General features: G+C 46.3%; 1 pseudogene; it reads left to right on the top strand.

Annotated features, from left to right (window-relative positions):
- The first annotated feature begins 23,561 nt into the window (after nt 1-23,561).
- LOC109762958 (ATP-dependent RNA helicase DEAH11, chloroplastic-like) lies at nt 23,562-43,155 on the top strand (annotated as a pseudogene).
- Nucleotides 43,156-72,089: the final 28,934 nt, after the last annotated feature.

The following is a 72,089-nucleotide window of genomic DNA, read 5'->3' as shown; positions in this document are numbered from 1 at the left end:
TATTGATCTGGATTACTCCATTTAACGAAACTTTTATCAGCTTTTACCTCATTTAGCGAAAGTTTTTGAAGTTTTTACCCATTTATCAATCAACCATGCAAGTCTCGTCCACCAAGTACACATGGCATGCCATGTCAGTTTTTTTCTCCTGGTGTATTTTTTCACACCTGAGCCGGTCGAACATATTTTTCTCTCACGGAAGTCAAATGTATCTGTGCGCCACTTTGACCTGACGAGCTCCCTCTTCACTTCATTCAACTCCTTGTTCGTTTCTTCGACCTATTTTTTCATCAAACTACTTGCTTTCCGGTGGTGCATCATACTAGACATAACTCCATCGATGCTTTGTACGGCAACAGAACATTCAGAGGAGCTATCTGCAACCTAAAATGATTTTAAAAGGGGTAAAGAAGTGGCAACACTTTCACTAATTGGGGTAATCCAGACGAGAAGTTGTTAAATGGGGTAATTAGTGTCAAAAATATGAAAATAGGCATAAAACTAAAATTCACTCTAATAATTATTGCACAGGGAACCCAAAATAATGCAAGTTCTCAAAGGGTTTTGTCCGTTGATGCCAAAGCCATTGAGATCAAAGGGTAGTTTCACGAACTTGTCCAAGTTAAGGATGCCTAGACTCCCGAGCTCCATTGGAAGAGACAAACCACCTCTAGTTAGCTTTCGGTTTACCTTATGTGAGTTTTGTACAATGATCCATAGGAAGGCTATTATGAAGTTATCAATTTTTTCTTTAACCTTGACCAAAATGTCAAGTTGAGTGAAGTAAGATGATAAATGGCACTTCACAATAACTTTGTGACCAACCGTGGCAGTGTGAATTCCACTCTAGGCCGCAAGCTCATAGGCGACTTTGCCCTCGAGGTAATGAAAATCAATTACTTACATGCATGACAGAGAGAGGGATGTTAGGGTATCTTATCAGTAAGTTGAAGCAGCCAGCAGAAAATCATGAAGGACGTCGTCTATGACAATCTTGTTTCAACAAATAGGTGTGACAACTTTCTTTTGAAAATTTACACGTAGAACCATTATCTCGCCAAAGGACCTTAGGATGCTTGAAGGACACTAAATGTCCCTTTTAGGGTCTCTTTGATTTACATGTTCTCTTTGTTCATGAATACACAGCCTCACATGCATGTACAGAAAATAATTGGGGTGAGCATGATCGAGGAAAACAATTATGTGACCACTCGGTATCCTAAGGCTACTTCTCAGGGAGCAATGCGTTAAATCCATGCGCCCCATTAGATCTCGCCGACGACCTTGCCTCCTCTCTGATACTCTGGGTGAAGCGTGCGATCAAGGGCTGCCTGGCATCAAACACACATGCATTGGATGCCTTCTAGATCCACCATGTCGTGAGGATGATCATGGAGGAAATGCCATTGCGTTGTCACGGCAGGCTAAGAGCCAATGGATGTCGCCCACTGAAAGTGCGTTATATCGACTAGAGGGGGGGTGAATAGGCGATTTTTATGAATTCTTCACTGAGGAATTTGCGGGTGAGGAAATTCCTTAGCGAAGAACTACTTGCAGCGGAATAAGTACTCAAAAGTATGCATAGCAGAACACAAGCATGGTCATCATGATGAAATGAAGACGAGCACAGAGTACAGAAAGCGTAAACACGGGATAACACAGGATGAAGACAAACAGACTGAAGAAATTGAACTGAGGAAATTGAGGAAGTCTTCAGTCAAAGTCTTCAAACACAGATATGAATAGCACACAACACAGTAATGATGAAATGAAAGAGTTGAGGAAATAGAACCAGTAAGATTGGTGAAGACAATGATTTGGTAGACCAGTTCCAACTGCTGTCTCAGTTGTACATCTAGTTGGAGCGACTAGGTATTTAAACCTGAGGACACACAGTCCCGGACACACAGTCCTCGCCGTATTCTACTTGAGCTAAGGTCACACAAACCTCGCCCAATCACTCGTGGTAAGTCTTCAGGTGACTTCCGAACCTTCACAAACTCGATCACTCGGCGATCCACAATTTCCTCTTGGATGCTCTAGACCATGACGCCTAACCGTCTGGAAGAAACACAGTCTTCAAAGGTAACAAGCGTCGGATCCACGCAGGATCAATCTCTTCAGTGATGCTCAATCACTTTGGGTTTGTAGGTGTTTGGGTTTTGGTTTTCCTCACTTGATGATTTTCGCTCAAAGTCCTCGGAGGATGGGATGCTCTCAAATGACAAGTGTCAGTTTCTCTCGGAGCAGCCAACCAGCTAGTGGTTGTAGGGGGCGGCTATTTATAGCCTAGGGAGCAGCCCGTCATGATAAGACATAAATGCCCTTCAATGATATGACCGTTAGGTGGGTAGATATTTTGGGGCAGCTGGCGCATAGCACAGCAACAGTCGGAAATTTGTATCAAATTCTTCAGGGCTATCATGTTCCTCACTGTGTAGGCAATCCGTACTGGCGAATTCCTAACTCCTCGGTCAGAACAAATTCCTCAAAGACCAGAAGAACTTCGTCTCTGACACTGAAGAATATGACTGAACTGTATGAGATTTCCAATGGCTTCACTCGAAGGGATTGGTAGGTGTAGGATTTTGAGTTGAGCATCACATGGAAATATTTCCTTAGTATTTCCTCGACCCCCTTTAACAGTACGGTGTTTCCTATGACTCAAGAAAGAGAAAATGAAACTATGAAAACAAAAGTCTTCACGCTTCATGTTCCTCAAATGAATACCAAGTCTTCAAGGTCACACCAATTTCTTCACTTTCAAAGTCTTCAGAAAGTCTTCAGAAATCCAAAGTCTTTAGTCGAAGAACTTCATTTTTAGGGGTCGAATTTCTCTGTAAATATCAAACTCCTCATAGACTTATAGACCTGTGTACACTCATAAACACATTAGTCCCTTAACCTATAAGTCTTCAATACACCAAAATCACTAAGGGGCACGAGATGCACTTACAATCTCCCCCTTTTTGGTGATTGATGACAATATAGGTTAAGTTTTCAACGGGGATAAACATATGAAGTGTAAATACTGATATTGAGGAATTTGATTGCAAGATATAGAAGAACTCCCCCTAAATATGTGCATAGTGAGGAATTTGCTTTTGAAGCAATGCACACTTGAATAGTAAAATCATGGAGATCTCCCCCTATATCTTGTAATCCATACACGCATTTGACATAATATATGAAGAATTTGAAATGCATGATGAAATATGGTGACAGATGTAATTCAGCATGCGTGCAATAACATTAACGAGGAATAAGCATGCAGAAGAAACAACAAAAGTATCAGGCCACCATAGAGTTTAAGTTTACAACTCGATCCAACAAAGTCATCAGAAGAACGAGAGTTGTAACTTAGAAAAAAACGCCCATATAAGATAGACCCGCTTGAAGACTAACTCAAATTTCTCCCCCTTTGTCATCGAATGACCAAAAGGTTCGAAAATGAGGACTAACGCCCCTGAAGAATATCAAGTTGATGAAGGAGCGTCAGCGTTGTTGGGGTCGTTTGTTGTAGTAAGGCCTGTCGCAGTGTCGTCCAAGTCTTCATGCTCGTCGGTGTCACGCGATGAAGAATAGGAGCTGGCCACCAAGGTCGGAACCTTGACCTTCTTGTATTTCTTTGGTGGAGGTGTAGACTAGTCAAAGTCCTCCTTGAGACCCATTTTCTTCAGATCTTCTGCGCTATAAATGTGCAACAGAACAGCCCAGGTACGGTTGAAGGTTTCATGGAGGTAGTAATGGTTTTTATTCACTGCATTGTGGGTAGCAGTCATGTTGTGAAGAATTGAACCAAACTGACGCTTGACCCATTTGTGATTGCGATCAACCTTCTGGTGAAGAATGAGGAGAAGCTCACGATCAGTCATCACCCTGGGAGCTGTGCCTTGAGGATTTGGCTTGGGTGCGTTGGCGGCAGAGTCATGGGTGGCAGAGTCATCATTGGTGGAGTAGGATGCAGCCTTGTGAAATTGACCATGCAATGGACGAATGCCTTCATCAATAACAGAAGTAGCCTTGCCCTTTTCATCAGCTGAGGAAAATGTCTGTTTGAGGACTTCAATCGGGGGCAAGTAGCTGCAATGGTTCAGTGTATCAGCTTTGTAGTTGAGTGAAGACCTTGTTCTGATGAATCTCATAATCCACGCATAAGGCTTCAACTCAAACGATGACATTGCGACATTGGCCAGAGTCCTCATGAAGAAATCATGGAAGTTGACGGGAACGCCATGAATGATATTGAAAAGCAGATTCTTCATGATGCCAACGACTTCTTCTTCATTCGAGTCGTGGCCCTTGATAGGACTCAATGTCTTCGTCAGAATGCGATAGACAGTCCGAGGCACATATAACAATTCCTTCACAAGGAATTTTGTTCTTGGGGCTTGACCTGGCTTCAAAGGCTTCATCAGCACTTGCATATAGTGATCTGTAAGCTCAGGTTCACTGTAGACGCAACAAGCAGTTTCAAGGGGAGGACTGAGTGGCAAAGCACGAAGCAATTCAGTAGCTGGTGCCTTGTAGTGAGTATTTTCAGACATCCAGTCCAGCACCCATGAATTCACATCTTCAGAGTCTCCAGTGATGTGCAGAGTTGCATAAAACTGAAGAATGAGCTCTTCATTCCAATCACATATATCAGTGCAGAAATTTAACAGTCCAGCGTCGTAAAGAACACTGAGGACTGGCATGAAGCACGACAGAGATTCCATATCGACGTGAGGAATGTGCTCATGATCGAAGACTTTGTCTTTGTTGAACAGCACTGAGGAATAAAAATTTGCCTGGCTGGCAGTCCAAAAATGCCTCTTCCTAATGCGAGTAGAGTCATAGGGGTTTTAATCAGTGAAGAATATGTGCTCGCCGAAGAAATCATCAGCCTTGAATTTTTGCTTCCTTGAGAATGGATCCTTTGGCTTGGGCAGAGGAGTGTCAGTGAGTTGCATCACAACCTCAGGAATCGCAATCTCAGGTTCTTCAGGCTGAGGAATTTCTGGTTCCCCTTCAGTGGCAGTCTGGGCCTTCAATTCTTCGTTTTCATTTTCTTCAGCACTAGCGGCTGGAATGTCTTCATGAGCTTCATCAGATCCCATTTGAACTGTAGTTGCTGGGGACTGAGGAATTTGTTGCAATGGTGTGAAGAGTGGAGAGTTGGGGTGCTGACTTTCCCAAAAGTCATCATTCATCACTGGTGTGGTACAGCCAATGTCCACATCTTCATCTTCCATTTCTTCAACGCCAGCCTCTTCAGCAGTAAACTGAGGCATAGGCGAGGAAACTGTGGGGGTTGAAGGGATTTTATCCACTTCAATTTCTTCATCCATCTGCTCTGACGAAGCAGCAGAAGGATTTTCTTCATCAGATCCGCTAGGGATCACATATTCTTCATCAAAATGGACTATTTCCTTTGATGGCATGGAGGAAACAAGAACATCATCAATTGGATTAGCAAATGAGCTTGTCAATTTCTTCATCTTCTTCGGTGCTGAAGAATCTGAAGGAGCTGATGCTTTCCTTTTCTTCACTGCAGCACGCTCTGCAGCCTTGGTCTTCTTCACATCTAATGCAGATGGAAGAATTGGAGTTGGGGTAGGCGCAGGAGGAGCAGAGGAATGTGGTTGATTTTCTTCAGGCACAACTGATGCAGTTGCCCTGACCTCTTCATTTTCTTCAGGCGCACCACTAGTGGATGCCCTGGCAATTTCATCAGCGGTTGGAATGCAGTCATCAGCCCTGGAACTCACATTTTCTTCAGCAACCTGATTGTCATCAGTGGTGCTGGCATGTTCTTTAGTTGGCTGAGCAGATGCTTCAGCCTGAGGAATTTCTTGTTGCGATGGGGCTGCAACATTGGAGGTGAACATCTTAGTCAGTTTAACAAACCTGACCTTTGCTCCTTTCCAATCAGCATAGTAAGCATTGAAATCATCGCTGAGGACTTTGATTTCAGACTGGATCTTCACAAGTTCATCAGTTGTCATAGAGACAACGTTGTTCTTTAGGAATTTTTCCTTCCTGTACTGCGCTTTCTTGAGCTGCCTGGCCTTCTCAAATTTCCATGTCTCTTCTTGGATGAAGGCAGTCAGCATATGACTTTGGCCAGGAGTCAGCTTGAAGTCAGGCATAGGAGTGTTTGGGTCCTTGTGCCAGAGATCAATGTAATCGAGGATCAACTTTGGATCCAAAAGCAGAGGCACATTTGTGCCCTTGGCTCTAGCGGCCCTGACTTGCCTATCTCTGATGATTTCAGCAAGTTCTTCATCATCAGCTTCGTCTTCTTCAGACGGCACTTGGAAGGCGACTTGCTTCTTGTGAGGACTTGGGCGAGAGCCTCGTCCAGCAGTGGTTTTTGTCTTCAGCAAAGAGGGTCCTGTTGAAGAATTTGGTGCAGCTGAGGAACTAGCTGAAGCTCCTGAGGCAATAGAGATGCCTGTAGTCCTTTGGCACGTGGCAAGATGCACAGGTGCTGAGGATTTTGTCGGAGCAGCTGAGGACTTTGGAGGAGCAGGAGTAGCGTGAGGAATTGGTCGTGAGGGCTTAGCTGAGGAACTTGGCCATGAGGGCATTGAAGAAGAAGCACTTGGCTTATGCGCAGGCTTCTTTGCCATGGATTTCTTCGGCCTTACAGAGGCCTCAGCAGCAGCAGCAGCAGCAGAGTCTTCGTTGAATTTCCTCACTGCATCTTTTGCCTGTTTGGCCAGCTTGGCCTGGCGCTTGGCCCATTCTTCGGGATAATCTTCACCATGCTTGAGGCTGGTGAGATCAGCTTCTTGGCCAGGTGCCAACGGAGGTCTTGAGCATGGAGGATTGAGTGCGAATTTCTTCATGTACTCGGGAGTCATATACCTGTACTCCCTCCACTCTCTTGCCCATCTCCTCTCTATCTTCTGAATGCGCACCTTGCGCTGATTTTTATCCTCCTCAGGGGGTGTGCAGTACCCAACATAGATGTCCTCAGGGATTTCAAAGGCAGTGTTGATTTCAGGCCTCTTTCCTCCTTTCTGTGGCTTCTTTCCATCAGCCATTTTCTTCAGTTGAGGAATTTGAACAATTGAATTCTCTGAAGAAGTATGCAACTTTTCTTCGAGGAACGCTGCAAATGAGTTAAGTTGATGAGAACCTAGTGATTCAGCAGCGGACATGAGTACCTGTGAACAGAGTATAGTTGCGAGGAATTTGGAGAGGTCATATGCGTTCTCAGAAGATTTTTTAAAAAAGTTTGAGGAATTTGACCAGATGAGTCTTGAAGAATTTCACTAAGCGTTCTTTGTCTTAGGTTCCAGAGTTGTATAGATCGAAGATACACACAATTGAGGAATCTTGAAGAAAAAATGATGCTTAGAGAAATGAATCAAGAACAGATGACATGTGAGGTGTTTAGTGTGTGAAAAATTTGAAGAATAAACACCTTTGAAGATTTTGTAGAAATCATTTGAATCAAGGAGGGCAGTAAAAGTAACTTTTAATTACCCTGAACGAAGAACACGACGAACTGTGAGGTAGAAATGAGAAGTTCATCTGTGCAGATCTTCCACGCCCTAACTCGGCGGAGGAAGACGGCTACAGCGGCGGCGGAGTGAAGATTTCCGCGGCCGGTGCGAGTACGGTGGCGACGAGGTCGAGGCAGTGAAGCTCTTCCTCACCGGCAACGATGAAGTAGCAGCGGCGCTAGGGTTTGAGAAGCTCGAGCTGGAGAGAGGTCGAGCGGAGTAAAAGAAGTGAGGAAAGGGAGAGGGGGTATTTATAGCCACGGTGAAAAACTGTTCGCCCGAAGAAATTGGACGAACGTGCCCCTGACCCTTCTCATTCGCTTGACATGTGTCACCCACGTACTGAGAAGTGGAGATCGTCGGTGAATAGATAAGTATTTCGTGGGATGCGGAACGGTTTGAGCGGCAAAGCCGAAAATTTGGATAAGATAAGTTAAAAGTTTCGTTCACAAATTCTTCAGCTGACAAGGACATAGTTAAGATTTTGAACGAGTTTCAAATAGAACGCATATGAAGAATTTATGAATAGATTGGGTTGAGTATAACATAGAGGGGGAAGGGTCCGGTCACATTCACTTAGCAGAAAAAACCAACTTGAAGAATTAGTCATAAGTGAATGCTGTAGAGGACATAAACTCATATATATATATATAGCCAATGAAGAAAAATGACGGAAACAGTGAAGACAATGCAAAGTTGAAGAACATGAACAACTGAGGAATTTCAAAAACTGAGAAAAAACACAAATTGAAGATTTTCAACTTTTGTGAGGGTTGTCAAAGGCCCTCTCAATAGAGCTATTTTGTCATTGAATCGATGGAGGGAAGACTCCTTCGGTAGGTGCCCCCGACTCTTCCAGTTTCTGGGTGGGATCTTATGGCTTAATCTCTGATTGCGCAGGATGGCGTGACCCACCGTATAAGAATGATGATTTCAGACACCGCGTACAATTGTCGTAGGGCTCTGAGAATCAAATTCTTCATTAATTTCTTCACACTTAGAGTGTTATTCTTCATTGATTGAAGAAAAACGTTTCTTCATGTGTTGCGCATCTAAATCATCAATTTTGCATAAGTGTTAGGATGAGTGTCCTTTTCAAAGAACATTCGAAGATTCTAAGATATTTAGCTCACACCGCAACTTGCTAAATCTCTTCTCATCCAAGGGCTTTGTGAAGATATCGGCTACCTGTTCTTCAGTCTTCACATGCTCAATAGAAATGTCGCCCTTCAACACATGATCTCGAAGAAAATGATGACGAATCTGAATGTGCTTTGTCTTCGAGTGCTGAACTGGGTTGTGAGCAATCTTGATGGCACTCTCATTGTCACAGAAGAGAGGCACATTCTTCACGTTGACGCCGTAGTCCTTGAGAGTTTGCTTCATCCACAGCAATTGAGCACAGCAAGAACCAGCAGCAATGTACTCAGCTTCAGCAGTAGACAGTGATACGCAGTTCTGTTTCTTCGAGGACCAACAGACCAAAGATCGTCCGAGGAAATGACATATACCAGATGTTGACTTGCGGTCCACACGATCACCAGCATAGTCAGAGTCAGAATATCCAATGAGATCAAAAGCCGAGCCCTTGGGGTACCATAATCCAAGTGCTGGTGTGTGAGCTAGATATCGAAGAATATGCTTCACAGCCTTATGGTGTGATTCCTTTGGTGTAGCTTGAAATCGGGCACACATGCAAACACTAAGGATAATATCTGGCCTAGATGCACATAAATACAATAAAGAACCAATCATGGAGCGGTATACCTTATGATCGAAGTCAATACCATTTTCATCAGTGCACAGATGGCCATTTGTGGGCATCGAAATTTTGACGCCTTTGCAATCTTGCATGCTGAATTTCCTCAGTACATCCTTGAGGTACTTCTCCTGAGATATGAATATGCCATTGCGTTGTTGACGAATTTCAAGACCTAAGAAGAATTTCAACTCTACCATCATAGACATTTGATATTCTTCACTCATCATATAGGCAAATTCATCACTATAACGTTGGTCAGTACAGCCAAAGATAATATCATCAACATATATTTGGCACACAAACAATTCACCGTCATAAGATTTAGTGAAAAGAGTAGGGTCGAGTGAACCGGGTTTGAAGCCTTTCTTCATGAGGAATTCCTTCAAAGTATCATACCATGCCCGAGGGGCCTGCTTGAGGCCATAGAGGGCCTTATTGAGTCTGAAGACTTTGTCAGGATGCTTTGGATCTTCAAAACCTGGGGGTTGAGCAACATATACTTCTTCCTCAAGCTTACCATTGAGGAATGCACTTTTCACATCCATTTGATATAAAGTGATATCATGATGGTTAGCATAAGCAAGTAATATGCGAATAGCTTCAAGTCTAGCAACAGGTGCAAAAGTTTCATCGAAATCAATTCCTTCAACCTGTGTGTAGCCTTGAGCTACAAGCCGTGCCTTATTCCTCACCACAAGGCCATTTTCATCTTGCTTGTTGCGGTAGATCCACTTTGTGCCAATGATATTGTGCTTGCGAGGATCTGGACGTTTAACCAGTTCCCAGACGTTTAACCAGTTCCCAGACGTTGTTGAGCTCGAATTGATGTAATTCTTCTTTCATGGCCTGAATCCACTCAGGCTCCAGAAATGCTTCATCTACCGTAGTGGGCTCTGTGATAGAGACAAAAGCATAGTGCCCACAAAAGTTAGATAAATGTGAAGCTTTTGAGCGTGTGAGAGGACCTGGTGCTTCAATGTCATCGATGATCTTTTCAACTTGCACTTCTTTTGCAACGCGAGGATGAGTTGGTTGTCGTCGAGGAATTTGATCAGCATTTTCTTCAGCACCATTTTCTTCAGCATCTTCTTCAGGTGCATTAGCTCGACGTTCTTCACGTTCTGGAATGAATTCTTCAGCAGATTCTTCGGTAGGAATGACATCCTCAGTAGCCTTGAACTTGATAGTTTCCTCAGGTGCTCGTTCATCTATCACAGAGGGTAGGTGCTCTCTTTGCGAGCCATTAGTTTCATCCAACCGCACATCTACAGTTTCAACAACCTTGTGAAGAATGTTGTTGAAGACTCTGTAGGTGTGCGAGTCCTTTCCGTAACCAAGCATAAAACCTTCATGTGCTTTCGGTGCAAATTTAGCATTGTGATGAGGATCTCTAATCCAACATTTAGCACCGAAGACTTTGAAATAACTCACATTGGGTTTCTTGTCAGTGAGGAGTTCATAGGCAGTCTTCTGGAAGAATTTGTGAAGATATACCCTGTTGATGATGTGGCACGCAGTATAAATTGCCTCAATCCAGAAGTGACGAGGCGTCTTGTACTCATCAAGCATAGTGCGAGCCATCTCAACAAGAGTTCTGTTCTTGCGCTCCACGACGCCATTCTGCTGAGGAGTATAAGGAGCAGATAACTCATGAGTAATACCAAGTTCATCAAGATAGTCATCAAGACCAGAATTCTTGAACTCAGTTCCATTGTCACTTCTGATGTGCTTGATATTCACACCAAAGTTGGTTGAAGCCCTCGAGGAAAATCGTTTGAAGACTTCCTGCACTTCATGTTTGTAAGTAACAATGTGTACCCATGTGTATCGAGAGTAATCATCAACAATAACAAAGCCATAGAGAGATGCATCATTTGTGACTGCTGAGTAATGGTTAGGACCAAAGAGATCCATATGAAGCAATTCAAATGGTCGAGTAGTGGTCATGATAGTCTTCGCTGGATGCTTAGCCTTTTTCATCTTTCCAGCTTCACAAGCTCCGCATAAGTGATCCTTGAGGAATTTGATATTCTCAATGCCAATGACGTGCTTCTTCTTCACAAGCGTGTGCAAATTCCTCATGCCTGCATGACCAAGTCGTCGATGCCATACCCAGACTTCTGAAGCTTTTGCAAGTAGGCACACGGCTGGTTGTGGTCATGTAGAGAAATCAACAATATACAAGTCTCCTCTCCTAAAGCCTTCGAAGACTTTGGAATTGTCAGCTTCCATAACCACAACACAACGATACTTGCCAAAGACAACAACCATATCAAGATCACAAAGCATTGAGACAGACATAAGGTTGTATCCTAAGGACTCGACAAGCATGACTTTGTCCATGTGTCGATCCTTTGTGATCGCAACCTTACCTAGACCCAATACCTGACTTTTGCCTTTGTCAGCGAAGATAATATGCTTCAGATGCAATGGTGATAAGGGAGCATCCATCAATAGATTCTTGTCACCAGTCATGTGATTTGTACATCCACTATCGAGGACCCACTCAGTGGCTTTGGGTTGATCATCCTGCAGATGAATTAGTGCAGCTTACGAACTTCATATACTTCATAAGTGAAGAATATGACATCACAATTCATCAGACCAATTTCATCAAGCAATGCAACAGTTAAAACAGTATGAGGACGTGAGAAATGAAAGTTCATTTCTTCATGATTAGCCTGCGTCCTTTCAGGCACTTTTCAGGTCTCCAGCAAATTCATCAGACGTTTGAACACGTCTGGAGACCTGACCCTGCATAGAAGATTAGTTCTTTTTCTTCACCACCCACATCTGAAGGGGTGGCAAAGAGTTCATCACTCTGCGAGCTCCATACGAGAAAGGTTGCTTAGAAGCCAATCCATTTCGTTTCACATAAGAGGAGTTAGGGTAAGCATATGAATAAGCAGAGAAATTTTTCGAGGACTTATGAACATAATGATTAGAAGAATAATGCTCATATTCATAGCCCTTAGCTCTTCCCTGCGAAACAGAGTTGTTAGCACGATGATGTTCATATGAGGACTTTGATCCTTTTGAGGAATATGATCCATGTGAGGAATTCGATCCGTATGAGGACTTGGATCCATATGAAGAATTTGATCCATATGAAGAATTTGATCTGGGGTTCCTATTCTTCACAGGTGGTGTCATGAGGACATTCACCTGAAGACTTTCAAGGCACCTTTTGGGAACCCAGATTTTCTTCATAGGAGAACCGTTCCTGCAGTTAGTGCCAACATATATAGCAAATACTTCACCATTCTGATTTTTAAACAGATTATAGTTGAAGTCAAATGACTCATCAGAAGAATGAGAAGATTCACATGTAAAGCCAGATAAATTAGATGGATCAACTGGAGGTCCCTTTGCAGCAACCCATGAGGTTTTGGGGTACTGCTCAGGCTTCCAATATGTACCATCAGCATTGAGTTTCCTCTCAAAGGCAATACCCTCTTTCCTAGGGTTCCTGTTGAGGATCTGCTTTTTAAGCACATCACAAAGAGTTTGATGCCCTTTGAGGCTTTTGTACATGCCTTTCATGTACAATTCCTTCAGCCTTGCATCGTCAGTGATACTAGCAATGTCCTCAGATGAGGAATTAGTGATAGCAGAGACAGTTGAAGATAGCATTAGGAGCATTTGAACATCCAGGTGAAGAATTAGCAGATTCACGTTCAATGCATTTCAAACATGGAGGAACAAATTCTTCCTGAGCAGCGCTGATTTGGCAAGTAATGAATCGCGCTCCTTCTGAAGATCTTCATAACTCACTCTTAGCTTCTCAAGATCTTGCTTTCTTTGAAGAAATTCATAAGAAAGCTTCTCATGATCAGATAAGAGAGTGTTATGATGACCTTGAAGGTTGTCAAACCTAGTCTGAAGTCTCTGAAGATTTTCAGTCAAGGTTTTAGTGCGATCCATTTCTTCACCCAACATATCATCACTTTTGTCTAACATGTTTTGAACCTTTTCAAAAGCCCTTTGTTGTTTCATAGCAATCTTAGCAAGTTTAGAGTAGCTGGGCTTGAGGTTTTCATCAGATTCATTCTCACTAGATTCAGAGGAGGTATATTTGAGTATCTTGGAACCCTTTTCCATTAAGCAATAGGTGGGAGCGTAGTCATCATTGCCTTCATCAGCCTTGTTGGTGAAGCCATTTTCTTCAGAGTTGAAGATAGACTTGTTGACGAATGCAGTAGCGAGAGCTAGACTCGCTACTCCAGACTCGGACTCCTCAGATTCCTCCTCTTCCTCATGTTCCTCAGATTCAGCTTCAGAGTCCATTTCCTTGCCAATGAATGCCCGAGCCTTCTTGGAGCTGCTCTTCTTGTGAGATAAAGACTTTGAGGATTTTGATGATGAAGATTTTGAGGATTTCTTCTTTTTCTTCGCATCATCAGAACTGTAATCTTGTATTTCTTCTTCTTCGATTCCTTTTCCCACTGAGGACAATCTTGAATGTAGTGTCCAGGTTTCTTGCACTTGTGACAAAGCCTCTTCTTGTAGTCACTTGATGAGGAATCATTGCTCCTTGAGGGTCTTCCAAAGCGACCACGTCTTGGGAACTTCTGGAATTTCTTCACGAGCAGTGCTAGTTCATGGCTCGGTTCTTCAGGATCACCAAGGCTGCTGCCAGAGTCTTCATCTTCAGACTCAGAAACTGCCTTGGCCTTCAGTGCACGTGATCTGCCATAGCTCGAACCATAGAGATCTCTCTTTTCGGCAAGCTGGAACTCATGAGTATTTAGCCTCTCGAGGATATCAGCAGGATCAAGTGACTTGTAATCAGCACGCTCTTGTATCATCAATGCCAGAGTATCAAATGAGGAATCAAGCGATCTCAGCAGTTTCTTCACCACCTCATGGTCGGTGATGTCAGTGGCACCAAGTGCTTGAAACTCATTTGAGATGTCAGTGAGGCGATCGAAGGTTTGTTGAACATTTTCATTGTCGAGTATTTTGAAGCGGTTGAAGAGATTGCGAAGAACATCAACTCGAGAGTCATGCTGTGTTGAGACTCCTTCATTGACTTTGGACAACCTATCCCAGATAAGCTTAGCAGTTTCCAAAGCACTCACTCGTCCATACTGTCCTTTGCTCAGATGGCCACAAATGATATTCTTCGCTTGAGAACCGAGTTGCTTAAATCTCTTCACATCGGTAGCGTTTAGTGAGGGTGAGACAGAGGGAACACCATTTTCCACAAGATACCAGAGATCGTTATCAATTGCCTCAAGATGCATTCGCATCTTATTCTTCCAGTAGGGGTAGTCCGTCCCATCGAAGGTAGGACACCCAGCAGAGACCTTGATCATACCTGCGGTCGACATAAGTAAAACTCCAGGCGGTTAAACCAAAATCACACAGAACAAGGGAGTATCTTGCTCTGATACCAATTGAAAGTGCGTTATATCGACTAGAGGGGGGTGAATAGGCAATTTTTATGAATTCTTCACTGAGGAATTTGCGGGTGAGGGAATTCCTTAGGAAGAACTACTTGAAGTGGAATAAGTACTCAAAAGTATGCATAGCAAAACACAAACATGGTCATCATGGTGAAATGAAGACGAGCACAGAGTACAGAAAGCGTAAACACAGGATAACACAGGATGAAGACAAACAGACTGAAGAAATTGAACTGAGGAAATTGAGAAAGTCTTCAGTCAAAGTCTTCAAACACATATATGAATAGCACACAATACAGTAATGAGGAAATGAAAGAGTTGAGAAAATAGAACCAGTAAGCTTGGTGAAGACAATGATTTGGTAGACCAGTTCCAACTGTTGTCTCAGTTGTACATCTGGTTGGAGCGGCTAGGTATTTAAACCTGAGGACACACAGTCCTCACCGTATTCTCCTTGAGCTAAGGTCACACAGACCTCGCCCAATCAGTCGTGGTAAGTCTTCGGGTGACTTCCGAACCTTCACAAACTCGGTCACTCGGCGATCCACAATTTCCTCTTGGATGCTCTAGACCATGACGCCTAACCGTCTGGAAGAAACACAGTCTTCAAAGGTAACAAGCGTCGGATCCACGCAGGATCAATCTCTTCAGTGATGCTCAATCACTTTGGGTTTGTAGGTGTTTGGGTTTTGGTTTTCCTCACTTGATGATTTTCGCTCAAAGTCCTCGGAGGATGGGATGCTCTCAAATGACAAGTGTCAGTTTCTCTCGGAGCAGCCAACCAGCTAGTGGTTGTAGGGGGCGGCTATTTATAGCCTAGGGAGCAGCCCGTCATGATAAGACATAAATGCCCTTCAATGATATGACCGTTAGGTGGGTAGATATTTTGGGGCAGCTGGCGCATAGCACAGCAACAGTCGGAAATTTGTATCAAATTCTTCAGGGCTATCATGTTCCTCACTGTGTAGGCAATCCGCACTGGCGAATTCCTAACTCCTCAGTCAGAACAAATTCCTCAGAGACCAGAAGAACTTCGTCTCTGTCAGTGAAGAATATGACTGAACTGTATGAGATTTCCAATGTCTTCACTCGAAGGGATTGGTAGGTGTAGGATTTTGAGTTGAGCATCACATGGAAATATTTCCTTAGTATTTCCTCGACCCCTTTAACAGTACGGTGTTTCCTATGACTCAAAAAAGAGAAAATGAAACTACGAAAATAAAAGTCTTCACGCTTCATGTTCCTCAAATGAATACGAAATCTTCAAGGTCACACCAATTTCTTCACTTTCAAAGTCTTCAGAAAGTCTTCAGAAATCCAAAGTCTTTAGTCGAAGAACTTCATTTTTAGGGGTCGAATTTCTCTGTAAATATCAAACTCCTCATAGACTTATAGACCTGTGTACACTCATAAACACATTAGTCCCTTAACCTATAAGTCTTCAATACACCAAAATCATTAAGGGGCACTAGATGCACTTACACCCACCGTCTGAATAAGGAGTCGTCTATGCTTGGAGAGGAGGTGTCGTAGCGCAACACTAGGCAAGAGTTCTATACCAAACATGATATCTAAAATGCCGAAATAGAAAAAAATAAATAGAGATTCGTATGAATATGAAGTGTCATTGCCATGTTTAATAGTACTAGCATATCGGATTGCACGTATGTTTGATTGTGCACAGAAAAGCAAGTATTCTTCACACGAGTTTTAAGTGGATATTTTTTTTCCTGTGAATCTAGTACAAATGAAATGAAATGAATTAACAAGGATTGTGCAAAGTTGCAATCCTATATGAATCAAACAACGCATGCAGGGAAACAAATCTCAATGAATAGAATTCTTTAAAATTTCGTTTAGTAGTAGTAATAATTATTTGAATCAAAGAGGACTTTGTTGGGGCGGCCGAGCCATCAGCATATAGGAGGTGCGTACAGTCATCAGGATGTAGAGAGAATAACATCGTTGGTGGAGCACGCACGCACACGCACGGCTGGTGGCGCGGAGGGAAAATTCCTGTTCTTCGTCAAGCGGACGTGGCGGATAGGAGCTACACGTCTCGCCATGGCCCACGCTCGTCGGCCATCGTCAGCCTCTCTCTGAGGTCCAGCGCGCCCACCCAGGTCGGCATCTGTTCTTTCTTTTGACGGGTCAGGTCGGCGTCTGTTCTGTTGGCGCGGTTTCCGGGTGCGCAGTCCTGCTGTGTCCTGTGTCTGTGTGCGCCCGCCAGCACCAGGCCGCTACGGGACGAAAGGCATCTCATGTCCCTGGGCTCGCAACGTGACGGGGCGGTCTGGTGTCTCGCGGCTTCCACACTACGGCTGAGCAAGCGGTGGCCGTCGAGGCTGACGAGCGGCCGAACAGGCCTCCAGCACCAGCCTGGCGAGCTTCGGGTTTGCACGGGATGGACTGGCGGACAGGTTCCAGCTTGCAAGCGCGCCGGAGCGGTAGGCGGCTAGTCGGAAGCCGGCGAGCGCCGCAACGTCGCCAGCGAGGAGCAGTCGTGCGTGTGCACGTACGCGTACGCGCATACCTCTGTGCTGTGCTGAGCTAGGTAGCGTATGTATGCCGCATGCTGCCTACCGCCTACGATCGAGCGGCGCCCCTGAAAAGAAAACTACCTACTGGCCACGCACCATCCATGCACTTTGATTTGCTTCCTACTAGTAACTGCTTCCTAGAATCACGCCTGATCCCCTCCGTGTAAACAAATCTGGAAGTTTTGAAAATATTTTTTGGTAAATTGTGATCTTTCCTACCGAATAATCTATAAAATCAATTGTGATTTATTATCTAAGATCTATTTTTCGCAGTGGAGACATGTTTTTGTTGTTTTTGTGCCATAGGTATGTGCCGGAAACAAAGAAGCTTGGCATGAATCTGGTGGAGCAACTATCGTAAGTTAACTATCATGGATGAAGTACAACTAAAGTCGGACCGAAAGAAGCATCACTCGCAAATGGTTGAAGCTCATAGATGCAATGGTTGAAGCAAATGACAGGATGCGCATACCGACAATGGTTGAAGCAAAAGTTAACTACATATGTGAAAAACAATGGGGCATAATTACGTGAAGTGGATATATGAACAAAGACCTAAGCATTCACATCAATATATAAAAAAAAAAGAAGAAGCGAGCACAACACGAGTGCGGCGTTTCTGCTCCCGAGCTCATTTGCACCCTCCCGACGAAAAAAATCAAAACAAATAAAAAAAAAATCAAAAAAATCCATATTTTTTGTGTTTTTTGTGTGGTAGATAAGTTTATGCGTGAGGTGCGCTCCTAGTTTTGACTCATTGGGACATCTGAGCAACTCTCAACAAAAAAGTCAATTTCAAGGTCTGTAAAAAAGTTTAATGTTTACATACTGTTCTGACCCGATTTGTCTTTTTTGCTGAGAGCTGCTCAGATGTCCAAATAAGTTAAAATTTGGAGCAAACCACGCGCATGAAATTTTCTATCACACAAAAAAGATTTTGTTGAATTTTTTTAGTATTTGTTTTGATTTTTTTTCTGACCGGGTGCAGATGAGCCTGGTCACCGAATTGGGTTTTCGGCACAATACATGATAAACTACATTATTATAAGAATCAAACATATTGCAATGTTGTCTCTGTGCATATGTAACACATTTATGCATTGTTTCTGGAAAAAAATCATACAAGTGACATGTATTGGCGACATAGATGAGAGATGAAGGGATCATGTCACGGCATTTTGCTGGAAATCTGTACCATAGAAACACATATACAAAACAATGAAACATGATTGTGGTGCTACAAGACATATGTACATCAAAAGCACGTGGGAGAACGATCAAACAAAGCATGACCGGGCTTTTCTTTCTTCTCTCCCAAGGCAACTTGGGAAAGCCATCCTCCCCTCGATCTCCGGCGGCGAGTTAGTGGATTCGCCTTCCCTCCGTCTGCCGCTCCGGCGGTCGGTGGCGGGGAGGAGAATCTTGGTGTCTCGACTCCCTCTAGTAGATAGGTAGGGTTTTAGTCCTCGCAAGGACGGCGTTTGGATGGGTGGCGGCGCTCCTTCTTCGAGACAGTCTTCTAGGTTCTGATCCTCCTCAAGTTCGTCCGGTGGGACGGATTAGACGGAGCACCGACGTAGATTCCTGCAAGCTCCTCGGGGCGGCGAGGTTAGGGTTTCTCGCCGTGTACACAACGGCGACATTTGGTGTCAATTTCTTCAAATCTATTGAAGGATTCAACGGCGGCGACTACGGCTCCAGGGTGCTGGTTCGTAGGGGCACATGCATGAAGACTTCCCGGCTGTCATTGACATGCCAGGCCGGTTCCGGTATGGGAGTGTCGACAGCGGCGCGTCGGCGGCTCGTTCTAGCGGCAACAATGGTCATTCGGTGGTTCATGGACCTCGATGTAAGTTTTATTATGTTTGAGGTGGTTTGTAGTCTCAATGAATCTTTATAATAGATATTGATCCTTTTCGAAAAAAAAAACATGTGGGAGAAACCAAGGTAGCTTAGGTTAGCTGGAGCAATAATTTTATGCTATCTCAACATGTTTGAGAGTTAAAAAAAACATGTTTGAGATGCGCTCAAAAAGCATACAATTTTTGTTTCGCAAAATGATACACCTGCCGAAGAATATCTCTTTCGTGCAACGACGTATAGTAGTACAACCGATAAATTTTGCAGGAAAAGGGAAACGAGAAAGATTTATGGGAGCACGAACCGGAGGAGACGAGGAGTACTCGAGTTCGGATCAGAATGAGTTAATTGCATGTTGGTACCACACTTTAGCACCTACTCATGGATTGATACCGCTACTCAAAAGTTTTACAGCTCAGTACCAACTCAGGGCCTAAGTGTTGCAAAACGGTCTAAGCTGCGTATAAAGACGTATTGACGGCGTATCTGACCGCTGGGACCCACGTGTGAGGAGCCAACTCGGCATTTTTTTTTTTGCAAAAAACACCTTTTGTTTTAAATTTGGCCGGTGCTAGGCGTCATCCGGCTGATTTCTTCAGGAAATCCGTCGGGTAGGTGGCCGTCCGATCTATCCCGCCCAAGCCGTTCGATGGGTCAACGCTTCGTCGCTTCCTTCCTCCCCCGAGTTCGTCGGTCCGTCGCTTTCTTCCTCCCGAGCACACGCAGCAGTTCGACGTCGCCGACGGCAGCAAACGCCGGTGAGGGCTGCATCGCAGCACAGGTGGCCGGCGACGGATGTTGCATCGCAGCGCGCGGCGGCCATGGCGGATGTTAAGACGCACACGGTGATGACGGCGGAAGCTGCGAGCGGAGCGGGGGATGTGCTTTGCAGCGCCGGAGACGATGGCGGATTTTGCGATGCAGTGCCGACGGCGACAGGTGTGGCGACGCAGCACGCGGTGCCCATGGCGGAAGACAGGTGCTGCGACGCAGCACGCGACGGCCATGGCGGAAGCTGCAACGCGGCGCGCGGCGATGACGGTCGAAGCTGCTATGCAGCACGCGACGATGACGACAGGAGCTGCTATGCAGCGACGCAGCGCGGGGACGCTACGATACAGCTCCGGCGACGGCCATGGCGGTAGCTGCAAACGCAGCACGCGGCGGCGACGACAGGAACTGCTATGCAGGGACGCAACGCGAGGACGCCATGATGCAGCTCCGACGACGGCCATGGCGGTAGCTGGAAATGCAGCGCGCAGCGACGGCGGAAGCTGCTATGCAGCGCGCGGCGACAACGACGGAGCTTCAATGCATCCACGGCGGAGCTTCAATGCGGCCAGGACGGAGCTTCGATGCAGCCGCTGCCGACGGTTCGTCCCCCTCCTCCAGTGCGGTGGCTTTGCTTGTCTCTCTGCTAAGTGGCCAACGAGAAGGGGGAAGAAACTGGTGGACGACAGGCTTCAGGGAGAAGATAAGGTGGAGGGGAAGGAAGCGGTGGGGTGGGCAGGGACACGTGTTGCGCGGAGAGAGAGGTTTACGGGAGGAAAATTTCATCCGGTTGATTCTAAACGTTTTCCTTTAAATTTAATCACTCCCAGCCGCCTCCCCTGTGCCCCGCCCCCTCGACCTTGCCGGGCTTGCTCGCCGGAGCCCCGTCGCCTCAACCTCGCCGGAGCCCGGTCGCTTGCTCGCCGGAGCACCGGTGCCCCTCTCCCATCTCCTTCCTTTCCTCTCCTCTTCGCTGGTTCGCCGGGGCGGTGGTGGTCGGCGATGCTGGTGGGGCGCACAGGTGGGTGATGTGGTGGCGGTGTGGGCGTCGCCCAGATCCAGATCTGGTGTTAGGCGACGAGGGGTGAGGGCGTCACGGCGGCGTGGTTGCCGGTGGGCGAAGGAACCGCCGCTGGATTTACAATCTGCCGCTCCTGTGTGCCTCGCCCTCGAACCCTCAATCGCTCGACCTGAGTTACTCGCTCGACCTGGACGAGAGCCAGCACCACGTGGGCCGCAGGACAGCCCAACCGCGTCCCAGTGCAGCCCAACGGTGGCACAAATGGATAATAATTATTAGTTTTTTTACACATCGACTGCTGTTGAGCCGACATCACTATTTCTTTCGTCTCCTGCACCTGAATGGCCATGGCATTCCTCCAGTATTCTTCCAGCTTGTTAAAACTTCCAGTATTTTTCACATTTTTTTAGGGGAGTGAGGCCTGCACATTGACAACATCTTTTTATCAGGATATTAATACATAAAGACCTGAAAAAGATATTAATTATTAGTTTTTTTGCGATTATATATTAGTACAAGTTAGTGCCAAGCACCAGACAAGAACCCACACGCGACAAGATTTCATGTGGGTTAGTATTATTTAGTGCCAAGCATGAACTTTTTTCTAAAATTTATGTGGATTAAAAAAGAACAAATGTAAGAAAATTTTATCACAGTTAAACAATTTATATCACACTTACTGCATATATTGATTGTATTTTTTTAAAAGCACAGTTACTCAAAAATATGATAACATGTATTAAAAATTATTGTGTAATCATAATAAATTTTATAATGCATGACGAACATTTAAAAAAAATACATTTACTATTTTTAGTTTCGAATTATTTCTTCCATCCCACTGACAAGAAGGACTCACATGGGCCCGCTGCCACGTTGTTGTACCTGACACAGTAGATTTGACGGAAAATGTATAAGTGCGCTGTTAAATCTTTTTCTGTGATTTTTTATATATATTGAACCATTTTCAATATAGAAATATCTTATTTAAATATAAGATGAACATTTTTAAAAAATATGATAAAAAATTACTCGAAAAATTACTCATAGTTACTGCATATATTTGTTGTATTTTTAATGCACAGTTACTCGAAAAACTGATAACATGTACTAAAAATTATTTTGTTATCGTAATAAATTTTATAATGCATGATGAACATTTTAGAAAATACATTTACGGCTTTTACATACACGTTCAACTTTTCCCAAAAATGTTCTGAACATTTTTTTTCAAATGCACAAATATTTTTTAACTTTTCCCAAAAAAAATAAACTTTCTATAATATGAAATCGTATATTTAAATAAGATCATTGTATATTAATAATTTTTAATATATATATATATATATATATATATATATATATATATATATATATTAAAAGATGTAGTGAACATTTTATAATATATGATAAGCTTTTATACGATGAACTTTTAATATATGATGCAATGAACAGATTTTTAATTATATGACGCGATGAACATTTTTTTAATGTCATATAATTTTTTCTATATCGTGTAAGAACTGGAACTGCTCGGAGTTTAAAGACGTATACGAACGAGTTGACGCATAGGATGCCATGGGGCAGAGACAGCAAGGGCGCGCCGCGAACGACTCGGCGCGGATTGATTTCCGGCGGGCGGGTGCGCGTTTTTGTACTTCGTAAAACAATCGAACATCGCAAGGTATATATAAATTTAGGCGTCCTTTCTAAAGGAATAGGAGCAGTAGTGCAGCGGCAGCCAGCTCTCGCTTAGGACGGCACGGCGTGGGTTCGAAACCCGGCAGCAGGCGTGCTTGTGGTTATTTTTGATAACAGTATTTTTTGCGGCAATACCATTTTTTGACAAACAGAGGGTATATGCATGATTAAATAAAAAGTAAAGGTTCTTTTTGTAAAAGAGCATGCCACATAAGCCCCTTCCAGCGGGTCCCAGCGGTCAGATACACCGTCAATACGCGTTTATACACAACTTAAACCATTTTGTAACACTTAGGCCTTGAATTGGTACTGAACTGTAAAACTTTTGAGTAAGCATGCCACATCAGCCCCTTACAGCGGGTCCCAGCGGTCAGATACACCGTTAATATGCGTTTATACACAGCTTAGACCGTTTTGTAACACTTAGGCCTTGAATTGGTACTGAACTGTAAAACTTTTGAGTAATAGTACCAGTCCGTGAGTAGATGCTGAAGTGTGGTATCAACATGCAATTAACTGTGTAGCAGGCGCGCGTGTGGTTATTTTCGATAAAAGTATTTCTTGCGGCACTACCATTTTTTGACAAACAGAGGGTATATGCGTGATTAAATAAAAAGTAAGGGTTCTTTTTGTAAAAGAGCATGCCACATAAGCCCCTTACAGCGGGTCCCAGCGGTCAGATACACCGTCAATACGCGTTTATACACAGCTTAAACCGTTTTGTAACACTTAGGCCTTGAATTGATACTGAACTGTAAAACTTCTGAATAATAATACCAGTCCGTGAGTAAATACTGAACTGTAAAACTTTTGAGTAAGCATGCCACATCAGCCCCTTACAGCGGGTCACAGCGGTCAGATACACCGTCAATATGTGTTTATACACAGCTTAGACCGTTTTGTAACACTTAGGCCTTGAATTGATACTGAACTGTAAAACTTCTGAGTAATAATACCAGTCCGTGAGTAAATGCTGAAGTGTGGTATCAAACGTGCAATTAACTCGACCAGAATCTCGCACCGTCCCCTGAAGCGCGACCGCACCGACTCCGGCGACCCAGGGCAGGGCTCCCCCCGCGACCTCGATTCTAACCATCGCCGAAACCCTCCAAAACCCTCGGAGCGCACGCCGACGCCATGCGTCCGTCTCAGGACCGCCGCCCCTTCCGCCCGCCGGACCGGGTCTCGCCGCCTCCCCACCTCCACCGCCAGCAGCGCCTCCGCCAGCCGCCCCCGCACGCGCGGCAGTTCGCGGTGATCCTCCTCCTCGCGGGCCCCACTTTCTCCTCCCCGCCGGCCACGGAGGTCGACGCCCTCGTCGCGGGCCTCCAGTCGCCGCCTCCCGACGGCCTCTCCGTCTGCTCCTCCGGCCGCCACGCCGCCCGACTCCTCTTCCGCTCCCTCCCCGCCGCCGCGGCCGCCGCGCGCGAGCTCTGGTCGCTCCGCCTCGACGGCCTCCACCTCCTCACCCCGCACCTCCCCGACGCCGCCCTCGCCTCCCACGCCTTCCCTCTCGTCGCCTCCCTCTTCGCCTCCCACGCGTCCCGCCTCCTCGACTCCGGCCTCATCTCCCGTTCCGCCGCCCGCTCCGCTGAGCTCGCAGTCTCCATCCAGTCTGTGAAACGCCGCCTGCGCGGTCACAATAACTTCCGCGACTTCGATCAGTTCAATCTCCAGAAGAAAACGCTGGAGGCTGAGAAGGAATTGGTAGATGCCCGAATTGCTGAGTACAAAGCAGCGATGAGTTTGATAAGGCGCGCCATGTTACGTGGGACGGATGACGGGGAGGAGGTGGAGGAAGAAGGTGTGGATGTGTTTGGGATTGGGGAAGGAGAGGATGTGGACTTTGTGAGGTTGCACATGATGATGCTGCGCGAGTGCAGGACGCTCAACGAGGGGCTACCAATCTACGCATACCGCAGAAAGATTCTCAATCACATTTTCAATAACCAGGTGACTTATTTGCAGTTCTATTTGTGATGGCATTGCAAATTTGCAATGCAGTGCAACCCATTTGATAATTTATGATTTTTCACAAAGTTAAAGAAAACGTTAGGCGTTAATTGTGCGTTTTGCCACCGTCTTGTGCTTTTCTAACTAAAGCGATGCTTAATAAGCGTAATAAAGCGCTAGAAGTTTTTCTATAACGTAGGCACGCTTAAGCGCCTGCCTCCGTGTGCATTCTTTAACTATGGAGTTGCATGCTTAGGATCAATGAGAAAGAGCCGTGCCTGTGGAGCTTTGTCATGTGCATGTTATTATATTGCAGTGCACCATTTAGTTTCACTTGTTTATTTGAATTTGTCGGCCGTAACATGCTGATGCAAAAGTCAAGGTTCAATTATACGAGCTTTCTTCTCTACAGGTTATGATCTTAATTGGGGAAACTGGTTCTGGGAAAAGCACACAACTAGTTCAGTTTCTTGCTGACTCAGGTCTTTCTGGTAACGATTCAATTGTCTGCACACAACCTCGGAAAATTGCTGCTTTATCATTGGCACATAGAGTAGATGAAGAAAGCAAGGGCTGCTATGCGGACAATTTTGTGTCGTCATATTCAAGCTTTTTGAATGGTCAAAACTTCAGTTCGAAGATTATATTTTGCACAGATAGTTGTCTTTTACATCACTGTATGAACGATGCGGACCTGAATGGCATTTCCTATATCATTGTTGATGAAGCTCATGAAAGAAGCTTGAACACCGATCTTCTCTTAGCTTTGATCAAGAAGAAGCTGCTTGATAGGTTGGATTTGCGACTCATTATAATGTCTGCCACTGCTGATGCTAATAGACTTGCTGAATACTTTTATGGCTGCCAAACATTCCATGTGAAAGGGAGAAATTTTCCTGTTGAAATTAAATATGTACCTGATGTATCAGTTGATGCTTCTTTCAATATTGTGGCAAGCTCTTTGCGTGGTCCTTGTGCTGCTGCTTCTTATGTCAATGATGTTATAAGACAGGTAAGCATCATCCACAAGAACGAAGAAGAGGGTGCCATCCTTGCTTTCTTGACATCCCAGCTAGAAGTTGAATGGGCTTGTGAAAATTTCACCGATGCAAGTGCGGTGGTACTTCCTATGCATGGAAAGCTTTCCCCTGTGGAACAGAGTCGTGTTTTCGAAAGTTATTCTGGAATGAGAAAAATTATCTTCTGCACTAATATAGCTGAAACATCACTTACTATAAAAGAAGTGAAGTATGTTGTTGATTCTGGACTGGTCAAGGACAGCAGATTTGTGCCTAGCAGTGGTCTTAATGTTCTGAAAGTCAATTGGATTTCCCAAAGTTCAGCTAATCAACGCGCTGGCCGGGCAGGTCGAACAGGAGTGGGGAAGTGTTATAGGCTTTACTCCGAAGCCGACTTCAGTATGATGGAACTGCATCAAGAACCTGAAATCCAAAAAGTTCATCTTGGCACTGCTGTTCTAAGAATACTTGCTTTGGGTGTTAAAGATGCACAGAATTTTGAGTTTGTTGATGCCCCAAATCCAGAAGCAATCAATATGGCTGTGAAGAACCTTGAACAGTTGGGTGCTGTCAAATGTAATTGTAATTGCTATGAGCTGACTGATACCGGACGCCACTTGGTCAAATTGGGAATTGAGCCAAGGCTCGGAAAAATTATGCTTGATTGCTTTGGTTTTGGTTTGAGGAAGGAAGGTGTAGTTTTAGCTGCAGTTATGGCAAATTCTAGCAGCATCTTTTGTAGAGTGGGCACTGATGAGGAGAAACACAAAGCTGACCTTCAGAAAGTCCGTTTGTGTCACCAAGATGGAGATCTGTTCACTCTACTCGCTGTTTATAAGAAATGGGAGGACGGGCATGAAAACAGGAACATGTGGTGTTGGCAGAACAGCATCAACGCCAAAACCATGAGGAGGTGCCAGGAAACTATATCAGAACTTGAAAATTGTCTAAAGCATGAATTGAAAATTATAATCCCAAGTTATTGGTGTTGGAATCCTGAGGCTCCCAGTGAGCATGATAAGTTGCTAAAAAGAATTATCCTGTCATCTCTTGCAGGTAATCTTGCTATGTTTTTAGGACATGAAAGGTTTGGTTACCAGGTGATTTCAACAGATCAGATTGTGAACCTTCATCCCTCATGCTCATTGCTTAATTATGGTACCAAGCCAGATTGGGTGGTGTTTTCAGAAATCTTATCCGTCCCAAATCAATATCTGGTATGCGTAACTGCTGTTGATCATGATGCTTTGTATGCAATTCACCCAATGTCTTCCATTCAGCAACTGGAGATACATAAATTGCAGATAAAGGTGATTAGTGGGCTTGGTAATAACTTGCTGGGAAAATTTGTTGGCAAATCTGGCCAAAATCAGCAGAAGATCATCTCACGTCTCAAGGAAGATTGCAAGGATGACCGATTAACTGTTGAAGTTAACTTTAACAATAACGAAGTTGTGTTATTTGCTACCGCACAGCACATGGAGAAGGTCTTTTGCATTGTTAACAATGCTTTGGAATGTGAAGGTAAGTTGATGAGGAACGAGTGCCTTGAGAGAAGTTTATTTCCCGAGAGGTCAGGCAGTTCTCCTATTGCACTATTTGGCTCAGGTGCTGAAGTCAAACATTTAGAACTTGGGAAGAGATATCTGACAGTAGAGGTTCTACATCAAAATGCAAGTGACATCAATGACAAGGAGCTTATTAGCTTGGTGGATAGTCTTGTCTCCGGTATTGCTAATTTTCATAAATCCAGTGGAAATTTCCGGCTAGGCTCAGATGAAACTAAATGGGGGAAGATTACATTCCTCAAACCTGAAAATGCTGAAGATGCTGTCTCAAAATTGAACGGGGTAGAATTTCATGGTTCCTCTCTAAGAATAGTTCCTGTATGTTCTCCTGATAATCAAGGTTTACGATTTCCTTCAGTAAGAGCTAAATTATGTTGGCCACGTAAGGAAAGCAGGGGCCTTGCACTTGTAACATGTGCCAGTGGGGAAGCTCAATCTGTTGTAGATGACTGCTTTGCCTTAGGAATCGATGGAAGGTATATCAGTTGTAGGGTTAGTACGAAGGAGGAGAACTGTGTATTTGTCGAAAGAATTCCATTGCATGTCTCGGAGCGGGAACTATATGATGCTTTTCGCAGCACAACAACAAGGAGAATCCTTAATATCCGCCTGCTCAGGGTCAAGGAAGCCACTATAGCTAGCCCCTCTGTTTCTGTATGCGAAGAAGTGCTGATTAGAGAAATTTCTCCATTCATGCCAAACAAGAGTTTTCCTGGAAAAAGTTTCCTTGTTGAAGTGTTCCCTCCCGAGGAAAATGACTCGATGATGAGAGCAACTTTAACTTTTGATGGAAATCTTCATCGAGAAGCTGCAAGAGCACTGGACCATCTTGAAGGAAGTATTCTTCCTTGTTGTCAACCTTGGCAGATAATACAGTGCAAGCATGTATTTCATAGCACTATGTCCTGTTCAGTGCGTGCTTACAATGTTATCAGCCAGGAAGTGACCTCTCTGCTTGAGAGCTTCCGAAGCCAAAAAGGTGTGCCTGCATTCCTCATTCGCTAAATGCATTGATTTTTTTCACTGTTCTATTGGTTGAATCTCTCATTCCTCAGTTGTGGTTGCTTTCGTATTCCTTTTTGTCTTTCTTTTTTTCACTTAGTTTAGTTTTATATGAGGTAGCCAGACTTTGTGAGCCATCTTTTCCGGAAACTCATCTAGGACCCTCATCTCCCTAGGGAGCAACTTACTGCTACTGGTGTTGCAGTGTTTTCTTTTTTTGTTGAAACTTCAAGATTTTTCATGCCTTTAGTACCTTTCCTTATTTGACACTAGGATAGTGATGACTTCCCTGTTTGGCCCTGGAAAAAACTTTTTTCCCTATTTGGCACCGGATCTTATTTTCATGCCTTTCGTGACACCGTCAGCCACCGCTAGCATATAAGGTCTAAGACCTGTCAGTTTTTTGTTGCATGGACGAAACTACCGCTGGCTGTACAACACTAGAAAGGAAAAAAAAAACAGGCCATCACGCCCAAGTCGCTCTCTCCCTCCCACTCTTTGTCCACCGATCCATCCCCTTCAATTTCTCCCCCAATCCCCACCCAAGATGGACTGAAGCAGTCATTGGTACTGCTGGAAGCAGCCGCCCGTGCCCTACGGCGCAGTGCCTGCACGGCCTCTGCAACCGCCTCCTCTGCCTCTGCGTGCACACACGACCCTGCCCCTGTGTGTCCTTGTCCTTGCTGTCCTCCTTTGCCTCCAGCACGGTCATCCGCCAGGTGTGCAAATTCATTGAGCGGGAGTGCCAGATCGACAAACAGGAGGTGCAGGTATCGCCGGTCGCGGTCCGTGGCCGTTGACAGAGGCAGCGGTACCAGTGAAGAGAGAGGTGCTGGTATCGGCGGTCGCGGTCCGTGGCCGTTGGCGGAGGCAGCGGTACTGGTGAAGAGAGGTGCAGGTCCAGGGTCTGGGGGTGGGCGGTGTTGCGTGGAACGGCAGCGCGCTGCTGCTGGTGGTGGTGGTGGTGGTGTGTGTGTGTGTGTGTTGGGGGAGGGGGGGGGGGGGGGGGTCGAATGGCTGTCGGTGAGCTCATCTGCGTGGTCGGTCTACGGCTGGTGGATACGCTGCCACGAATCCCAGCGTGTGCCTCCTCCAGCAGCTGTGTCGCCACCGTTACCATCGTTCTTGCCGGAAGCGCACGTGTGGGAGATGGAGGAATTAAGCTGCCGCCTTATGGCACGCCTTTGTGCGGACGTTGCAGTCTGGTCGGGGCGTGTAGTCGTGTACTGCTATTAGTGGCCGGCATATAATGTTTGCGTGTACTACCTTTTATTTTTAGGGGATGTGTGTGTACTACCTAATGTGTGTCGAATGGCTGTTGGTGAGAGGGAGGGGGGGGGGGGGGGGTCGAATGGCTGTCGGTGAGGGGGGGAGGGAGGGGGGTGTCAATTTGGGCAAATTTGACAAATTTGACCTATAGACGAAATCAAATCACAGAATGAACTGTCCGTGAAACTATTTCACGCGGCTGACCTGTGGCGCCTAGCTCTCAGGCGCTGCACACAGACTTAGTAATTTTCTGATCACACGGGTGCGACGCTGGCCGTGTAGCGCCTATCTGTGAGGCGTTGCACAGTGTAGTGTGGCGCCTTCGTGTCGGGCGTCACACAAAAAGGTCGGCCGCGTGAAATAGTTTCACGGATAGTTTATTCTGTGATTTGATTTCGTCTATAGGTCAAATTTGTCAAATTTGCCGTCAATTTGCTGTCGGTGAGCTCATCTGCGTGGTCGGTCTACGGCGCTGCAGTGCCACAGCGCGGATGTAGGGGACACCTAGAGCGTCAAGCACGGAGGTGTGCTGTTCCTGGAATGCCAGCTCCGGGTGCTGGTTGATACGCTGCCACGAACCCCAGCGTGTGCCTCCTCCAGCAGCTGTGCCACCACCGTGACCATCGTTCTTGCCGGAAGCGCATGTGTGGGAGATGGAGGAGGAATTAAGCTGCCGCCTTATGGCACACCTTTGTGCGCACGTTGCAGTCTGGTCGGGGCGTGTAGTCGTGTACTGCTACTAGTGGCCGCCTGGCTGGCATGTAATGTTTGTGTGTACTACCTTTTTTTTTAGGGGATGTGTGCGTGTACTACCTAATGTATGTATGTATCATCTGTCCATGTAACCATGAAAAAAATCGAAAGGTCCTCCAAAATTCATCACAGTGCTTTGGTCAAAATTTTGGTCACATACTACATTAGAGGCAAAAGCGTCTTTTCAGGTGTTATTAACACCGTTAGTGGCCAACATAGACGACAGTGTCATAAAAGGCATACAAGTTAGAGGCAGTGTGAAATAGGAAAGTATTTTTTTTCCTGGCCCAAATAGGGAAGCACATTTTAATGTAGTGCCAAATAAGGAATTTCCTCATTGGGTCCCTTAGCTTGAATTCCTTTTACCCGTTCTTTAAGAGTGACAGGATTGATTTTTCTGTACCGTAATAGACAAGCTCAAAAGAAAGACTAATTATATAAAAACATGACCATTCTTCAAAGAATTTATATTAGCTAATAAAGAATCTATATTAGGGGCAAAGCCATTTTTCTCAATTACATTTTTTCGAAGTCTTCGCTTGCTCCAGGGAGAAAACCATTATGAGTTGTGGCTCATATAAATTTGAACCGGGGAACATATAGCTCATTGTCTATTTTATCTCAATATCTTCATGAGAAGCATAAAATCCAGTGGCGGCGCCAGTGACAAAAAGGCTGTGGGTTCAAATGCATTAATCTGTCTGAAATTTTCTACTTTTTAACACACATCTGAATGAAACTAAGGCTGTGATAAAAAAGCTGTGGGGTCAGCTGATCCCTCAGCTAACATGTGAATCTCCACTGATAAAATCATAACATCATCTGTTTCCGAATATCAATGTAAATTTTGTACCGAATTAATGTGTGTGCTACTTCATTGATGTTTCTCAAAACCAGCAAACTCATCAGGTTCCAACTTATGTACAAGAAGAATGTTTAGCACATAATTTTATATCAGCTGGCAAGTTCGAAGTCTTAATCAGTGTACTTTATGCAGGTGTGTCTTACAATTATGAGAAGACCGAGAATGGTATTTTCCGAGTAAGGCTCACTGCAAATGCCACAAAAACAATAGCAGATCTGAGAAGGCCACTTGAGATTTTGATGAAAGGGAAAACCATAGACCACCCTGATCTGACATTAAGTGCAGTTCAGATGCTCTTATCCCGTGATGGTGTAGCACATTTGAAATCAATTGAACAAGAAACTGGTACTTACATTTTGTATGACAGGCAAAGTCTAAATATTAAAGTCTTTGGACACCAACATCACATGGCTGAAGCTGAAGCGAAATTGGTCCATGCACTTCCACAGCTCCTTGAGAAGCGGCCTCTTGAAATTTTGTCTTCGTGGGCATAACCTCCCTCCAGACTTGATGAAGAAAACAGTAGAAAATTTTGGAGTTGATCTGGAAGGATTCAAGACTGTGATGCCCTCGGTAAAGGTTGAGTTACATAAACACCGCCATATACTTAAAGTTTGGGGCAGTAAAGAGGATAAGCGAAGGGTGGAGGGGATGATCTCTGAGCTGATAACCTCAGTTAAACACAATGTCCCGGTTCACCTTCCGTCAGAGAATGTTGGAGGCAGTAAAGATGATAATCAAAGGGTGGCTGACAATGAGCTTTCAATGGATGCATGCGCTATTTGCTTGTGTGAGACGGAAGATCCTTTTAAGCTTGAATCGTGTGGGCACATATTTTGTCGGGCTTGCTTGGTGGATCAGTGTGAAGTTGCCACAAAATCGTATGATGGGTTCCCTGTTTGTTGCCTCAAAACTGGGTGCAAGAAGCCATTCCTCATTGTTGATCTGAAGTACCTCGTGTCAAATGAGAAGCTGGAGGACCTATTCAGTGCTTCCTTAAGGGCATTTGTTGCATCTAGGGCAGGAATATACCGTTTCTGCCCAACACCGGATTGCCGATCCATCTACCAGGTGGCAGCTCCAGATGCAGAGACCAAGCCTTTTGTCTGTGGGGCTTGCTATGTGGAGATCTGCACCAAGTGCCATCTCGAGTATCATCCTTTCATATCCTGTGAGGCTTACAGAGAATACAAGGAAGACCCAGACGCAACACTTCTTGAATGGCGCAAAGGGAAGGAGAATGTGAAGAACTGCCCTTCCTGTGGATACACGGTCGAAAAAGCTGAAGGCTGCAACCATGTTGAGTGCAGATGCGGCTGCCACATTTGCTGGGCATGCTTGGCGAACTTCAAGAGCAGCGAAGAGTGTTATGGCCATCTCAGATCTGCGCACCAATCCTTTGTGGACATTGTGTAGAACCTAGGTGTATATTTGTACTGCTGGCAGTCCTGCCTCCTGGAAAACCTGTATTTTAGCAAACTGTTGCCAAATCTTGGACATTGACACATTAGGCAAAATACGTGAATTGTTGGTGCTGAAGCATACAGTAATCCTCAAGTTGCGAAGGTATTGCGATTATTAAAACCATAAACTGTGCATGTAGGGGTGCATCCAGGAGGTATCCACTGTCTCGCTGAATGCTTCTCTCCTGATTCCCCCCTGATCCACTCCAAGCTGCAAAGGGTGAGTGTTTGTTCCCAAATGGCTTTGTTGTTTGATGCCATGGTACCATTTTTGGATTCATGCTTATTTCATAGTTCATACAATTTTTGGCTAGTTTGAAGGAAGTGTGTGAATGGGAGATGAACGCTCTGAATCTGAAGAAGTAAGGGCACAGTTCCTTTTCAAAACCAGTGAAGCCCTCTTCCAGTATCCCAGCAATGCACAAGCGTTCTAGAGGTTTGATATGTGATTTGCTTCTGCAAATTCTTTATGTTTGTTGCCTTGGTGGTGCTTAGGGATGAGCATGATGATTTTCTTTTGTGTGGTTTCTGGAATGGTAGCTATTTCTAGGATACAAATTCTAAAGATGCACTGAGCTCTTCACAGAGAGCATGTAATCAACCCAAATTTGGAATTGTGCAACCTGCTGATTAGTTTGCATTTATTATTCTGTACTGAAGTTTCTGAATTTAAGTAGGTGCTTTTACCTCTTAAAAAATCCACTTTAGTATTTGTTGCAGCATAGAATTTTTAAAAATGTGTTGCAGAGCGCATTGGAAATAAAAAAGGCAACTTGTTGAGTTACTTGGTAAATGATTAGCATTTTTTGTTTGATCTTATGTTGAGTGTACAGGTTGTAGATTTTGTGTTTTTAACTAGCAAAGTTGTGCGCGGTTCTTGGTGAATCTCCAATTACAGTTGAATTTAGTTTATTATGTACCGAATTATAGGGATTAAAAAGAAGCCAAGCCTAGACCTGGGCATCCTTCTGTTTAAGTATAGTGTTTCTTGTATTATGTACATTAGTTATTGCCCCTGACTTCTCCCATTAATTGCTGACTTGATCATATGAACAAGGGGCACATTACAACATGACCAACAATATATAGATTACAGGCTTAAAGCTTGGGAGATTAGTCAAATGTTGGTAGATTAGAAAATAGAGATAATGTTAAATATGTAGGGGTTGGTTTCACCTTTTTCGTGTCAGTTCTTAGAAACAGTAGTCAAGTTTCTGGCAAGTAGAAGATGGTTAGCTAGTCTTTGGAGTTGCATCTTATGGTATTGTTAAATTGCGTGGTGCTTATTTGATGGACGTGTCTACATATTGGTAGGTTGGGCATTTCTATGTTGATTGGTAGATTCCCCTTCGGCGAACTCAACAGACAATTTTATTTTGCTCATTAGTTTGGGATCTCATGGCCTGCTTTATAGATTGTGGTAACGGAATGCTTAAATAGATACCCAGAAAGCAGCTTCATATATGATCTGAAGTAAATAGTTTTTGTACTGTTTTGGAGCCCTAACAGATAAAGGAATTTCAACCGGTTGCTCAAAGATTGAGAACGGGCAGAATGACGGATACAGAATGTATCATCTCTTAGGCTACTCTGATGCTCTATATCCAGGAAGCAGTTCAGGTGTTAGAAACCTGAGGTGAGATCTAAACGTTCTGTAATGTTTATTTTTTTGCTTGCTATTGGCAGAATTTTTTAATTAAATGTTAAGCAAGGTCACTAGAACTACGATGTATTGTGTAGACGTAGGAACGAGGCGTTATGCCCGTTCCTCTGATCCTCATTTTCATTGCTGCTATGTTCTTCCCAATTATGTTGTGGTAGGACTAGGGTTCCTACCGGCTCTACTCCTTAGGTTATAAGGGCAGAACAACGGAGGTTGGGGGCGAGGGCGCGCGCTCCGGCGCGTCGGCGCCGTCGCGAGGGAAGAGGAGGGCGGCGGCGGTTAGGGCTGGCGACGGCTAGGGTTCCGGCTCCTCTGGGAGCCGGGCAATAGGAATAGAAAATATCTTTATTGCCTAATTCCGAAAAGAGTCTTACAACCTATGTTTATAACCTAGATAACTTGCATAATAATTAACCTAAGATAACTTGTGGGCCAAGCCCCTAACTATTGCCCAGTGGGCCTCCTCCGGTTATATGCTAAACCGGTCATAACATCTCTCCCCGCCTGCGTAAACAGCTCGTCCTCGAGCTGAAAGTCTGGATAGTGTTGGCGGAAGTCGTCACGCTGCTCCCAAGTAGCCTCCTCCTCCGGAAGGCCCGCTCACTGGATCAGAACGAACCACACCCCACGACGGAGCTGCGCCCGCAACACCTTCTCCGGCTCTGGAAGAAGACGGCGGTCGGAGGAAGCGCGGGTGGAGCGGCCGGTGGCTCTCCACGAAAAGGCTTGAGCAGCCCCACATGGAAAACGTCGTGGATGCGAGCACCGGCCGGAAGCTGAAGGCGATAGGCCACCTGCCCAATGCGCTCCAAGACGGCGAAGGGCCCGGCGTAGCGAGGCCCGAGCTTGCGCTTCGCGCGCGGGTCGAGTGACTGCGTAGAGCGGTGGAGAAGACGCAGCCACACCCAATCACCCACCGCGAACTCCGCCTTGCGATGGTTGCCGTCGTAGTAATGCTTGGCCAGCTGCTGGGCTTGGAGGAGACGCTGACGGACCTCAGCGAGCATCTCGTCACGGGTGCGAATAAGCTCGCCCGTGGCCTCCGTCCGTGCCATCGCCGGGTCCACCGGCAAGATAGGCGGAGGCGGCCGACCGTAGACCACCTCAAATGGTGTAGCACGCAGGGCGGAGTGATAGGAGGTGTTGTAGCAGTACTCCGCCCATGCGAGCCAATCCACCCAAGCACGAGGGCGATCACCTGTAACACAGCGCAAATACATGGCAATCACCTTGTTAACCACCTCGGATTGGCCGTCCGTCTGAGGGTGGAAGGCCGTGCTCAGGCGGAGCTGGACGCCCGCCATCCTGAAGAGGTCGCGCCAAACATGGCCTGTGAACGCCGGGTCCCGATCACTAACGATCGAAGAGGGGAACCCGTGAAGACGAACGATGCCCTCGAAGAAGGCACGGGCCACGGACGCGGCAGTATACGGATGCCCCAGCGCGATGAAGTGGGCATACTTGGAGAAGCGGTCGACCACAGTGAGAATGACTGATTTGCCGCCTACTTTGGGAAGGCCCTCGATGAAGTCCATGGAGATATCGGCCCAGACCTGAGACGGCACGTCCAAAGGCTGAAGCAGACCAGCCGGCCGTAATGTCTCCGTCTTGTTGCGCTGGCATGTCATGCAAGATCGCACCCAGTCACGGACTAAGGCACGATCACCAGGAATGTAGAAGTCGGCGCGTAGACGATGGAGGGTTTTCTGCACACCCTTATGACCAGCCGAGTGGGCCAGCAACAAGACCTGGTGACGAAGATCATCATGTGCCGGAACAAAAACGCGGCGCCCATGGAGAAGCAGGCCGTCCGTGAAGCGCCAAGGCTCCTCCAGGTCGCCGGCAGCCAGCTGCTGCCGAAGGAGGACCGCGTCGGCAGCGATCGCCGTCGCCCGGCGAATCTCAGCGAAGAGGCCGAATGTGGGCCCGGAGCGGATGCACAGCGCCGTCCCCTCGGAGGCGCCGACGGTGGAGTCGAGGTCGGCGTCGCGGCGCGATAAGGCGTCGGCCACGGTATTAAGACGACCCGGGCGGTACGCGACGGAGAAGTCGAAGCCGAAGAGCTTGCTAATCCACTGATGCTGCGGCATGGTCGAGAGCCTCTGGTCCAGCAAGAACTTGAGACTGTAATGGTCCGTGCGAATCTGGAAAGACCGGCCCCACAGATAGGGCCATCGCCCTGATGAAGCACGAAGCCGAACCCTGCACCCGAGGCGCCACAGTCCACTACGAAGGGGCGGTCAAAATCCGGCATCTGCAGAACGGGCCCCGTTGTGAGGGCCCCCTTGAGGGCCTCGAATGCCGCTGTCGCCTCCTCGTCCCAGGCGAAGGCGTCACGGCGCAACAACCGTGTGAGTGGCGACGCAATGAGGCCGAACTCCCGGATGAACTTCCGGTAGTATCCAGCGAGGCCGAGAAAACCGCGAAGAGCCCGCGGTGAGTGCGGCGTCGGCCAGGCTGCGACGGCCGCCACCTTGTCGGCGTCCATAGCCACCCCGTCGGCCGAGATGACATGGCCGAGGTAGGCGATGGAAGGCGTCCCGAACGAGCACTTCGAGCGCTTAAGATGAAGATGGTGCGCGCGAAGCTCGTTGAAGATGATGGCGACGTGCTGGAGGTGCTCTTCCCAAGAGGCGCTGTAGATCAGAATATCGTCAAAGAAAACAAGCACAAACCGACGTAAGTAGGGCCGGAGGACGTCGTTCATCAGGGCCTGGAAGGTCGCCGGGGCGTTGGTGAGGCCGAAGGGCATCACCAAGAACTCGAAGTGGCCATGGTGAGTCCGAAACGCCGTCTTGGAGATGTCATCTGGGTGCATGCGCACCTGGTGGTACCCCGATCGGAGATCGAGCTTGGTGAAGAAGCGCGCCCCGTGTAGCTCATCCAGGAGCTCATCAACCACCGGAATAGGGAACTTGTCCTTAAGCGTAACAACATTAAGGGCACGGTAGTCGATGCAGAAACGCCACGTGCCGTCCGACTTGAGGACAAGAAGCACTGGCGCGGTAAATGGCGAGGTGGAGATCCGAATGATGCCTGCCGCGAGCATGAGCGCACACTGCCGCTCCAATTCGTCCTTCTGCAGCTGCGGGTAACGGTAAGGACGCACCGCCACCGGCGCGGAGCCCGGCAAGAGATGTATACGGTGATCATATGCGCGGGCGGGCGGAAGACCCTGTGGCTCGGTGAAGAGGTCGCCGTGTTGCTGCAGAAGGTTCTCCAAGAGCGGATGCTCGGCCTCAGAGGTGGCCGCGGCCAGCTGAAGCTGAGGTGGTAGGGGCGTGGCGCCCCCAACGCCGTCCCACCGAGTGCGGCGGCCCAGGCGCCAGAAGGTCATCGTCAGCGCGTCGAAGTCCCAAAGAATGGGACCGAGGGTCCGCAGGAAGTCGATGCCAAGGATGAAGTCGAAGCAGCCCAAGTCGATGCCCGCACAGGTGATGGAGAAGTGTTCCCCGCCGATGGTGATGGGTACGTCCCGTGCGAGGCCATGGCACCGGAGGCGATCGCCGTTGGCCACCGTGACCCGAAGTTGCTCCCCGCCTGTCGGCTGAAGCGCTAAGCGACGCATGGTAGCCTCGGGCAGGAAGTTATGGGTGGAGCCTGTATCCACCAAGGCCACCAAGCGCTCGCCGTGGATCGTCACCGGCAAGAGCATGGTCCGCTCGTCACGGATCCCGGCGGGCGCGTGGAGAGAGACCACGAGCACCGTCGCCGGGGCAGCCGCGGGTGCGCCCTCAGCCGCCGCTGGGGGTGGTAGTGCCGCGGCCTCATCGGCCAAAGCGTCCTCCTCGGTGAAATCGACCGTCTCCAAGTAGAAGAGGCGCGGGCACACATGAGTCGGCGTATAGGGCTCGTCACAGTTAAAGCAGAGGCCCTGGCGCCGCCGCTCCATCTGCTTCGCCGGAGAGAGACGCTGAAAGGGGTGCGTCGAGGCCGAGGTAGTGGGTGCCAGTGAGGCCGGGGGCGGCCGGCCTGGTGCAGGTGGCGGGCGGCTGGTCTGCCGGCCTCCTCGGGCCAGGGTAGCCGGCAGCATGGCCTGGGCGCGAGCCTCAAAGGCCCGGGCGTGATACATGGCCGTCTGGAGATCCTGAGGGCCGCGAAGCTCCACGTCGACGCGAATGTGATCCGGAAGGCCACCAACAAAGAGGTCGGCGCGCCGTCACGCCCGACGCATGGCACGCCAAGGCCTGGAAGCGGTCGGCGAAGTCCTGCACCGTAGAGGTGAAAGGAAGGTGGCCGAGCTTCGACAGGCGGCTCCCGCGAACCGGGGGCCCAAAGCGGAGTAGGCAGAGCTCGCGGAACCGCTCCCAAGTAGGCATGGCACCCTCGTCCTGCTCGAGAGCGTAGTACCACGTCTGTGCCGTGCCGCGGAGGTGATAAGAGGCAAGCCAGGTCCGCTCTGAAGCGTGTGTGCGCTGCCCGCGGAAGAACTGGTCGCACTGGTTGAGCCAGTTGAGGGGATCCTCCGTGCCGTCATAAGTGGCGAAGTCGATCTTGGCGAACCGCGGCGGTGCCTGGGAGGGAACACCGTGTCGAGCTGGCTCGGAGGTGCGGAGCAGCGAGGCGGGTGGCGCCTGGTCGGAGTACTCCGGGTAGGGACCGGCGGAACCCGATGGCCCCCCGAACTATGGGAACGGGGTCGGCTGTCCGGGGGCCATGGTGTAGACCGGCGAAGGCGAAGACCCAGCCGACCATGCCGGAAGTGGCGACGGGGAAGGCGGGAACCGGACCTGATGAAGCGGGAGGCAGGTCGGCGGGGGTGCCCCCGAGCTAGGCAGGGGCGGCGCTGGTGGTTGTAGCGTCGGTGGCGGGGAGTGGGTGGGGGCGTCGGTGGCCGCGGGGGAGGGTGGCTGCAGGTACCACAGAGGGGCAGCGGCCGGCGTGGTCCCGCCGGGGTGTCCCGCCTGGAACGACATCTGCTGGATCGGCCAGGGGCCCGATGACGGCGTCGGCACCGAGGGCCAGAGGGGCGCCGCGGCAGCCGGAGGGCCGCCTGGAACGACAGCATCAGAGGGGCACCGAACGGGGAGACGCCCTGGGCCGGCCACGGCGGGTGGCCGTAGGCGGTAGCGGGCGCCGTCGGCAGGTGCATGTAGGGCCCGGCCGCGCGTACTGCTGCTGCTGCAAGTGGAGGCCCTGGACGGCGGTGACGAGGTCCCGCAGGGTAGCCGTGACCTGCTCCGGCGTGAAGACGGCGGACGGCGGTGGCGCAGAGGGCACCGGGGATGGCGGCGCGGCCGGGGCCGCGGTGGAGCCGAGGCCCGCCAGCGCGGTTGTCCCGGCGGCGGACGTTATCGACGCGGTGAGGGGTGGCGCCGTCGTCATCGGCGCGGTGAGGGGCGGCGCCATCGTCATCGGCTCAGTGGAGCCGCTGGAAAGCGCCGGCGGTGGTGGTGGCAGCGACATGATCGGAACTTGGTCTCTGATTACCAAATTGGTAGGACTAGGGTTCCTACCGGCTCTACTCCTTAGGTTATAAGGGCAGAACAGCGGAGGTTGGGGGCGAGGGCGCGTGCTCCGGCGCGTCGGCGCCGTCGCGAGGGAAGAGGAGGGCGGCGACGGTTAGGGCTGGTGGCGGCTAGGGTTCCGGCTCCTCTGGGAGCCGGGCAATAGGGATAGAAAATATCTTTATTGCTTAATTCCGAAAAGAGTCTTACAGCCTATATTTATAACCTAGATAACTTGCATAATAATTAACCTAAGATAACTTGTGGGCCAAGCCCCTAACTACTGCCCAGTGGGCCTCCTCCGGTTATATGCTAAACCGGTCATAACATGTTGTTACTGTTTGAATAGTGTGATGGATGAATATCCCATCTCATTATTTCTGATAGTTAATTTGTCAGTATATAGTTATATACTATAGCTGTGCATATGCATAGTCATGTGTTGAGATTGCATCATGTACTGAAGAAACTTATAGGAAATCTGTTAGCTGATTATCTGCTTGTATGTAGGATTAAGGTAGAGTTAGGGCCTGCCTAGCAAATCTGCTAGCTTATTCTCTGCTTGTATGTAGGATTCATTTTGCAATTAGAAGTCCTTGCAATTCACACTTTTGAATTATATCCCAATTATGCCAATGGATTACTGCATTTTTATGTTAGTTTTTTCACATCAATACTTTGTTCTAACCATTTGAATGAAAGGACCACAGAATCTCTTTGACAATCTATGGCAGATTCTGTACCCTCCTGTCCTCTCTGCATATACTAAGATTTGTGTGAAGTCAAACTTCGTAAAGTTTGACCAACTTTATAGAAAAAATATCAACACAGAATATGAAATCAATATCATTATATGCGTGATGAATTTAATTTTCATATCGTATAACTTTAATATTGTAGATGTTGATATTTTTTCATCTAAATATGGTCAAAGTTTGACTTCAGATAATTCTTATATGCAGTAAAAAGGACCGGAGGGAGTACCACAGTTTTGCAGTTCTAAGTCAGGCTTTTTCCCTGGCATGCTTGACTGCTTGAGGGCTTGAGGGTGCGCGCAGTTGCGGGGATGCAGTCTGGGGCGATGATTCACGCTGCAGGTTTCGTTTGCTAGATGGTAAGATTGAATTTGCTCTTCTACAAGTGTGGATGTGTGGATTGTAATGAAGTGACCATCAAATTGTGCTCTCCTTTGACTGGATTATGCGCATTTGTTTGCTGATCACATTGAAATAAGAAATAGAAACATCACCCCTTCTACAAATTTATTATTCAGCTCTCTAATACTGATTTTATAATTAAATTTAACTACAATAGTTACAATTAAGTTTCTAGTTTTGTATGTGTTATAATTATAAAGGAGAGTGTAAAGTGACTACACATGCACAAAGAGAATTTCTGGATCCAGTTAGAAAAGGCTAACAAAAGGTGAATTCTTCAATATACTGATACTAGGGCAATTGTCTTCTTTCATGAAAAAGAAAAAGAAATGAAACGTCAATTAGCATTCCTTCCTAATCTTTCCATACAGTCTTCAGTCCACTGGCGGAGGGCTCCGGTGGGCAGGGTATGGCAGCCGCCATACCTTGATTTCGGGCAAAAAAAAAATTTAATACGTATGCATCTACGGATCTACCGATCGGCAAACTCTGGACTCGTTCGACTGCAGCGCTGGTACAGAGCCTGATGCGCTGACGCATCCAGGCTGTTGGGCCAGTAGCGGTGCCCCGTGGAGATCGACCGCGGGCAGGATCGATTCGATCGAGCGCCCACGAACATGAGGCAAAAAAAAAAAAAAAAAAACGACACACACGCACGCTCACCAGACGCGACGCAACCCTAAGCTAGCGCGGCGGCGGCGGCTGGCCAGGTCGCGAGGACCAGGCGGGCGACTGACGACGGCGGCAGGCTGGGGGCTTAGAGGGCTGCGGCAGCAAGCTCCAGCGGTGGCTGCAGCGCGGCTCCAGCTAAGGCAGCAAGCGACGTCTTCAGCGGCGGCAGCAACCGGTGGCTCCAGTGGCGGCAGCAAGCTCCATTGGGATTTTCCTGGCAATTCCTTGGTAATTACTCAGGGTCCGAACCAGAGACTAGTTGCAGCCACTTTGTTAGGTATTGCCGATTTTTCGTCTGTCAATTCTTCAGGATCTGAAGTTCCGAACCAACTGCAGTAATTATGAATATAACTGTGTACTGTACGAACAAGTTTTTGTTTTTAGATGATTATACGTACAAGCTAATAAGATGCCCAACCGGTGCTGTTCTGTCCAGATTACTAGAAGATGGATAGAAAGGGGAATGGACTAGCAAATCCAAAGAAAAGGGGAAGAGGTAATTTCTCTTTGTTCTGAAATTTTATAGCAATTTTGAACAGCAGCTTCAAGCCTTAAATTCAAGCAGATTGTAGTGATATATTAATGTTGTGATTGCAGATTTGAAGAAGTATTTTGAAGTGCTTGGTAGTGGCAGCAACTCAAAATCAAATCCAAGCACCCGTGAAAGTGTCAATATTTCGGCACATGCCATTGAAAGCTTCATTATCGGTATATTTTAGGTTGTTTTCCTATTGAAACATGCCTACATATTCATTGTATTTGGTTTTTCGTTTGTAATTTGTCTTGACTCTTTTGATTTGCATCAAAAGAATTATTTCCTTAAGACTTCGCCACACCTTAAATTTTTTTCGTCCTCTGCCTCCAGTCATATACCTAGCGCAATTGTCTTCTTTCCTGAAAAGGGCTGCTCAGTTACAAATGCAATCATGTTATATCTTCCTTTCTTTTCACTGCTGCCAGCAGCTTACATTACTTCCTTTTGGTAGTTGCTTGTTGTCGCTGAACATAATGGAAGCTCTCATATTCCAGTCAGTAAGCAGAGTGCTGTTTTGGGATTATTGAAGTTGACGAGAAGAGGCTGACTTTACTTTACTGTGTTTATTTTTATTAAAAGTTATCATGACCAGATTATTGTCATGTTAATTTGTTCTCCATTTTTGATACGTCTCCAGTCCATTGTCGTTAAAAAACTGTTTTTAACGAAAACTTCCATATCTGCTAGGTTTTTTCTAATTTCCGAATCTTTTATATCCAAAAGGTGGATCGGCAGTCAAGCATTCTGCAGCGAGAATCACCGGTGTTGCAAGGCAAGCCAGAGAAAGAAACAACATTCGGGGGCACAGGATTTTGTGGCCTGGAGAAGATGGTGTGATGTACGCATTCTAGAGACTAGAGCCAACCAGGGGTGGTGCCTTGATGGTGAGCGTTATTGTACGCACTTCACTTGTGTTGTCAAGAAAATGGAACAGTGCACTCGTGCTCATAGTTATCTAGCGGATTTGTGATTAGGAGGCGCCCGGGGCGTCGGATCCGCTTCACGATTCGCGACGGTGGTTCGGTTTTGCATGTGGACTGCGGTAGAGACAAGTGGAGCAGAAGACGCCGTTTTATCACTTGTCCTTTTCCATGTTTTTACTTCTTTCCTTGTGGTTTAGATGGAGAGAAAAAAGTTCATGTTTCTTACCGTGTAAGAAATGTATTCTACTAGTTATTTGGATATTTAGTCATTATTATTTAAAAGAATAACAAATCATGTATTTCTCTACAGCTAAGTTACAAATGTATTCTAGACTATAAGTGATTGATTATCGAATAATTGAAATTCCCAGGAGTATCGGTCTAAAATTTTACCAACCAACTCTCTTTATGACGCGTGCTCCAATTGAAGAAGAGAAGATGCAGAAGCATGAAAGATGTCAATGGGTGACCAAAGTTAGGGTTTCGAGGGTTCACAAGACGATTGTTACGTTTACAGATGAGGGCACCTTCGTCCATGTAAGAGAGAAGAATGTGTCCCCCGATGTCGGAGTTCTGGTAGGATATTCGGTGGTGATGGTTGGGCACAAGGCGACTAGCGGATATGTGATACGCACATTTGTACGTCATGTGACATGTGTGGGTCAAAAGGCAAATGTCATCGATGTTGCTAGATACCAGAAAGACATATCGGTACATGCGAACTAAGGGTGTGTTTGGTTGAGGAACCAAGGGGAATAGTCGGAATGGAACGGTTCTGTTCCCGTGTTTGGCAGAGGCACGAGATAGAATGGAATGGTCGATCTTGGTGTTTGGCCGGGGAGTAAAATGACACGAAGTTGATGGTGCATAGAAACGATGATGCTACCTCTAGCATATATAAATTTTCATATTAACTCAGTTGCATTTACATTTGCAAAAAAATAGTTGTATAAAATTTGATCATTTTCCAGTTATACACGCGAGCAGTAAACTAATCAGCCAAGCGCGGAACGATGAAATCCTGATATAACGCCAAAGGTGTGGTCGCCAAATCCGACTCCGCTCCCCGGCAAATCGTCACCACCCCCTATTGGTCGTGCCCAAGCTTTGGCTATAAATGTTATCCTATGCTCGGCTTGCCGCAGACATGTCCTTGCTATTGTGTTCTACGATAGTGTGTGTTGAATGCAAATTAAAATTTCATATCTGCAGAACATCCAGTAACATGCTACGAGAGATGGATCAGATCGTTACCACTAGACGCGCGGTGCCGTGTAGCGGAAGTAAAGTTGGGGCAGCACGTCCGTGGGTCGTCTCCACCGCGTCCGATGTGACGTCCGAATAATTAAGCTACAGTATGTTAGAATTAATGGGCTAGGCCCATAGCAATTTCTGAAATCTCAAAGCCCATGTGTAAAATGGTAAGAGGTGGTGCTAAGTTTAGTCCCACCTTGGAAGTTGAAGAAGAGTTGGACCTCTTTATATAGTGGGTTCTCTCCACCATTCTAAGTGGTGTGTGAGAAGAGAAAGGGAAAACCACACGCGCACGCTCGCTCGCCTGGCCGGGCCGTGGCGAGGCGAGGCGAGGCGTACATGCGACATGCGCGTGAATGGTCCGCCGAAATCCGGTCTGTCTCCTTGCAGGAGCGCAACTTCCTTTTGCCGTTTTATTTTTATGTCTTGGCAGACAAGTTTTTGATTTCTTGTCCGGTAAGTATACGAATTAGAAACCGAGTCGGTTTGGGATTGTGGTCGCGACACAATACCGCCTCTGGTCCTAATATATATACAGCTACCGGCTGCGGCCTGAGACACACCGAAAAACACCTAGGGTTTTGCCTCATCTCACAACTTGCGCCGCCATCGTAGTCTACTCCATCCCAAACGCCGGCGTGCATCGGCGCGTGGGAGGGCAGGTCTCCGGAACCGTTCGTCTTTGCGATCCTGCACCGGGAGAGGACGAATTAGGTTTTTGGGAAGCGCTGTGCGCGACTGCTCAAATTCGTCATCACGGGTCGTCTTCCGTCCAAGTCGGGCGGTGCTACTCATCGTCGTATTCATCGCCGTCAGCAGCAGATCGTCGCCAACATCGTCATCAACACTGTCGCAGCCATAATAGCTAACGATCAGTACGTCCAACATCCTCTGTTCATGTCTGTTTCTACATCTATTGTTACGTGTTTGCTGCTGTTATGCATGTCTTGCTGTTCTTCTAGTTTGCTAGATTATTGCATGCTAGTATCTCTTCTAGTCATGAATTATTTACTGGAATTAATCATGAACTTGCCTAATATTCCAACAATCCAAAAAACTAATTATAGGCAATTTCCTGAGTTAACTATGGCTGGATTCGCTGATGCACTGAGGCCGGATAAGTTTACCGGTGTGCACTTTAAGAGGTGGCACGTGAAGACCACGCTCTGGCTTACTGCTCTGAAAGTTTTCCACGCTAGTGTTGGTGCTCCAGAGGGAATGACCGACGAAGATCGGAGAAAATTCCAGGAAGCCAATACTATGTTTGTGGGATGCATTCTGAGTGTTCTTGCTGACCGTCTGTGTGATGTGTACATGCACATAAACGACGGAAAAATTCTGTGGGATGCACTGAATACAAAATTCGGTGCAACAGATGCAGGCAGTGAACTGTACATCATGGAGAGTTTTCATGACTACAAGATGGTGAATAACCGTTCTGTGGTTGAACAAGCTCATGAGATACAGTGCATTGTGAAGGAACTTGAACTCCTTAAATGTGTTCTACCCGACAAATTTGTGGCTGGGTGCATGATTGCAAAGTTGCCTCCTTCATGGAGGAATTTCGCCACAACTCTGAAGCATAAGAGACAGGAGATATCAGTTGAAAATCTGATTGCATCTCTTGATGTTGAAGAAAAAGCTCGGGCTAAAGATACCACTGAAAAAGGAGGTGAGGTTCAGCCTACTGCTAACATGGTGCAGAGGTACCCACAGAACAAGAACAAAGGGAAGAACAAACCTGTTTTCAACAAGCCTACCAAGACTACTACCTTCAAGAAGAAGAAGTTCAACAAGGCTGAGCTAGAGTGCTACGCCTGTGGGAAGCCTGGACACTTTTCCAAGGAATGCCCTGAACGTGCAGACCGCAGAGGGAAAACAAGCTCCAAGACTGTCAACATGGTGACCGCTAGCAATACTGATGGGTATGGTAATTTACCTATTGTGCTTTCAGTATTTCAATCATCTTCGTGGTGGATTGATTCGGGTGCTAACGTTCATGTGTGTGCTGACATCTCCCTGTTTACTTCTTATCAGGTCGCAAGGGATTCTTCCGTCCTAATGGGGAATGGCTCACATGCTTCTGTTCGTGGCATTGGCACGGTGGATCTGAAGTTTACTTCGGGAAAGATCGTGCAACTAAGGAACGTGCAGCATGTCCCTACTATGAACAAGAATCTAGTTAGCGGCTCCCTTCTATGTCGAGATGGATTTAAGGTAGTTTTAGAGTCCAATAAAGTAATCGTGTCAAGATTTGGACAATTTATAGGAAAAGGCTATGAGTGCGGAGGCTTGTTCCGCTTTTCTCTTTCAGATTTTTGCAATAAGTCAATAAACCAAATTTGTGCTAATGTTAATGATGATGCAAGTATTTGGCACTCTCGTTTATGTCATATTAATTTTGGTTTAATGTCTCGGCTATTCAGCATGAGTTTAATTCCGAACTTCACAGTTGCCAAAGGTTCTAAGTGCCATAGTTGTGTGCAATCTAAGCAACCTCGAAAGCCTCATAAGGCTGCCGAGGAGAGAAACTTGGCACCTCTAGAACTCATACATTCTGATCTTTGTGAGATGAATGGTGTGTTGACAAAAGGTGGAAAGAGATATTTCATGACTTTGATTGATGATGCGACTAGATTTTGCTATGTTTATTTGTTGCAAACTAAAGATGAAGCATTAGACTACTTTAAAATCTATAAAGCTGAAGTTGAAAATCAACTAGAGAGAAAGATCAAGCGTCTTAGGTCCGATCGTGGTGGAGAGTATTTTCCAAAAGTTTTTGATGAATTTTGTGAGGAACATGGTATTATTCATGAGAGGACGCCTCCCTATTCACCTCAATCAAATGGAGTGGCCGAGAGGAAAAACCGCACATTGACTGACTTGGTGAATGCCATGTTAGACACTGCTGGTTTATCTAAGGCATGGTGGGGGGAGGCTCTATTGACTTCATGTCATGTCCTGAATAGAGTTCCCAACAATAATAAAGAGAAAACCCCTTATGAGGAGTGGGTTGGGAGAAAACCATCACTTTCTTATTTGCGCACTTGGGGATGTTTGGCAAAGGTCAATATTCCTATTCCTAAGAAACGCAAACTTGGACCAAAGACAGTGGATTATGTCTTTCTAGGGTATGCTCAACGGAGCATTGCTTATAGGTTTTTAGTGGTAAAATCTGAAGTACCTGATATGCATGTTGATACTATAATGGAATCTCGTGATGCAACATTTTTTGAGAACATATTTCCTATGAAAGATATGCATAGCATTGCTAGATTTTCTTCTGAGATAATTCCTGAATCTAGTACAACTGATGAATATTTCGAACAATCACATGAGGAAGTCCTTGAGAAGGATAACAATGAAGTTCCTAGAAGGAACAAGAGACAAAGGATTGCAAAATCCTTTGGTGATGATTTCATTGTATACCTTGTGGACGACACACCCAAGATGATTGCAGAAGCATATGCATCTCCGGATGTAGATGATTGGAAAGAAGCTGTTCATAATGAGATGGACTCAATTCTTTCTAATGGAACTTGGGAACTAACTGATAGACCATATGGTTGTAAACCTGTGGGCTGTAAGTGGGTGTTCAAAAAGAAGCTAAAGCCTGATGGTACTATTGATAAGTACAAGGCGCGGCTAGTGGCCAAGGGCTACACTCAGAAAGAAGGCGAAGATTACTTTGACACCTATTCACCCGTTGCTAGAATGACCACCATTCGAGTGTTACTTTCCTTGGCTGCCTCTTATGGTCTTATCATTCATCAAATGGATGTAAAGACAACTTTTCTCAATGGAGAGTTGGAAGAGGAGATCTATATGGATCAGCCTGACGGGTTTGTGGTAAAGGGTGAAGAGAGAAAGGTGTGCAAGTTGTTAAAATCTTTGTATGGTCTGAAACAGGCACCTAAGCAATGGCATGAGAAGTTTGAAAGAACTCTGACTTCTGCAGGATTTGTCACTAACGAGGCTGATAGGTGTGTTTACTATCGCCATGGTGGGGGCAATAGTGTCATATTATGTTTGTATGTGGACGACATACTGATCTTTGGTACAAACATTAATGCAATTAATGAGGTCAAGTCTTTTCTATCAAAAAGTTTTGACATGAAAGATCTGGGAGAAGCCGATGTAATTCTAAACATCAAACTTATTAAGGATGAGAGTGGGATTACATTAACGCAATCTCACTATGTTGAGAAGGTCTTGAACCGATTCGGTTTTATGGATAGCAAGCCTTCTCCAACACCTTATGATCCCAGCGTGACACTCAGAAAGAACAAGAAAGAAACGAGAGATCAATTAAGATACTCTCAAATTGTCGGTTCACTCATGTACTTAGCTAGCGCTACAAGACCAGATATCTCTTTTGCTGTGAGCAAACTGAGTAGGTTCATGTCCAACCCGGGTGATGATCATTGGCATGCACTAGAAAGGGTCTTGCGCTATCTGAGAGGTACTATGAGTTACGGAATTACTTATTCAGGGCATCCTGCTGTGCTAGAAGGATATAGTGATTCAAATTGGATCTCCGATGTTGATGTACTTTACGCAACAAGTGGGTATGTATTTACTCATGGTGGTGGCGCAGTGTCATGGAGGTCTTGCAAGCAAACCATATTGACGAGGTCAACTATGGAAGCAGAATTAACTGCTTTGGACACAGCTACTGTTGAGGCAGAATGGCTGCGTGAGCTCTTGATGGACTTGCCGGTTGTTGAAAAACCTGTACCGGCTATTCTTATGAATTGTGATAACCAAACGGTTATCGCTAAAGTGAACAATTCTAAAGATATTGCAAAGTCATCAAGACACGTGAAAAGACGTTTGAAGTCTGTCAGGAAGTTGAGAAACTCCGGAGTAATAACTGTTACGTATATACAAACAGACAAAAACCTGGCAGATCCCTTTACAAAGGGACTATCACGAAATGTGATAGATATTGCATCGAGGGAGATGGGTATGAGACCCATAGATGTTACACCATAGTAGTAACCCAACCTTTGTGATCGGAGATCCCGTGAATTAGGATCTGGGAAGAACAAGCTATTGGTTAACTGAGGAGAGTAATAACTTATGATCGTCTCCAAGTGAAGATGCAAAACTCTCAGAGCTGTAAGGCTCAGATCTGTAAGGCAGGTTGGCAACATGCCTTAATGTGGTTCTATTGGCTATAATTAGCAAAGATGCTGTCCTACAGAGCAGTCTTGAAAGAACACACCTATATGAGTTCTGACTGTAAACGTCGCAGTCTATGAGATTTGGGTAATCTCTAGTAAGCTCACGAAGAGACCAGGGAGTATGACGTATAAGCTCCAAACCGCGGGGTAGCCTACTGGCGGTCAGGTACTGGTTAAGACTTTGAGTGAAACCTATTCACACAAAACTAGCAATTCAAGGCATAGTCCATTGTCAAGTTGTGAATGGATGTAGCTTAAAGTTCTAGGCAGAAGTTCAACTTAACAGTCTCTGCTGAAACACTGGTATATTAAACAAGTGGTGAGAGAAGGCAAATCTCTACATGGGTATTTGAGATCTGGTGGGGGATTGTTAGAATTAATGGGCTAGGCCCATAGCAATTTCTGAAATCTCAAAGCCCATGTGTAAAATGGCAAGAGGTGGTGCTAAGTTTAGTCCCACCTTGGAAGTTGAAGAAGAGTTGGACCTCTTTATACAGTGGGTTCTCTCCACCACTCTAAGTGGTGTGTGAGAAGAGAAAGGGAAAACCACACGCGCGCGCTCGCTCGCCTGGCCTGGCCGGGCCGGGCCGGGCCGGGCCGGGCCGTGGCGTGGCGTGGCGTGGCGAGGCGAGGCGGCGCGTACATGCGACATGCGCGTGAATGGTCCGCCGAAATCCGGTCTGTCTCCTTGCAGGAGCGCAACTTCCTTTTGCCGTTTTATTTTTATGTCTTGGCAGACAAGTTTTTGATTTCTTGTCCGGTAAGTATACGAATTAGAAACCGAGTCGGTTTGGGATTGTGGTCGCGACACAATACCGCCTCTGGTCCTAATATATATACAGCTACCGGCTGCGGCCTGAGACACACCGAAAAACACCTAGGGTTTTGCCTCATCTCACAACTTGCGCCGCCATCGTAGTCTACTCCATCCCAAACGCCGGCGTGCATCGGCGCGTGGGAGAGCAGGTCTCCGGAACCGTTCGTCTTTGCGATCCTGCACCGGGAGAGGACGAATTAGGTTTTTGGGAAGCGCTGTGCGCGACTGCTCAAATTCGTCATCACGGGTCGTCTTCCGTCCAAGTCGGGCGGTGCTACTCATCGTCGTATTCATCGCCGTCAGCAGCAGATCGTCGCCAACATTGTCATCAACACTGTCGCAGCCATAATAGCTAATGATCAGTACGTCCAACATCCTCTGTTCATGTCTGTTTCTACAGCTATTGTTACGTGTTTGCTGCTGTTATGCATGTCTTGCTGTTCTTCTAGTTTGCTAGATTATTGCATGCTAGTATCTCTTCTAGTCATGAATTATTTACTGGAATTAATCATGAACTTGCCTAATATTCCAACACAGTAACCCTCTACTAATGATGCCACGTCACCACTGTTACTGTTACTAAACTCACTCTGATTCAAATCCCGTTTGAATTCAAAATTCGAAATCAAGTCAAAATGTAAAAGATTTCAGACATTAAAACAAAAGTGTTCAAAATGTGGCAAATAAATCTTAGGTAATTGTGGTGGAGAAATCATCTTTTTATAAAATATTTAGGTGCACTAAATTAATTATAACAACGGTAAAACAAATAATTAAATGCTCTATAAGTCATATACAAATACAAAATACTATTTAAAGTGCCAAATTATTTATGATAGGGATATAGTTAATAATATTATTTTAGGTTTAACTTTTGTACTTCGTAACACTAAAGTAAAATAAAACAGTAAAGGAAATTTATATAAAAAGAAAAATAGAAAACAAAACAATAAAAAAGATAAATAAAACTTGGGGGAAAACCCCCCGGGCCCAGCCGGCCAGCCCACCGTCCCAGGCCGGCCCACCACGCCTCCCTTAACCACCTGGCACCCAAACCCTAACCACCGACACCCCCACTTCCCCCACTCGCCTCTCCCTCCCCCCGATCCAGATCGGATCGGGCCGACCTTGTCGCCCGCCGTCGCGAACGGCGCACCGGTCCCGTCGCCAGACCGCCCCACCGTCGCCGGCGTTCCCTGTCCCCGTCGCTGGTGCCGCCTCGCCAGACTTCCCCAACTACTCCCCGAGCCCGCTGCCATTTCCCTACGGCCCCGCCGTGGGCACCGCACCATCCTCTCTCTTCCCGTCCCGCGCCGTGCTGCTGCGGCTCGTCATGCGCCACGCCTGCCCCTTGCTTGCCGGCCGCGCTAGGCCCGCCGGCCCCGCTCGCACCAGTTACTGCTGTTGCCCTGCTCGCGTCGTCGCAGCGCCCCCGCGCCCAAACCCTGTGCTGTGGCTCGCCATTGGCCTCGCCCCGGCCTCCAGTAGCCCTCATTGCACCCTCAGGCCTGCTCTGGCCGCGCCTCGCACGAGGCCGCACCCTGCCGAGTCACCTGTGCCCCTGCCCTGCATCGCCACCGCACCGCTCGCCCCGTCGCCGGCCCCTCCCGATGGCCGTCCTCGCTCGCCGACCGCCTCCTGCGCCGGCGCTCGCCTCCCACTGATGCCCGCATCCGCCTGACGATGTGGCCTCGTAGGGCCCGCCTCCCGCGCCCCGTGCTGCCTTGCTCCTGCTGCTCTGCTGCCGGTGCCGCCGCCCTGCGCCGTGGCCTCGCTCGCCACCGCTCCGCCCACGCCCCATCTGCAGCCGCCCGGCTCCCCACGTCGTCGCCCTGCTTCCGCCCCACGGCGGCCCTGCCGCTGTTCCACGCCGGTGCGCCGCCCGGCCGTGTTCGTCGGCGCCCCACAGCCACCCCGCTCGGGTGCCCAGCCGGGTCCAGGCGCCCGTTCGCCCGCTATGGCCTTTGGCCAATGACAGCCGACCCCAACCCCCAGAACGTTTTAAAAAATATAAATAAATAAATATAATAAATAAATAATAATTAAATTAATTAATTGAATTAATTAACCTAATTAACTGTGTTTTGTTAACCTAATTAACTAATTAATTATGTTTAGTTAAACTGTGTCAATGATGAGCGGCCCCACTTGTCAGTTTGACTGGTGAGCGGTCAGAGTTGACCGCTGACGTCATGCTGACGTCATAAATGCTTTTGATTAAATTACTATTAAATCTTGAAAATGATTAAATTTTTATAAATTAATATAAAATAATCCGTAGCTCGGTTGAAAATATTTTGTACATGAAAGTTGCTCAGAACGACGAGGCGAATCTGAATACGTGATAACCCACCGGATCAATTGTAGCCTCTTTTGATAAGTAAGAGTGTAGAACCCAACGAGGAGCTAAAGGTAGAACAAATATTCCCTCAAGTTGTATCGACCACCGATACAACTCTATGCACGCTTAACGTTCGCTTTACCTAGAACAAGTATGAAACTAGAAGTACTTTGTAGGTGTTGTTGGATAGGATTGCAAGAATATAAAGAGCACGTAAATAAAAACTAGGGGCTGTTTAGGTAAATAAGCAATAAAGTTAGTATAGCGAGTGTGGAAAAGTGGTGGTAGGAGTTGCGAAATTGTCCCTAAGCAATTTACTACTTTACTAGACTGATAGCAAGTTTTATGTGGGAGAGGCCACTGCTAGCATGTCATCCCTGACTTGGAATTCTATGCACTTATGATTGGAACTATTAGCAAGCATCTGTTGGGAATCGTAGCATAATTTAAAATTTTCCTACGCTCACCAAGATGCATCTATGGAGTCTACTAGCAACGAGGGGAAAGGAGTGCATCTACATACCCTTGTAGATCGCGAGCGGAAGCGTTCCAATGAACGTGGATGACGGAGTCGTACTCGCCGTGATCCAAATCACCGATGACCGAGTGCCGAACGGACGGCACCTCCGCGTTCAACACACGTACGGTGCAGCGACGTCTCCTCCTTCTTGATCCAGCAAGGGGAAAGGAGAGGTTGATGGAGATCCAGCAGCACGACGGCGTGGTGGTGGATGTAGCGGGTCTCCGGCAGGGCTTCGCCAAGCTTCTGCGAGAGAGAGAGAGGTGTTGCAGGGGAGGAGGGAGGCGCCCAAGGTTGTAGGTTGCTGCCCTCCCTCCCCCCACTATTTATAGGACCCCTGGGGGGGGGGGCGCCAGCCCTTGGGAGATCAGATCTCCAAGGGGGGCGGCGGCCAAGTGGGGGGGAAGGGGTGCATTGCCCCCCAAGGCAAGGGGAAAGCTCCCCCTAGGGTTCCCAACCCTAGGCGCATGGGGGGAGGCCCAAGGGGGGCGCCCCAGCCCACTAAGGGCTGGTTCCCTTCCACTTTCAGCCCACGGGGCCCTCCGGGATAGGTGGCCCCACCCGGTGGACCCCCGGGACCCTTCCGGTGGTCCCGGTACAATACCGGTAACCCCCGAAACTTTCGCGGTGGCCGAAACTTGACTTCCTATATAAAATTCTTCACCTCCGGACCATTCCGGAACCTCTCGTGACGTCCGGGATCTCATCCGGGACTCCGAACAACTTTCGGGTTTCCGCATACATATATCTCTACAACCCTAGCGTCACCGGACCTTAAGTGTGTAGACCCTACGGGTTCGGGAGACATGCAGACATGACCGAGACGCCTCTCCGGTCAATAACCAACAGCGGGATCTGGATACCCATGTTGGCTCCCACATGTTCCACGATGATCTCATCGGATGAACCACGATGTCGAGGATTCAGTCAATCTCGTATGCAATTCCCTTTGTCAAACGGTATGTTACTTGCCCGAGATTCGATCGTCGGTATCCCAATACCTTGTTCAATCTCGTTACCGGCAAGTCTCTTTACTCGTACCGCAATGCATGATCCCGTGACTAACGCCTTAGTCACATTGAGCTCATTATGATGATGCATTACCGAGTGGGCCCAGAGATACCTCTCCGTCACATGGAGTGACAAATCCCAGTCTCGATCCGTGCCAACCCAACAGACACTTTCGGAGATACCCGTAGTGCACCTTTATAGTCACCCAGTTACGTTGTGACGTTTGGCACACCCAAAGCACTCCTACGGTATCCGGGAGTTGCACGATCTCATGGTCTAAGGAAAAGATACTTGACATTGGAAAAGCTCTAGCAAACGAAACTACACGATCTTTTATGCTATGCTTAGGATTGGGTCTTGTCCATCACATCATTCTCCTAATGATGTGATCCCGTTATCAATGACATCCAATGTCCATAGTCAGGAAACCATGACTATCTGTTGATCAACGAGCTAGTCAACTAGAGGCTTACTAGGGACACTTTGTGGTCTATGTATTCACACATGTATTACGATTTCCGGACAATACAATTATAGCATGAATAATAGACAATTACCATGAACAAAGAAATATAATAATAACCATTTATTATTGCCTCTAGGGCATATTTCCAACAGCATCCGCAACTACTAACGTTCATTAAGGTAAAACCCAACCATAGCATTAAGATATATTGGTCCCCCTTCAATCCTGTATGCATCAATTTCTATGCTAGGTTGAAGCTTCTGTCACTCTTGCCCTCCAATACATAGTCCTATCAACATACAACTAACCCTATGGTGTGATCCACGCGCGTGCTCATATGATGGGCACCAAAGGACAACAACATAACCACAAGCAAATTAAACAATCATAGCAATTCACCAATTACCGATAGGACAACGAAAATCTACTCAGACATCATAGGATGGCAACACATCATTGGATAATAATATGATGCATAAAGCACCATGTTCAAGTAGAGGGTACAGCGGGTTGCGGGAGAGTGGACCGCTGTAGATAGATGGGGGAAGGTGATGAAGATGTTGGTGAAGATGACGGAGGTGTTGGTGTAGATTGCGGTGATGATGATGGCCCCGGCGGTGTTCCGGCGCCACCGGAAGAGAGGGGGAGAGGGCCCCCCTTCTTCTTCTTCTTCCTTGGCCTTCTCCCTAGATGGGAGAAGGGTTTCCCCTCTGGTCCTTGGCTTCCATGGCATGGGAGGGGCGAGAGCCCCTCGAGATTGGATCTGTCTCTCTCTGTTTCTGCGCTCCCAGATTCTGGCCTTTCACCGTTTCTTATATTCCGGAGATCCGTAACTCTAATTGGGTTGAAATTTGGACACGATCTCTATCCGGATATTGCCTTTCTTTTTTTGCGGCGAAAGAAGGGCACCAACCTCCTTACGGGGTGGCCACGAGGGCCCAGGGCACGCCTGACCCCCTGGGGTTGGCTTTCTTGCGGCGAAAGAAGGGCACCAACCGCCTTACGAGGTGGCCACGAGGGCCCAGGGCGCGCCTGACCCCCTGGGGCGCGCCCCCTGCCTCGTGGCCCCCTCGGGCATCGTCTCGCGTTGATTCTTCTTCCCAAAATTCATAAATATTCCCAAAAAAATCTCCGTCAGTTTTTATCCCGTTTGGACTCCGTTTGATATGGATTTTCTGCGAAACAAAAAACATGCAACAAACATGAACTGGTAGTGGGCACTGGATCAATATGTTAGTCCCAAAAATAGTATAAAAAGTTGCCAAAAGTATATGAAAGTTGTAGAATATTGGCATGGAACAATCAAAAATTATAGATACGACGGAGACGTATCAATACGCAGTTCGTTCGTCCGACACACGTCCCTAGCATAGCGAACATGCAACAATCCACCTCTGTTTCATCTGCCCGAAAACGTCAAACACCGGGAATACTTTCCCGGATGTTTCCCCCTTCGCCAGTAGCACCTAGTACCGCGTTATAGCACACCTAGCACCATTATATGTCATGCCATGCATCGTCATGCACCTGTTTGCATTGTATTTATTATTTCTTCCCCCTCTTCTCTCCGGTAGACTACGAGACTGACGCTGCTGCTGCCCCGATCGACTACGGTGTTGACGACCCCTCCTTCTTGCCAGAGCAACCAGGCAAGCAAACCCCCTTTGATCAACCAGATATCGCCCACTCTCTTCTATCTTATTCTTGCATTAGGTTTGCTACTGTTGTTGATTCGATAGCTCCTATTCTGTTGCATAGCCTGTCATTGTTGCTACAGCTGTTGATATATACCTTTACCTGCTATCATAATGCTTAGTATAGGTTGCTAGTATTACATCAGTGGCCCTACACTCTTGTCCGTCTGCCATGCTATACTACTGGGCCGTGATCACTTCGGGAGGTGATCATGGGTTTATGCTATATACTATTACATACTGATGTTACTGTTCGGAGATGAGGGCTGAAGGGGCAGGTGGTTCCATCCAGGTAGTGGTGGGCCTGGGTTCCCGATAGCCCCTTGATGATTACTTTGTGGCGGAGCGACAGGGCAGGTTGTGACCACCTAGGAGATAGGTGGGCCTGGTCCCTGGTCGACGTCCGCGGTTACTTCAAAATAACACGCTTAATGAGATCTTGGTATTTGATCTGAGTCTGCCTACGAGCCTATACGCACTAACCAATTACACGGGAATAGATATGGGCACTCGACATCGTGGTATCAGCCGAAGCCTTATTGATGTAGGCGGTTGAGCGGTGCGTGCCGGATTGGACTGGAACGCCTGCTCTTGTATTAGGGAGGCTAGGTATGCTTCCGGCCGCGTACGTAACGTGCAGGTGTGCAACGGGCGATGGGCCCACACCCCTGCGCTTAGGATTTAGACCGGCGTGCTGACCTATCTCTTGAGCCTAGGTAGGGCTGCGACGTGTTGATCTTCCGAGGCCGGGTATGACCCAGGAAAGTGTGCCCTGCCAGAGGGATCGAGCGTGTTGGGTAATGTGGTGCACCCCTGCAGGAAAGTTTATCTATTCGAATAGCCGTGCCCCTCGGTAAAAGGACGACCCAGAGTTGTACTTCGACCTTATGACAACTAGAACCGGATACTTAATAAAACACACCTCTTACAAGTTCCAGATACAACCCGGTGATCGCTTTCCCACCGGGCCACGAGGGGGGGATCACCGGGTAGGATTATGCTATCGTTGTTACTTGATGATGCACCTGCTACTCTCTTCTACATGCTTCAAGATGGAGGCGGCCAGAAGCGTAATCTTCGATAGGACTAGCTATCCCCCTCTTATTCTGGCATTCTGCAGTTCAGTCCACAGACACTACCCATTTCATTGATATCAATGCCTATGTAGTGTAGTTCCTTGCTTGCGAGTACTTTGGATGAGTACTAATGGTTGCTTTGCTCCCTCCTTTCCCCCTTTCCATTCTTCTCGGATGTCGCAACCAGATGCTGGAGCCTAGGAGCCAGATGCCACCTTCGACGACTACTACTACATCGAGGGTGCCTACTACTACATGCAGGCCGCCGACGACCAGGAGTAGTTTAGGAGGATCCCAGGCAGGAGGCATGCGCCTCTTTCGTTCTGTATCCCAATTTGTGCTAGCCATCTTATGGCACCTTGTCTAACTTTATGTCTGTACTCAGATATTGTTGCTTCCGCTAACTCGTCTATGATCGAGCATTGGTATTCGAGCCCTCGAGGCCCCTGGCTTGTAATATTAAAGCTTGTATGACTTATTTATGTTTAGAGTTGTGCTGTGATATCTTCCCGTGAGTCCTGATCTTGATCGTACACATTTGCGTGTATGATTAGTGTATGATTGAATCAGGGGCGTCACAAGTTGGTATCAGAGCCGACTGCCTGTAGGAATCCCCCTTCCAAACTCCTTGGCCGAAGTCGAGTCTAGTCATTGCAAAACTGTTACTAACATGGCTGTGTGGCTTACGGGCATGATACGTCTCCAACGTATCTATAATTTTTGATTGTTCCATGTTGTTATATTATCATTCTTGGATGTTTTACAATCATTTTATAGCAACTTTATATCATTTTTTGGGCCTAACCTATTGACATAGTGCCCAGTGCCAGTTGCTATTTTTTGCTTGTTTTTTACATCGCAGAAAATCAATACCAAACGGAGTCCAAACACCGCGAAACTTTTTGTGGATTTTTTATGGACCATAAGACCACCAATGGGCCAGAGCAGCACCTGGGGGGGTGCTCTAAGGGGGGCACAACCCACCAGGGCGCGCCTGGGGGCCCAGGCGTGCCCAGGTGGGCTGTGCCCACCTCGGTGGCCTCCCGCACCCCCTCTTTGCCCTATAAAATCCCAAATATTCCAAAACCCTTCGAGGTAGCCCTAGATCAGAAGTTCCACCATTGAAAGGCCTCTGTATCCATGAGATCCAATCTAGACCCAGTTTCGGCACCCTGCCGGAGGGGGAGATCATCACCGATGGCCATCTTCATCATCCCGGCGGCCACCACGATGAGGAGGGAGTAGTCCACCCTCGGGGCTGAGGGTTTGTACCAGTAGCTATGTGTTTACTCTCTCTCTCTGTCTCTCTCGTGTTCTTGAGATGTCACGATCTTGATGTATCGCGAGCGTTGCTAATATAGTCGGATCATATGGTGTTTTCCCCTCTCTATCTTGTTGTGATGAATTGAGTTTTCCCTTTGAGATTTCGTTGTTATCGGATTGAATACTTTTATGGATTTGATAACACTGGATATATTTCTTGCAATTGAATACTCGTGGTGACAATGCAGTATTGTATTGATTCACTTGATATATGTTTTGGCACTGAACTCGCGGATTCCCAAGGTGACATTGGGGTAATCTACGCATAGGGGTTGATGCACGTTCTTGTCTTTGTTTCTCCGGTAGAAATCTTGGGGCACTCTTTGAAGTTCTTTGTGTTGGATTGAGTATTATGAATATGAATTTGCTTTGGTGTTATTTTAGTACGAACTCTAGGATAGATCGAACAGAAAGAATAGCTTTATGTTATTTTAGTACGAACTCTTGAATAGATCGAACGGAAAGAATAGCTTTGAGGTGGTTTCGTATCCTACAAACAATTTATTCTTATGTTCTCCGCTAGATAGGAACTTTAGAGTGATTTTTCATCATACTTTGAGGGGTGGTTATATCATCCAATTATATTAGCATTGTTGAGAGATTGCACTAGCGAAAGTACAAACCCTAGGCCTTGTTTTCAAGCATTGCAATACCGTTTGTGCTCACTTTTGTTACTTGTTACCTTGCTGTTCTTTAGTCTTGCTATTACAAAAACCAATATCTACTATCCATATTACACTTTTTATCTACTATACAAATTACCATTGTATTTGGTGTGTTGGGGACACAAGAGACTTTTTATTATTTGGTTGCAGGGTTGTTTGAGAGAGACTATCTTCATCCTACGCCTCCCACGGATTGATAAACGTTAGGTCATCCACTTCATGGAAAATTGCTACTGTCCTACAAAACTCTGCGCTTGGAGGCCCAACACGTGTCTACAAGAATAAAGTTGTGCAGGAGACATCAAGCTCTTTTCTGGCGCCATTGCCGGGGAGGTGAGTGCATGAAGGTATATCTTTAGATCTTGCAATCAAATCTTTTAGTTTCTTGTTTTATCACTAGTTTGGTTTTATAAAAGAAAACTACATAAAAAATGGAATTGAGGTTGCATCATATTATTGATCATCTTTATGGTATCTTTCTTGAAAATGATGGATCGGAAAATTGTGCTCAATTGTTAGAAGAAGAGGTCAATAAAATGTTTGGCACAAAATATTTGAATGATGAGCATGATTGCAATGTTGTTAGTATGAACTCTTTTGAATATCCATGATGCTAATGATATGCAAAGCCATAAGCTTGGGGATTCTATGTTTGATGAAGATGATATTTTTAGTCCCCCAAGTTTTGATGAGAAAGTTTATTATGATGATTGCATGCCTCCTATTTATGATGATTATGGTGATGACATGTATGCTATAATGAGTAATGATATCCAAGAAACTTGTCATCATGATTTTAGTGCTCAAATTGATTATGTGGATCAAGTATCATGTGATAGTTATTTTGTTGAGTTTGCTCCCACTACTATTGATGAGAATAAATTTGCTTATGTGGAGAGTAATAAAAAATTTATGCTTGTGGATCATGAAAAGAACGCTTTATGTGATGGATATATTGTTGAATTCATTCATGATGCTACTGAAAATTATTATGAGGGAGGAATATATGCTTATACATGTCCCAAGAATATCAAGTTTCCTCTCTATGTGTTGAAAGTTTTGAAGTTATACTTGTTTTGCCTTCCTATGCTAGTTGATTCTTGTTCCCATAAATTGTTTGCTCACAAAATCCCTATGCATAGGAAGTGGGTTAGACTTAAATGTGCTTTCCATGTGTTTCATGATGCTATTGTTATGTTTCAATCCTTATCTTTTATGCGAGCATCATTGAATTCATCATGCCTAACTAAAAGGAATTAAACAAAAGTGCTTGTTGGGAGACAACCTAATACTTTTACCTACTATTTTTGTGTGTTCACATGATTAGTATACTGTAGTCATGTTCTATAGCTTTTTGTTTCAATAAAGTGCCAAGTAAAGCCTTTGGGATAGTGTGGATGATAGTTGACTTGATTCTGTGCAAAAACAGAAACTTTTGTGCTCAGTCCATTAATTCCTAAAATTCGCTGGAACGTGCTTTTGATCTGAATGTTTTACAGGTGATAGATATACAAATTATATACGGTTTCCTATTTTTTACGAATTTTTAGAGTTGCAGAAGTATGAGACCAATTTAGATCATTATAGACTATTCTGTTTTTGACAGATTCTGTTCTCAATGCATAGTTTGCTTGTTTCCTAGTTTCTATGGCTTATATTGGTCAATATAAATTGTAGAAATGATATGCTACAGTAGGCATTGTGTTAAAACAATTATGAATCTTATCTTTGACAGTACCAAAGTGAAATGGTTTGCTCTTTATCATACTAACCTATCTCACGAAGTTCCATTAAGTTTTGTGTGATTAAAGTTTTCAAGTTTTGGATGAGATGTCGATATGAGGAGAATAAGGAGTGACAAGACCCTAATCTTGGGGATGCCCAAGGTCTCTCTCTTCCTCCTTAGGAGCATCAAGAAGAGTTGCCCACTAAGAGATGGTCGACTGGTATCTCACTCCCTCGGCCATCCACACTATCCTTCCATCAGGGTAAAAATGTGCAGTAGAATAGAATTGCACTATCATCTCATCATTCCATGAAGTAAGTTTTTTCCTAATGAAAGCCTCAACTCCTGCAAGTCTAAAACTCTCATGAACATGGGGAAAGTTGTCTTCATTTTCATCAATGTATTCCGAATCCACCCATTTCATGTCACTCACAATTGGCTTCTTGTCTAGCAGCACTGTCTCATAAAAGTCTTGTTGCTCTCTAGTGTGAAAACGATAATCGCAAGCAATTTTCCTTCTGGTAGAATAAGGATCAAATAACCTACACTGATGTGGACCTTTATCCTTTCTCTCCATCATGTTTTCTGCAATAGGATGGGCATTGTCATGATCTAGAATCTTGGGTCTGAATTTTCTGAGCACTAGTGGCTCATCATCAACAGCAGCCTCAGGCACTGGTGCCTTGTTCTTCTCATTTGTAGAAACATTTCTTGTGGTTCTCTTGGACTAGGTGGGTGCAGTAGTTCTCATTGCATCTGCCATAAATTTTTGTTGCTTGGCAGGAGGTGGGTTAGCAACTGGCTCTTCCTCTTCTTCTTCTGGATCAACAACCATTGAAGGTCTTATGCCAACAACACAAACTATTCTCTTCCTTTCTTTCCTTTTCTTGGTTGGTTCCTTCTCTGCAGCTTCTGAGGCTTTGTCTTTCTTGGGGATAGGAACTTTCCTCGCTGCATCCCTCTCCTTGGAGCTAGCAGATGGCCTGGAGCTTGCAGCTATGCACTACTAGGGAAAAGCCTAGCAGCAGCGCGGGTTTTAGGCCTATCAATAGCGCAGGCAGGAGCGCTACTGGTACGGTGCTACAGCTAAAGGTTAGCAGTAGCGTTGGTTAACCCACGCTACTGCTACACCGAGTAGTAGCGCTTTCTCCACACAGCGCTACTGGTAATTACTAGTAGCGCTTCTGTAACATCCCAAATTTTCAATTTGGTATGTTATACATAGATCATCATTGCATATCATATTTTATTGCATTTTGACAAATCCTCGATAAATCCTAAGCAACTCAAGGACCCTCGGAGAGAGTTGGGGATTTTCTCGAATTTTCATATTTGATTTTCATCAAATAATAAGACGAGGATTTTGGTTTTAATTATTTTCTCTCCGGAAAAATATTTCATTAAACAAAATATATGAGAGGAGAAAATATGACTTCTCCAAAACAATTGAAATACTGGAGGAAAAATGTTAAAAACATTTATTGGAATTTATTCGGATTTTATTTGCAATTTTTATTGCATTAAAAATATTGCATGTTTTCAAAATATTTATTTTGTGTTAAAAAAAGTTCACCCTATTCTAGATTTTCTAACTAGACGGGGAAAATTTATTTTATATTTTTCTGACTTTTATTTAGTTTTCTACGAATTTTTCCGCGGAACGTATTTTAAAAAAAAACGCGCGCGCCCGCTGGGCCGAGCCCAGCCGCGCCAGGCCGCCGGCCCACCCCGTCGCCCTCTCCTTCCCCAGCACGCCGCCGCGCCGCCGTGTCCGCCATGGACACGGGAGCCGCCCCGCTCGCCCGCCCCCTTCCCCAAGCCACCGGAGCACCCCCCTTTATATACCCCCCCTCTCTTCTCTCCCCTCACCTCGCCCGCCGCCGCGGCACTCGCCGAGCCGCCGCCGCCGCACTTGCCGCCGCCGCCGCCCGCACGGGAGCCGCCGCCGCCGCCGTTTGCCGCCGCCCCTCGCCCTCCCCCGAGCCCCGCACCCCGCCGCACCCCGCGCCCCCACCGGAGCCCCGCCGGAGCCGCCCCGACGAGGTACTGCCTGCCCCGTTCGTTGCCGGTTTTTGTTTTTTTTAAAAACCCTTCGTTTAAAAAAACCCTAGATCGTTTTTTTCGGTTTTATTATTTTGCGAGCGTTCACCGAATCGTTCGTTTTAACGAACGCGTTCGTCGGTTTTTCTCTGTTAACGAACGTCCGTTCTTTAACCGTTCGTCCGTTTTTCTTTTTCGTCGGATTTTTCCGTTATTTTCTCAGATTCGATTTCTGATCGAATCTTCGTTTCTGTTTAACTTCTCGCTCGTTTATCGGAATCAGGCGATTCAAGCGCCTAGAGTTTCGTCTCGAAATTCTCTTTCCGTTTAACCTACTCAAAAAAGTTTTTGCTACAGTAAAATTTGACCTAGATCCAGATTAGTAAACGAAGTTTCTTTCTTTCGCAGTTTGACTTTCGTTGCTTCTTTCGAGTTGATTCTTTTTGCAAACCGGAGTTCTTAAGTTGAACTTTCTGGTTGGATCTTTCGTTCGAGTTTTACCTGTGCATTAGATGAGTACTGATTGTATGCTTGTTTGTTTGCGATAGAGTACCCGGAGTGTTCCGCTTGTTACTTCAAATCGCTAGGTTTTGCGGATCATCAGCAAGGCAAGTAACACTTTGATCATATACCTTCCATACCCAGTTTTTTTATTGCGTTAGATCTATTCCTCAAACAATTGCATGATTAGGATCTAATTAAATTGTGGGTATTGGGAAGTAGTTGAGGTAGTACCTATTACCTGTTTTACTTTCAAACCCTTGGGAGTTACTTCTACGTTTGCTATTATATTGCCATGCTATGCTCGTAGACGTGGATTGGGTTTGAGAGATTTCCATGACAGATGTGAGATTGTTAATTAATGGTTTACTTAAGGTGGCAACTAAAACTCACATCTGGGTGGATTGAGGTACCTGGGTATTCCAGGATTGCCTGTTTTTCTTTTGGACCGCCACCCAGGTTCAAAGGGATCATGAGATTATTCATGCTAGAAACTTCCGTGTGCAGCCGCAAGCTATTATGGGCTCTAGCATAGTTGACTAAGTTGTGTGAACTCTTACAGTGGTAGACTAGCAGATGTAGGGGAAAGTAGGCGTAACTGTCTACCCATACGTAAGGTGCAAACACTTCTGAAAGACTGTGTCTCGGTCATCCGTTACTCAAACACCATGTAGTGCGAGTAATCCAACGGAGGAGATCGAGTCTTGTGGGGAAAAGTGCACAAACCTCTACAGAGTGTACAAACTAATCATGGTTAGCCGTGTCCCCGGTTATGGACAACTTGAGTATCTAGTACTTGGATTATCATGTGAATCTCATCACTATGTTACTTCTAAATTAATTTTGTTGGGTTATTGATGACATTTAATTGGGATTGAGATGCTGTCAACCATCTCAATGTTTCACAACCACCATGATAGTTAAATAAAATTTATTCCTTTGAAGTAGGATAAAATTGGCTTTTCGCAAAACTGTAACCATAGAGCTTTCCACCTGCCTTATATGCATGTAGTATAGTTTTATTATTGTCATTATTCTCTATGTGTTACATTGCCAGCATATTCTATGTGCTGACCCGTTTTCGGGCTGCAACGTTTCATGTTGCAGACTTTTCAGACGACGAGTAAGGTGCCTTAGGTCGTGGTCTTATACTCAGTGATGCCGCTGGAGTTGATGGATTCACTTATCTTCCAAGTCTTCCGCTGTTATCGTTATTAGATGGCCTTAAGCCATGTTTATCATACTTATTCTCTTTGGAGATATTCGATGTAATAAGTGTGTGATTGCTACTCTGTTATAAATCCTCCATTTGTACTGTGCGTGTCAGCATTACTGATCCAGGGATGACACTAGTGCACAGCAGCACAGACCATTTGAGGTCTGGTCGCTACAGCTTCTCCCAGCCCGCGCTACTACTATTATTCCGTATTTCATTTCTTTTTTATTTCATGTTGTATTCATACACCTCTATTCAAGTTTTCATACATCAGCAATTTAGAGATTGTTTTTACATCATAATGAGTTATTACATCACTGGGTGAAAGAACCGTGGACTAGTTTCAAGTGGATGGACATCCACTTGAAACTAATCCGCGGTTCTTCACACAATGATATAATAAATATCATCATCATCAACATCATCATCATATCATTAACAACTTATCATCATAATACATCATTGTCATATAACACCTCCTCATGATCATCGTTTTCATCGATGAGACATCACATAGCAAGTTGGTCACTAGTCATAATCACAACTACTCATCATCAACTCTAACACATTGTACCACATAATAAACATATTGTACCTCATAGGACCTACTACATTCTCTTAGGACCTACTATATTCTCTAAGGTAAAATAGCAAAAAACAAGATAGCCCCTGGCTCTCCATTATGGAGAATGGAGATTATCCTGTTGGGGATCGTAGCAGAATTTTAAAATTTCCTATGCATCACCAAGATCCATCTATGGAGTATACTAGCAACGAGGGGAAAGGAGTGCATCTACATACCCTTGTAGATCGCGAGCGGAAGCGTTCCAATGAACGGGGTTGATGGAGTCGTACTCGCCGTGATCCAAATCACCGATGACCGAGTGCCGAACGGACGACACCTCCGCGTTCAACACACGTACGGAGCAGCGACGTCTCCTCCTTCTTGATCCAGCAAGGGGGAAGGAGAGGTTGATGGAGATCCAGCAGCACGACGGCGTGGTGGTGGAAGTAGCGGGATCTCGGTAGGGCTTCGCCAAGCTTCTGCGAGAGGGAGAGGTGTTGCAGGGGGAGAGGGAGGCGCCAGGGGCTGTGGTGCTGCTGCCCTCCCTCCCCCCACTATATATAGGCCCCTTGGAGGGGGGGGCGCCGGCCCTGGAACCCATCTACATGGGGGGGGGGGGCGGCCAAGGGGGAAGGGGGGTTGGCTTAACCCCCAAGCCAAGTGGGGCGCCCCCCACCCCTAGGGTTTCCAACCCTAGGCGCAGGGGGAGGCCCAAGGGGGGCGCCCCAGCCCACTAAGGGCTGGTTACCTTCCCACTTCAGCCCATGGGGCCCTCCGGGACAGGTGGCCCCACCCGGTGGACCCCCGGGACCCTTCCGGTGGTCCCGGTACAATAGCGATAACCCCCGAAACTTTCCCGGTGGCCGAAACTGGACTTCCTATATATAATTCTTCACCTCCGGACCATTCCGAAACTCCTCGTGACGTTCGGGATCTCATCCGGGACTCTGAACAACTTTTGGGTTTCTGCATACTAATATCCCTACAACCGTAGCGTCACCGAACCTTAAGTGTGTAGACCCTACGGGTTCGGGAGACATGCAGACATGACCGAGACGCCTCTCCGGTCAATAACCAACAGCGGGATCTGGATACCCATGTTGGCTCCCACATGTTCCACGATGATCTCATCGGATGAACCACGATGTCGAGGATTCAATCAATCCCGTATACAATTCCCTTTGTCAATCGGTATGTTACTTGCCCGAGATTCGATCGTCGGTATCCCAATACCTTGTTCAATCTCGTTACCGGCAAGTCTCTTTACTCGTACCGTAATGTATGATCCCGTGGCTAACTCCTTAGTCACATTGAGCTCATTATGATGATGCATTACCGAGTGGGCCCAGAGATACCTCTCCGTCATACGGATTGACAAATCCCAGTCTCGATCCGTGCCAACTCAACAGACACTTTCGGAGATACCCGTAGTGTACCTTTATAGTGACCCAGTTACGTTGTGACGTTTGGCACACCCAAAGCACTCCTACGGTATCCGGGAGTTGCACGATCTCATGGTCTAAGGAAAAGATACTTGACATTGGAAAAGCTCTAGCAAACGAACTACACGATCTTTGAGCTATGCTTAGGATTGGGTCTTGTCCATCACATCATTCTCCTAATGATGTGATCCCGTTATCAATGACATCCAATGTCCATAGTCAGGAAACCATGACTATCTGTTGATCAACGAGCTAGTCAACTAGAGGCTTACTAGGGACACGTTGTGGTCTATGTATTCACACATGTATTACGATTTCCGGATAACACAATTATAGCATGAACAATAGACAATTATCATGAACAAAGAAATATAATAATAACCATTTATTATTGCCTCTAGGGCATATTTCCAATAGTCTCCCACTTGCACTAGAGTCAATAATCTAGTTACATTGTGATGAATCTAACACCCATAGCGTCTTGGTGTTGATCATGTTTTGCTCTAGGGAGAGGTTTAGTCAACGAATCTGCTACATTCAGGTCTGTATGTACTTTACAAATATCTATGTCTCCATTTTGAACACTTTCACGAATGGAGTTGAAGCGATGCTTGATATGCCTGGTCTTCCTGTGAAATCTGGGCTCCTTGGCAAGGGCAATAGCTCCAGTGTTGTCACAGAAGAGAGTCATCGGGCCCGACGCATTGGGAATCACCCCTAGGTCGGTAATGAACTCCTTTATCCAGACTGCTTCCTGTGCTGCCTCTGAGGCCGCCATGTACTCCGCTTCACATGTAGATCCCGCCACGACGCTTTGCTTACAACTGCACCAGCTTACTGCTCCTCCATTCAAAATATACACGTATCCGGTTTGTGACTTCGAGTCATCCAGATCTGTGTCGAAGCTAGCGTCGACGTAACCCTTTACGACGAGCTCTTCGTCACCTCCATAAACGAGAAACATATCCTTAGTCCTCTTCAGGTACTTTAGGATATTCTTGACCGCTGTCCAGTGTTCCATGTCGGGATTACTTTGGTACCTTCCTACCAAACTTACGGCAAGGTTTACATCAGGTCTGGTACACAGCATGGCATACATAATAGACCCTATGGCCGAGGCATAGGGGATGACACTCATCTTTTCTCTATCTTCTGCCGTGGTCGGGCATTGAGCCGTGCTCAATTGCACACCTTGCAATACAGGCAAGAACCCCTTCTTGGACCGATCCATATTGAACTTCTTCAATATCTTGTCAAGGTACGTACTCTGTGAAAGACCAATGAGGCGTCTTGATCTATCTCTATAGATCTTGATGCCTAATATATAAGCAGCTTCTCCAAGGTCCTTCATTGAAAAACACTTATTCAAATAGGCCTTTATACTTTCCAAGAATTCTATATCATTTCCCATCAATAGTATGTCATCCACATATAATATGAGAAATGCTACAGAGCTCCCACTCACTTTCTTGTAAACACAGGCTTCACCATAAGTCTGTGTAAACCCAAACGCTTTGATCATCTCATCAAAACGAATGTTCCAACTCCGAGATGCTTGCACACCTTGTTAGCATTCTTAGGATCGACAAAACCTTCCGGCTGCATCATATACAATTCTTCCTTAAGAAAACCGTTAAGGAATGCCGTTTTGACGTCCATCTGCCATATCTCATAATCATAGTATGCGGCAATTGCTAACATGATTCGGACGGACTTCAGCTTCGCTACGGGTGAGAAAGTCTCATCGTAGTCAACCCCTTGAACTTGTCGATAACCCTTAGCGACAAGTCGAGCCTTATAGATGGTCACATTACCATCCGCGCCTGTCTTCTTCTTAAAGATCCATTTATTTTCTATGGCTCGCCGATCATCAGGCAAGTCAGTCAAAGTCCATACTTCGTTTTCATACATGGATCCTATCTCGGATTTCATGGCTTCTAGCCATTTGTCGGAATCCGGGCCCGCCATCGCTTCTTCATAGTTCGAAGGTTCACCGTTGTCTAACAACATGATTTCCAGGACAGGGTTGCCGTACCACTCTGGTGTGGAACGTGTCCTTGTGGACCTACGAAGTTCAGCAGTAACTTGATCCGAAGCTTCATGATCATCATCATTAACTTCCTCCCCAGTCGGTGTAGGCACCACAGGAACATCTTCCCGCGCTGTGCTACTTTCCGGTTCGGAAGGGGTGACTATCACCTCATCAAGTTCCACTTTCCTCCCACTTAATTCTTTTGAGAGAAACTCTTTCTCTAGAAAGGACCCGTTCTTGGCAACAAAGATCTTGCCTTTGGATCTGAGGTAGAAGGTATACCCAATAGTTCCCTTGGGGTATCCTATGAAGACGCATTTTTCCGACTTGGGTTCGAGCTTTTCGGATTGAAGTTTCTTGACATAAGCATCGCATCCCCAAACTTTTAGAAACGACAGCTTAGGTTTCTTCCCAAACCATAATTCATACGGTGTCGTCTCAACGGATTTCGACGGAGCCCTATTTAAAGTGAATGCGGCAGTCTCTAAAGCATAGCCCCAAAATGAGAGCGGTAGATCGGTAAGAGACATCATAGATCGCACCATATCCAATAGAGTGCGATTACGACGTTCAGACACACCGTTTCGCTGAGGTGTTCCAGGCGGCGTGAGTTGTGAAATGATTCCACATTTCTTTAAGTGCGTACCAAATTCGTTACTTAAATATTCTCCACCACGATCGGATCGTAAGAACTTTATTTTTCTGTCACGTTGATTCTCAACCTCACTCTGAAATTCCTTGAACTTTTCAAAGGTTTCAGACTTGTGTTTCATTAGGTAGACATACCCATATCTACTTAAGTCATCAGTGAGAGTGAGAACATAACGATATCCTCCGCGAGCCTCAACACTCATTGGACCGCACACATCGGTATGTATGATTTCCAATAAGTTGGTTGCTCGCTCCATTGTTCCGGAGAATGGAGTCTTGGTCATCTTACCCATGAGGCATGGTTCGCACGTGTCAAATGATTCATAATCAAGAGACTCCAAAAGTCCATCTGCATGGAGCTTCTTCATGCGCTTGACACCAATGTGACCAAGGCGGCAGTGCCACAAGTATGTGGGACTATCGTTATCAACTTTACATCTTTTGGTATTCACACTATGAATATGTGTAACATCACGTTCGAGATTCATTAAGAATAAACCATTGACCAGCGGGGCATGACCATAAAACATATCTCTCATATAAATAGAACAACCATTATTCTCGGATTTAAATGAGTAGCCATCTCGAATTAAACGAGATCCAGATACAATGTTCATGCTGAAAGCTGGCACTAAATAACAATTATTGAGGTTTAAAACTAAACCCGTAGGTAAATGTAGAGGCAGCGTGCCGACGGCGATCACATCGACCTTGGAACCATTCCCGACGCGCATCGTCACCTCGTCCTTGGCCAGTCTCCGCTTATTCTGCAGTTCCTGTTTTGAGTTACAAATATGAGCAACCGCACCGGTATCAAATACCCAGGAGCTACTACGAGTACTGGTAAGGTACACATCAATTACATGTATATCACATATACCTTTGGTGTTGCCGGCCTTCTTATCCGCTAAGTATTTGGGGCAGTTCCGCTTCCAGTGACCACTTCCCTTGCAATAAAAGCACTCAGTCTCACGCTTGGGTCCATTCCTTGACTTCTTCCCAGTAACTTGCTTACCGGGCGCGGCAACTCCCATGCCGTCCTTCTTGAAGTTCTTCTTGCCCTTGCCTTTCTTGAACTTAGTGGTTTTATTCACCATCAACACTTGATGTTCCTTTCTGATCTCCACCTCCGCTGATTTCAGCATTGAATATACCTCAGGAATGGTCTTTTCCATCCCCTGCATATTGAAGTTCATCACAAAGCTCTTGTAGCTCGGTGGAAGCGACTGAAGGATTCTGTCAATGACCGCGTCATCCGGGATATTAACTCCCAGCTGAGACAAGCGGTTGTGTAACCCAGACATTCTGAGTATGTGCTCACTAACAGAACTATTTTCTTCCATTTTACAGCTGAAGAACTTGTCGGAGACTTCATATCTCTCGACCCGGGCATGAGCTTGGAAAACCATTTTCAGCTCTTCAAACATCTCATATGCTCCATGTTTCTCAAAACGCTTTTGGAGACCCGGTTCTAAGCTGTAAAGCATGCCGCACTGAACGAGGGAGTAATCATCAGCACGTGATTGCCAAGCGTTCATAACGTCTTGGTTCTCTGGGATTGGTGCTTCACCTAGCGGTGCTTCTAGGACATAATCTTTCTTGGCAGCTATGAGGATGATCCTCAGGTTCCGGACCCAGTACGTATAGTTGCTGCCATCATCTTTCAGCTTGGTTTTCTCTAGGAACGCGTTGAAGTTGAGGACAACGTGGGCCATTTGATCTACAAGACATATTGTAAAGATTTTAGACTAAGTTCATGATAATTAAGTTCATATAATCAAATTATTCAATGAACTCCCACTCAGGTAGACATCCCTCTAGTCATCTAAGTGAAACATGATCCGAGTTAACTAGGCCGTGTCCGATCATCACGTGAGACGGACTAGTCAAGATCGGTGAACATCTCCATGTTGATCGTATCTTCTATACGACTCATGCTCGACCTTTTGGTCCTCCGTGTTCCGAGGCCATGTCTGTACATGCTAAGCTCGTCAAGTCAACCTAAGTGTATTGCGTGTGTTCTGAGGCCATGTCTGTACATGCTAGGCTCGTCAACACCCGTTGTATGCGAACGTTAGAATCTATCACACCCGATCATCACGTGGTGCTTCGAAACAACGAACCTTCGCAACGGTGCACAGTTAGGGGGAACACTTTCTTGAAATTATTATAAGGGATCATCTTACTTACTACCGCCGTTCTAAGCAAATAAGATGCAAAACATGATAAACATCACATGCAATCAAATAGTGACATGATATGGCCAATATCATTTTGCTCCTTTGATCTCCATCTTCGGGGCACCATGATCATCTTCGTCACCGGCATGACACCATGATCTCCATCATTGTGTCTTCATGAAGTTGTCACGCCAACGATTACTTCTACTTCTATGGCTAATGCGTTTAGCAATAAAGTAAAGTAATTTACATGGCGTTATTCAATGACACGCAGGTCAAACAAAAATAAAGACAACTCCTATGGCTCCTGCCGGTTGTCATACTCATCGACATGCAAGTCGTGATTCCTATTACAAGAATATGATCAATCTCATACATCACATATATCATTCATCACATCTTCTGGCCATATTACATCACATAGCACATGCTGCAAAAACAAGTTAGACGTCCTCTAATTGTTGTTGCAAGTTTTTACGTGGCTTGTATAGGTTTCTAGCAAGAACGTTTCTTACCTACGTAAAACCACAACGTG

This window comes from Aegilops tauschii, chromosome 3 (genome assembly GCF_002575655.3).
Source record: "Aegilops tauschii subsp. strangulata cultivar AL8/78 chromosome 3, Aet v6.0, whole genome shotgun sequence".
NCBI classification, from domain to species: domain Eukaryota; kingdom Viridiplantae; phylum Streptophyta; class Magnoliopsida; order Poales; family Poaceae; genus Aegilops; species Aegilops tauschii.
This window is presented reverse-complemented; position numbering and strand designations above follow the sequence as displayed.